The 72,089-nt window shown below is 35.4% G+C and overlaps 1 protein-coding gene across 1 annotated transcript; it reads left to right on the top strand.

Moving 5' to 3' along the window:
* The first annotated feature begins 40,982 nt into the window (after positions 1 to 40,982).
* Positions 40,983 to 47,391, top strand: LOC145674893 (uncharacterized). The gene is made up of 5 exons (XM_081745148.1): positions 40,983 to 41,543; positions 41,788 to 41,845; positions 43,702 to 43,833; positions 44,609 to 44,843; positions 46,680 to 47,391. Exons 1-5 carry the CDS (start codon positions 41,029 to 41,031, stop codon positions 46,853 to 46,855), a joined length of 1,116 nt encoding a protein of 371 aa, XP_081601274.1. The 5' UTR covers positions 40,983 to 41,028; the 3' UTR covers positions 46,856 to 47,391.
* The last annotated feature ends 24,698 nt before the right edge of the window (positions 47,392 to 72,089 follow it).

Genomic DNA, 72,089 nt, shown 5'->3' with positions numbered 1-72,089 from the left:
GGGACCCTTCCCCTGAGAGGGGAAAATGCCCTAAAACGAACAATAACTAACCCATTCCCCCGCTAGAACTGGTTCAATTTGGAAAAGGGGATAGGAGCCCTTTTACGCTAGCTTAAGCTGCCATTCTGAGAGTTAACATTGCAAAACCTACTACATACAGACACTTAATAAAAAAAAATCACATTTAAAATATACACTATAGAATATACGAAAACAGGTCGTATTTCCCCTAATCCCTAACTGAATTTGGAAGAAAAAGAAATAAAGTCACTATTTCACTGTCTATTCTAGCTGGGCAGCAAACATGGCTTCCTAGTAAACAGAACTGGATGTTTCACTAACTTATTGTTTCTTTACGAAAAATGTAGATTTTTTTCCTTTTTTGGGGCTCCTACACAGCCTTCAATGTTCAACTATGAAATTAAATCAGATTTTTACCTGAATTCTATTAAAATCCTAGTCCTTTTACCGCAGATATGTAGGCGAAATTATAAGCTGCGCCTCGTAAGGTGTCTTCGATTATTCTGATAACATTGCGCCGAAAAAGCCAGAGGTAGGAGAATTCCTCCAATCAGAACGAAAACTTTAGCCGCGGAAATTACAAAGCAAATAGAAATTTGGCAAATCCAGATATAACCGGATCTGAAAGTGACTATGGACTAGTGAGGGGGGGTGAGGGAAAGATTAGGTACCTGGCCAAAATCTACATTGGTCTGAAATTAAGAAAATTTATATCCAATGACAGAACTATGTTTCGGTATGACGTCAGAATGGTAAACCTTGTAACTATTCGACTTATATATCCGAAAATGGGATTTACACTTAATCAAAATATAAATAAAATATATTATTCAGTGGGAATATGGTTACTAATGAAACCTTTCGATTCATTATATTTAATTCGAAGTAAAGAGAGTAAATAAATTGTGTAACTAAACCGAGATTGAAAAAAAAAATTACTAGGTACAGGGTGCGTAAAAAAATTGCCATTACTTTCAACTGTAATGGTACATTACAAAGACCTTCTTTTGTGGCGAGCATACAGTGGCACACAAGTGTTCAGACGATACTCTATACTGCGCTCTGTAAGCCCGTGTAGAATCAATTTACTGCTTTCTGGATTTTGCCAAGGGTGTAGACTTCCAGCGGATGCATTGTCTAATGGTCGCCTCTAAGCTTCTCACCCAATTCTTTCGTTGTTTGGCACGAGTCTTCAAGTAGTGTTTCCAGACCAGATGCGTAAATAAGGGCCCTGCAGACCCCGCATTGCGGGGGCCTCAAGCCATCAGGGGGACCCAGTGAAGTAGGACGTACAGAAGGGGCCCCGCTCCACGCTGTCTGCGAGAGGGCACCCAAGTCTTTAGTTACGCCACTGTTCCAGACCACCGTTTTCGAGTTTTTGAGGTTTCCCACTCCTTCGCTTGTCTTTCAGATTGAAATATTCCTTCTTGAAGTTGGCAAACCTTTCTCTTACCGTACTTGTATCAATGGTATCCTTCCCATACACTTCATCCATCGTTCTTTTGGCTTCTGCTGCAGATATTTCAAGGTTGAAATGAAATAGCATGCAATGTTAAACCTGTTGATAGTTATGACAAATTAAGTATGAATCCATTTTACCCTGCCCCGCCTAAGTTTCTTATTCCCTCAGTTCAGGAAATTTAATGGAGCTGCTGGAAGGTAACGCTGCATATTTATGCACACATTTATATACATTTTGCTGGTTGAATAAATTTAATCTGGCAGGCAGGAAGAAAGTACCACAAAAGAAGAAGCAGATACAAAACTTATTATTATTATTATTATTATTATACTCTTAATAAAAAATGAATATTCTTATGAAATCCTTAGTCCCCCTGACGAATCCTTAGACATTATTATAGCAAAAATTTTAATTCTTGACAGTACCCCATTGATTTTATGTTTAGTTTATTTCCCTCCTGACATGTTACTTCAAGATTTTAGTAACTGCTGTGATTGGATATGTTCTTTTGTATTGACGAAAGATTTTAATGTAATTATATTAGGAGATTTTAACGCAGGAGGCATAGATTGGATTTCAGGTAACATAACAACTGATAATTATTATTCGAAGAAAAAAGCAGAAAAAATATTTGAATTAAGCAATATTTTAAATTTAAACCAGAAAAAACAAGTCGTATGACCATAGTAATCCGGGAAGAGTATTAGATTTGTTGCTAACAAATTTGGATAACAGTTCTATGCATTTTGACATTCCACCACTGACTAAAGTCGATCGCTTCCATCCCCCATTCATGATTGAGTGGAAAATTATAGATAGTGGCAAATATTGTCCCGTTCCTCAGTACGTTACATATAATTTCAAACAAGCAAATTTCCTAGGTATTTACAAGGGCATTAGAGAAATTAACTTAATAAATAATTGCAGTAACAGTGTCAATGAAACCACTGACCATTTATATAATTTAATTTATTCTGTATTTAACGAGCATGTATCTAAGAAGTCAATTGGTTGTAAACAAAAATATAAGGATCCATGGATGACGCGAGAATTGAAAGCACTAATAAACGGTGCACAAATTTGTCAACGGTGTACAAATTGAGAAAGTAAGCATTATTAAAGACCTAGGTATTACATTTGACAGTCAGTTAAAGTTTTCTAATCATATAAATTGTATTGTACAAGGTGCCAGAAGGATAATAGGTTTTATTTTTAAACAGTGGCCTGTATTTCAAAGAGATAAAACGTATGTATTTCTATATAAATTGCTTGTAAGACCAAAATTAGAATTTGGTTCGGTAATTTGGAACAGCATTTCTAAAACTTTGACAAACAAGATTGAATCTGTGCAAAAATGTTTTATTCGACTGCTATGTTTTAAAATGAAAATGAGCTATTACTCACATAGTTATGAATATTGGACTGATTATTGGGGTTTAGAAAGCCTTATGAATAGACGAAAAAATTTCGACAGAGTATGCATGCAAAAAGTACTAGATAACATTTATATCAGTGAATATTGTTTACAAAACATAGGTTTTAAAGTACCAAATCATAGCATAAGAAATACCATGATTTTAGTTCCTCTGAATTGGAAATGTGAAATTTTGAAAAGATTGACAAATTCTTTAAGCTCATTTTAGACTTATTGTATCAAACAATGTGAAAGTTTTATGTGATCTGACTGATAGTTTTTAATCAATGACGTTTAGAAACATTAAGCCAAATGTAATTTTATGACTGCTGTTCTTAGCTTCTTGTTGTTTAAGATGGATGGAAAACTTGATAAGTTTTACTGCGTTGACAAGGAATTATTTCTGCTTAGCTGACTTTTATCTACATTGTGTTTTATATTAGTACCCTTCTTTTTATTGTTTTCTTTCTTATTATTTATTTTTAGTAGTATTATTATTCCATCACATACTCTAATACCAAGTGCTGTATTTTTGCCAAAAGCTGTTCGCGGCACTAAAATAAAGATTATTATTATTATTATTATTATTATTATTATTATTATTATTATTATTATTATTATTATTATTATTATGCATAAAATTTTGCTTAGATCTCATTCTCGGTTCGGAAAATACTTTATCCCGAGCTTCAGAGATTTCGATATACTATATACGGCTATTTTGGTTACAGTTTCAGTTTAAAATCATTATTCATAGAATTCCTTCTTTCTACTGATACAAGTATATCGTGTCAATTTTTTTTTTTTTTTAATACGAAGGGTGATCAGAAAATAAGGTTACAAAGCCTGCAGTGAAACGTGTATATATTAATTCATACAACCAATAAAGCCAACAGATAATACATACAATAAGTTACTTTTCGGCACAGTCTTCATGTCGGTTGAGGCACTTGTCTTATCGTGGGATGAGTTTGAAGATTCCCTCCTGGTTAAAAAAAAACTGCGTGTTCAGCCACTTTGTCATGAAGTGTTTCATCTCCTCGTCTGAAGCGAAGCGACACCCTCCCAGGTGGGAACAGGTAATAGTCGCTTGGAGCAAGGTCCGAGGTGTAGGGAGGGTGGTTGATGATGTCCCAGCTAAATTGCTGCAACAGAATCGGAAACTGCACTCTTCGTCGGTGATGTTTTCTCTATTAGCCGCAAACTTTTGACAACATTCTGCGACATGCTGACGAGACATTACACTCTCTCCGTAAACTCCTACCACCTGCCGATGAATTTGAGCCGCGGTTACATATTTCGTCAACAGAAATAGAATGACTGAGCGGACTTGTTCTCGAGACCAGTTTTTTTTTTTTTTTACACGAGTCGCCATTTCTGTTTACATACAACTAGCGCTGTAAGTGGTGGGTGGCTGAAACTCTGCACAGTTGCCAATTCCATGTATTACAATTACCGCACACTCTTCATTCCTCTGTAACAGACGAAACTCCAGAAATATTGGTCTTGTAGCCTTAGTTTCTGACCCTCCCTCGTAGCAAACTTGTAGGTAGCGTTTTAACAGTTTCCTCCTCCTCGAATTTTAGTGGCAGAGCCGTATTGCAACCCAGGGGCCCACCGGGAAAGTACTTTCTAGGGGGCCCACTCATATGTACGTACTGCCCCCTCTCCGACAATAAAAGGAGTCCGCGAGTGTCACTCGGATCAAGTATGCTGAAAAGTCTTAAAGTGCCAATTTAAAACTTTTTTAAGGCAGTAATTTCTCCTCTGACACTGACTGATCTGGTGTAATGCCCAATCTTCCATTCTTCTCTTGCAACTGTGTAATCGTCTGCACAAGCTCTATTACTTTATATTTCCCTCCAAAATAACAATACTGCACTTGTGCCATAAACCTTTCAGATGCGCCTCTCGTGCATATACAAATACATATATGAAGCATCAGAAGTAATTTATAATTTATACAAATGCAACACTTTTCCATTGTCCTGTATTAACAGCAGAATCATAGGTAGGTGAATGGGCGAGCGAAGCCGTGGCCCCGAGTGCCGATAACAAGAGTGTGTCGAACGAGCTAGAAGAAATAAAAAGTGTTGGAAATGAATAAACGACGCGTCGGCCCGAAAAAGTATTGGCGCAATTTTAAATCAATATTGTTGTGGAATTGCAAAGGAATAGATTTTATTTTTAATTCTTCCTCGCTTCGATCGCAACTCAAACGTTTCAATAACTTACAACAAGCTTTTACTTATTACTTAAAGAAAGTTATTGTATATGATTTGTTAATGACGATGTGATATAGAAGGCCGCAAGCTGTTGTTTGCGCGAGAATATTAAAAATGAAAGTAAATAAGGGGAATAATAACATTTTCGAACTTGAAGAAGTGGTAGAATAGGGGCTTAAGGGGTCAGAATTTAATGAATTTTGTCTTTTTCAAAGACTGGTCACTAACTACCAGTGATCTTTTCTTATTCCATTGACATGAAATGTTTCCAATTTGAAAGAATTTATTGGTATGATTTCACCATTAACTACTTGTATCACCGGGACATATATACGTAATATGTACACAGTGTTAATGAACTATAAGAACTGTAAGAGGTGATTTCTTACATCAAAATAAGAGAAAAAGTTCATATGGACCTATGGCGAAAAGTGCATAGTTTCAGAGTGCTGTCCAAAATCGCGAAAAACCCAAATTTCAAGAGGCCCTGAATTCAAGAGACTGAGTATGGTGGTCCTTGTCAGCGTCAAGAAAGTCACGCAAATCCAAAAATGCATATTTCATTAATGTTCAATAGGAGTACAGATTACAGATTCCTGCAGGGTGAAATTCACAGATACGCCAACAACAGAATTTTGAGATATGCTCTTACTTTATGATTGGTCCAAAGCAGGCAAACGATAGGCCTTAATAGCAGTGAACACCGAATCCTTTGGCGCGATGTCGGAAGTATTAAGGATCGTCAGCAGCACGATCTCTCGTACTCAAGAAAACGCATGCTGCGATGTTTTCTTTCATGCTTATAAGTGGAGAAAACGTGGAAAATACCGTGACAAAATACATATCATCACACGTTATTCCGAATACAAAGAAACATGGAGCTGCTTGTTCCTAACACTTCCACCTTCCCTCCGAAGCATTGGATGTCCATTGCTGTCCAGGTTTACCTCCTGCTTACTTTAGACCCTTCTTAATCAGGGAATATCTGAAAACTCTATTGAAAACTATCTGAGAATTTCACCCTGTAGGGAATACCTTCTATAGCTATTGACAATTGATGAAATATGCACTTTTAGATTGTGTGTGCGTGGCTTCCTTTACGCTGATAAGAACCACTATCCACACTTTCTGGAATTCGAAATAGGGAATTGTTGAAATTTCACTTCATCACAATTTTGGACAGTCCTAGCTCTGAAACTATGCACTTTTCGCTACAGGTCTATATGAAGTTTTTCTTTTATTATGATGTGAGGAACCATCTCTTACAGTTTTTCGGTATAGTTCATTAACATCCTGCATATTGTGCATACGTATCAAGTGGTGTGATTTTTTTTAGCTATCTACATACATACATTATATATATATATATATATATATATATATATATATATATATATATATATATATATATATATATATATATATATATATATATATATATATATATATATATATATATATATATATATATATAAACTAGAGACCTGCACGGGCCGACACTGTTATTTCTTTGGGCAGGGCCGGGCTTGGGCTGGCCGACACTGATTTCTCTTGAGGTCGGGCCGGGCTGGGGCCGATCAATTGCAATTCTTTAATAATTATTGACTTTCGTTAAACTATAATTGGAATAAAGCCAAACGTTGAAGAAGTGTGCCCGTGAAAAATGTTACAAAGAATGCAATAGCTATTTACAGTTTGTGTTGCTTAGCGGCTCCTATTTCACTATAGACGATTGCAGGCATTATGCGGTAAATTGAGCTCTGACCTTGACCTTCACTGAACTCAAAATATAACAAGAAGGGGTGGGAATGTTTTGCCTGTCGCTAAACAATATTGCCATCTTCACTTTATGCTAAAAATCAATTAAGTTAGATTTTTGTTACAGGGAATGGAGTTTTTGTTCTCTCGATGACAGGCAAAGTTCTAGGAGGCCTTGGTACCATTCGGGAAACAAGCGTCAGGTTGTGAACCAAAGTTTAGAAAATGTTTCTGAGGGTTAGGTCAAATTTAGTACTAAATTTTGAGAAAAATTGGGGCTCGAGCTAATTTTTTTTTAAATTATCGGGCCGGGGTCGGGCCAAAATCTTTTAAAATTTATCGGGCCGGGCCGGGCTTGGGCCAAGTTTTTTGAAAAACTTATCGGGCCGGGCCGGGCTCGGGCCGAAAATCTCCAAAACTTTTCGGGCCCGGGCTGGGCCGGGCCTAGGTACGTTCGGGCTGGATTGGGCTCGGGCCGAAAAATTCGGCCCGTGCAGGTCTCTAATATAAACATGTGCGTATGTGTTAGTGTATTTTCAGTATATCAATAATAAGTAGCCTTAAATTCAGAACTTTCATTCATTAAGAAATTAAATAATTACTATAATTTCGAACATATGTAATAGCCAAACTACATTTGGATTTTAAAGAGAAACATGAAACATATTTTTCTTTTCCATCGATCAATATTGAGAAATTAAAAAAGAAAAGGTTCTTCTGAATTTCTATTACATTTCACAAAATATTTTTTACCATAAAAGAATCGAAATTTAAAATGCTATTTGTTTGGTCACATACAGAATAAAATTTCAAAAGTTTACAATTATTACTGGAAATTAATGCTGTCACCCATTTCGAACATTTTAAAAACACATAGTTTCTAATGCATTGAAATTTTATTTATTATCGACAGTATGAAACGTTTTAAATATAGTTGTAAATTTCCATAACTGTTCTTCAAGTGGATTTGTATACAACCAAAGGTAGTTTTGTCAAGTTTAACGAAACTAATGTAAACCTAATGAAAAAAGCTCTTATCTGTAAAATAATACTAATGATCGCTTTTGGCTGTTGCAATGGTCTGTCCAAGCAGCTTGATTAAAGTTTATCGTAGCATAACGACAAAAGATGCTTCTCTTATATGCATATATTAAAAAAAAAGTTTTGGTAAGATGAGTATTTTGGAGGGGAGCGCCGAATTCTAATCGTCTTGGAATCTCTAGCTATGGCTCTGATTTACAGCGACAGAGGAGGCCCAAGGCCCAAAAAAAAAAAAAAAAAAAAAAAAAAATCTGCAAACTTTTTCACCATAAAAGTTACATAAAGAAAATACATGAGTCACTCCCATATAATTCATGGACCCTTTTGAACATGTTGAGAGAGGGCCCATCATAAAAATTTCGGTGGGGCCCGCTCGTATTTCCCGCTCCAGGGCCCCCAATGGTCTCAATCCGGTTCTGTATATTTTCTATACTGAAAACAACGGTGCTGTAAAATGTAAATTCTTATTTAATTTCAAGTTGTGGCATCATTTGAGATTTCAATTTAGCTGAATACTTCAATATTAACAGAAGAGTACCTACAAAGCAGAGTGGGAAATCTGGAACCTTTCAAGGGTTGAATTACGAAAAAATCTGAACATCATGGACTGCCTCGCAACATCATGGACTGGCAACGCTGGTCTGGAATTAGTTGGCTGTATTGCCGGTATTTGACGTGCTATCGTCCTTCGTTCTCTTACTCCCATACAGTGATACTAGATTCTCAAGTTAAAAATTTCCCTCGGAAATGCTCAAAAATTCCCTTTTTAAGGTAAAATTTCCCTAATTTTAGTTTACTATAGATATCATTGTTTAAAGAGAGCATTATTACGTATCTGTTATTATTATACTGTGCTCATATCTCCACAACATACATTCGTTCTTTTGATATTCTGTTATTAATTCAATGTTACCTTGTATAATGGCATTCTCAAGCCAGGCAGCGGAAGCTTGTGGGGTAAAAAAAAGTTGGTCACCTTGTGTGTGGGATTCTGGAAAGAATGCCACCGTCTTTCGTCATAGTGTCACAATTCTTAGTAATATAACATTTGTTGAAAAGCTAAATTTCCCTACAATTTCTCTCATATTCGTAAAATCTCCCATTTTCCCTCCTTAACCCTTTGGGGATCCCATGGTACAATTTGTACCATACGGGGTGTTTCATGGTACATTGCGTTATAACTCTCCTATATGAGCTTTTTCGTCCGTTTTTTTTTTTTTTCAAGTCCAGAGGCATTGCAGAAGACATTACGGATGGTTTCACACCTTCCTGTGTCGACACATAGGAGGTGATGACGTCATAAATCTAAAATTTATATTTTCGTGTAATACTTTTTTTTGGGGGGTATGTAAAGTATTTTTGGCGGGCTTATTTTTGCACGTAGAAGATTGAAATTTTGCACAAACATGCAGACCACCGAGTAGTATTTACCAGATTTTTTTTTCAGATTTCTGCGTTAATACAGGGGGGGATCCAGAGGGTCAAAAAGTTGAAAAAAGATATATTTTTTACCCCAAAATCCCGTTTTTCCTCATTTTCCCGCCTTAGATACATGATGGAGACAAGTGAATGGTACCGCCTGAAAGGCAGTTCTATTCTGAAGAGAATGATGTGCGACACATGGCCCTAGGGTAATTAGGGAAGTGTCAGTGAATTTTTATCAAAATATACTTCTGTATAGGGGAATTTTGGACATTTTCGGTACTATTTTTGTGCTGGCTTATTTTTACACCTAGAAGATTGAAATTGTGCACAAACATTCAGTCCACCGAGTAGTATTTACCAGATTTTTTCAGATTTCTGCGTTAAAACAGGGGGGTACAGAGGGGCTAAATGTTGAAAAGGGAAATTTTTACCAAAAAATCCCTTTCATGGGATTTTCGCGCCTTAGATACATTATGGGGACACGTGAATGGTACCGCCTGAAAGGCAGTTCTCTTCTGAAGAGAATGATGGGCGAAACATGACCCTAGGGTAATTAGGGATGTCTCAGGAAATTTTTACCTGAGATCATGGTGTTTTACGGTAATTTGGGGCATGGTGGGAATTCCTGATAAAATTTCTCCCGCCCTTGGTATTCAATATAGAAACTTGAAATTTGGCACACACATTCAGTATACCAAGTACTATTTATCAGATTTTTTTAGATGGCTACGTTCACGCAGGGTCGCTCCAGGGGCCCCAAAGTGCGAGAAAAATATTCCCTCCGAAATTTTCCCTTTGACATCATTTTTCCCGCTCCTGGTATATGGTATGAGCATGCAAGTTGTATCATTTGAAAGTCAGCTCCATTCTGAAGGGAATGAGGTATGAACCATGATCCTAGGATAAATAGTGACGATGCACTAGCTGCTTGACTGAAAGTCTAAAAAATAGCCCAAAAATCCCGGATCTCTTAAGGGTTAAAAATTATTTGCTAAATCTCTCTACGCAGCGGGAAATTTCCCTCAAACTAGCATCACTGCGAGTCCCATATGCGAGGAGTGCGTGACGTGTGCCTTTTTGTTCATTTACCGCTACTTACGATACGAGGCGGAGACCCACTAAGAAAATTCACCGTCCAGAGCCCATCGGAAAATTTCCCGGTCTCCCGCCTGGTCAGTACTGCTCTGTTTAGCGGCCTAACTAAATGAAACATATAATTATAATGAAGTTCTAATTCATTCATTAATTTCAAATGGGAATTTTGTTCCACGAAATCTGCTACATTTTCAGAGCAGTTATCGATAACATTAATAAACGTTTTACTAAAACATTTTTGTCTTTGATCGTTTATCTAACAGCTCTATAAACAATTCGTTGACTCTACAAAACCCACTGCGACTATGGATTCAAACTTTTCCTATCGACAGGGCTGTGTCGTGGGAAATCAGCATCCGGGGCGAGAGTCTACAACGGCGCTCCTGCACATATGAGTGAGGTCGACAGACCAGCCGCGAAGCGCCATCATGATTGGCGGGAAGCGTCAAAAAATTTTCAAAAATAACTGCTTTTCCTTGATTTTAAAAGAATTTTATTATTTTTACCTTTCGCTTTATATATGTGCACATGCACTTTCAGTAATTTTCCTCTCGCTTTTTTCTTTCCTTCTTCTTTTCTTTTTTCCTCCCGAATTTTGCACCCCCTTACATCTATCTATTTTTGAAAATTTCCTTACGCTTTGCGCCAACCTTGGTGGCGCTTCGCGGCTGGTTTGTCGACCTCGCTCATATGTACGGGGTGAGGGCGCCGTCGTATACTCTCGCCCCGGTCGCTAATTTTCCACGGTACGGCACTGTTCAAATGGCATGCTTAGTTTCTCTGCGAGTATCTTCTCCCGAACTTCCCTTGTCAGTTACGTGTTTACACGAACCATTTGGCTTCGTAGGTTCGATATCAACTGCTAGATGGCACGCATAGTAACTAAAAACAAACAAACGAACAAACAAAGAAACAGCTCGTATCAATATTCTTGGGTCACTATGACAAAGGAGCTTGGCAACATACCCCAAAACTATTTTTGTACAGTCCATGGAGACAATGAAGGAACGTACAAGAAGAACATCGATCAAGGAGGAGTGTTTTAAAGAATAACAAGAATTTTAGGAATGATAAAAAAAAATGGATCAAAAGATTGCGATCTTGGCCAATAATTAGTTTGTGAATCTGGAGCCACAACATTTTTGAACGGCCCCTAAATCGAGTTTTCGTATTTTCTACAGAATAAGCACATCATATTGAGTTAACTGATAGTTCGGGTTTGGCTACACTATATGTAGTTCTCTAGCTATAAGGCCTACAAGAAAATTTTTGATTGAAAATATTGGATCTTTTGATCCAAAAATAAAAGTGTCCATATTGACATTGGTCTGTGGTTTATACATTACAGTTGTTTCAAGACTTTTCGGTCGCACCTTGTATATACAGAAATCATGCTTTATTTATACATTATGGGCAGGCGTTATTTATTTATTTATCACGTGTTAGTTTTGGGCATTACCTGCAGCTACGGTCATAAACCTATCACATATGAGGGAAGACGTCTCTCGGGAAAGGGAGAATTAAGGAAGCAGCCTGGGACCTTATGTTAGATACCGTAACGGCATTTGCCTGGTGTGAATGAGGAAAACCCAGGGTAAATCTCACGCAGGATGATCGAGTGTCCCCACCGGGAATCGAACCCGGGACCGTTCACGCGTGTTCTGAAAGGATGTGAGATTGGGTGTTTCAATTCCCTCTTGATAAATTCCATCAGAATATATATATCAACGCTTTGTTTCCCAGCACCCGCAGCCTGTTTCCATGTAAATAGATATTTCCCCTAAAATACGGATTGAATTTATATTTAAATTTAAAAAATAAATGTACAGGGTGTCTACTGACCTGGAAAACCTTGAAAACCTGGAATTAGCCTGGAATTTACTTTTGGACCTGGAAAACCTGGAAATAGCCTGGAATTGGACGAGGAACCTGGAAGTTTTAAAATTATTTTTCAAATATTGTTTTTGGGATTGGTATGGAATAAGTATATTTTTGTAAAATAGAAGAAAGTTATATACTACAGCGTAAGTTAAAAGCCAATAATAACTTATTCAGTGGAGATGTAGTTGAGAAAGACAGACAGACTTGAGCAGAGTGCAGGCGCTGAATGTGAATTGTGATTTTTTTTGCAGTATCGTTCGACGAAAGCGTAAACACTATCTCACAGAAAAGTCAAATGGACTTAGTAGTTCGTTTCTAGCACAGTGACGGAAATAAAGTTTTAACACGTTATTTAGCATTAGTATTCCTCGGACATGGTACTGCCCAGGATTTGGTAAGTACATTTATAAATACTTTCAGGGACAAGGGTCTCGATATCTGTAAGTTACTTTAGGTTTCTCTTGATGGCCCCAACGTTAACTTGAAATTTCTGAGTGATTTGAAGGCCTATCTGAGTGAAGAAAATGGTGAAGGTCCACAGCTTTTGGAGACAGGAACGTGCTCTTTACATATTGTTAATGGGGCTTTTAAGACTGCGGATACCAAAGCTGGTTGGAATGTGGCAGAGTTTTTGAGAGCGTTGTACTATTTATTCAAGGACTTCCCTTCAAGAAGAGCAGATTTCATGGCAGCATCTGGAACAGCAGTTTTCCCTCTTAAGTTTTGTTCTATTAGGTGGGTGGAGAATTCTAGTTATCAACCGTGCCATAACTATGATTCGTGCTTTAAATTTTATGTTGATGCAGTGAAAACAAAACCTCCTGAAACATCAAACTTGTCTGAAAGCAAAAGCCCACATCTCTGATGTACTGTTGCCTGCTAGATTAGGGTTCTTTCAGTCCGTATCTGTAGAACTAGAAGAATTCCTCACTAAGTACCAGACAGACAGTCCATTACTACCGTTTCTATGGAATGACCTAAACACGTTGATTCGTAGTTTAAGCCGCTTCGTGAAAGATGATGTCTTAAAAGTAGCTAAAACTTATCAAAAACATCTATTGAGGTCAGTTTTTTTTAATAAGGACATCTTAAAATCACTTAATCTAGTTGATGTTGGATTTTCTGCGATTACATCGCTTAAAAGAGTGAAGAATGTTGATATATTGAACTTTAAGAAAGAATGCAGAAGATTCTTGCAAGAACATGTAAAAAACTTATGCTAAAATGTCCTTTAAAATACAGTGTAACAAGAGCCGCAAATTGCTTGTCTCCAGAAACTATGACCAACGAAACCCGTCGTGAATCACGTATCACACTCGCCCTGGAGATTTGTCGAGAAGGAGCAAATAACACCTGTAAATGCTGATATGGTGAAACGGGAATATTTAAAATTTTGTTCAGACCAAGACACAGCACGAGAACTGTCAAATTTCAGTTACAAAAATGACAGATTAGACGTTTTTCTCCATGGAAGTCTGTTAAGTAAAGGTGTCTCCAATGCGTTTAAAACATTCATGTATAAGATGTGTACTTTTCCATACCAACGCAGCAATGGAAAGGAGTTTCTCCATTAACAAAGAGTGCATTGTTGGAAATCTCCAAGAGGAGTGCTTGATTGCCCAGAGAAGTGTGTTGAATGGTGTACGTGTTGCTGGTGGCATGAATATCACAAAGGGTATGATCCAGTATGTGAGGAATGCATCAAGCAGAAGAAATGAATATCTGAAAGACCGCGGTGAAAAAGAAGACAGAGTAGCTTGAGAAAAGAAACATTAGGAAGAAAATAAGAGTTGGAATTAAAGAAGAAAAGAATACTAACTGACGCCGAAGCAGAAGTAGATGCGTTGGAAGAACAGACGAAAAAGTTAAAAGGGATGTTGAATTCTAGAAGTTAAATGTAAAAAACTGCTCACTGTGAAAGCTGTTTTCTATAATTGTTCATATAATGTGTGTGGTTCCATATTTTTTTTCAGTTTTTTAAACTTTCATGTTACAATAAATTTTTAAATGTAACTGATGACCAGTCCCCATCCAAGAAGAATGTGCAGTAACGTTTAACAATATAGACTACTTTGCGTCAAGAATTTGTATTATATATGATCATTTTCTTTTTACTTCTAAACTAATACTAGTTTGACAAAAATGGCGGGAAAATAGCTTACTCACCGCTAAGTCCTACCAGTACTTAGCATAAAATACCACAAGAGTACTTTAAAGGGTGTGCTTGTAGTAAAATACTCTTGTGGTATTTTATCCCATAACTTAGCGGTGAGTAAGGTATTTTCCCGCCATTTTTGTCATTGTTCATCAACACTCACGTGCTACTACTATAATATTAGTTTATTTGAAGTAATGTTTTTGACGGAAATTTACTATTATACAGGGTGAACCTTAACTAAACCGATAAACTTCGGGAGGTGATTCACGAATCCGACACAAGAAAAAAAATCCTCTAATTTTTCTCCACGGTACATAGTTTTCGAGCTACAAGGTGCCGAAAGTGTGGAAAAATGAACTTCCGATGCCTATATTTCCAAACCTATCCAACGCAGGGAGTGCAGCTTAATATCTCTTTAAGGAAGTCTTATCTGTTCTGAACATATGACTTCCTTTGTGAGATTTTAAGCAGCACTCTCTACTTTGGATAATTTTGGAAATGCAGGCGTCGGAAGTTCATTTTTCCACATTTTCGGCACCTTTTAGCTCGGAAACTATGCGCCCTGGAGAAGAGTTAAAAGGACTTTTTTTTCTTGTTTGGGTGCCGAGAATTATTTCCCGAAGTTTGTCGGTTTAATTAAGGTTCACCCCTGTATAGTATTCCTACATAAGGATATTTAAAGCTACTGCACATTTTTCTCAACCGGTCTTCTGGGGATATTTTAATTAAACATTTTCTTGTGTAAAATGTTTTGAGAACCTACATTTCAATCAGTTTTTTTCTTTTCATCTTGTCACTTAAAGAAACTATCACTTGCCATATGCATTCTCTAATTATAACCAGTTTTTGTTAAGAACTATATAAAATTGCATTAACTTATACGTGTTACAATAAATGTCACTCTACTGAATAGACCTGGATAAAAAGGAAAAATAAACCTTGAAAACCTTGAAAAAACCTGGAATTTGAAAATGAACATTTAGTAGACACCCTGATGTAAGACATCGATATAAAATGATAATTAAAACATTTCTTCAACCATGTTTTATTATTTGGATATATCAAGTCAAGTAATACCGTCCAAATTCTTTCGGAAAAAATACGCAATTTTATGAGACCACTTCATAGGTGTCCTTGAAGTCGACGTCTGCCTTTGCCCACCATAGATAGTATAAAAAACTGGATAATGATATCTTTAGACGATAATGCAGACAATAGATCTAGACTATCGATATAGTTAGGAAAGAAGGATTTCTGAAAACATCCATCGCAATACCAGTTACTGTCGAGCGTAAATAAAATTAAGTAAATACCAAAAGTACTAAAGTAGGTGTATTGGGTTCCTTATCCACACCAAGAACCGCTCATGATGAGAGGGAATGAATTGATCTGAAAGAGAAAAAGGTTAAGTTCCCACTGATCTAGTGACTAGTGCACGTGGTCCCGGGTTTAGTTCCCGATGGCGGAGCACAGAATTTAATTTCATCATTATTCGCTTTCAGAAATGATATGTCTTCTTTAACCTATAGGGCATAATCGTAGGACGTTAAACTAATTTCATTTTGTTTTTCCAAAGATAACCTCAGATACATATTAGATCGATCTTCTTTCGATCGATCTATGACGTCATTGCCGGAACAGGTAGTAATTCGAAGGGGTAAGGTCAGAACTTTATGACAAAAAGTTTCTGTAGTTCTTGTTGCGTTTTTCTAGCTGAGTGGGGTTTTGCGTTATCCTTTTGCAGCAGGGCGAGCTTTCGGTTCACCAATGCATGATTTTTTGGCGCAGTGCAGCATAGACCCGCTTCAACTGTTCGGAGCGGGTCGGTATTGATGATACGACCGTTAGGAACGAACTCAAAGTGAGTTAGTCTCTATTAGTTCCACCCACTGGCGCAAAACCCAGGGGGATCAGGGGAAAATGTCCCCTCCAATCTTGGAACTGGGGGGACTGTTCCTTCCAATAATACGATTTGAAACGCGTTTTTTGGGAAAAAATGTGAGGATTTGTGTCCGATTACCACAAAGGAAAGTAAGATGAAATTGATGTCCCCCAAGAATAAGTCTCAAATCTGCCCGCCTGCCAATGTTGAAGACAACTCTGCTCCCTGATCCTTCACAGGATTGTTTTTTCAACTTCACAAATATTTTGAGCATCGCTTTACAACAACATCAAAAGTCTTACTCCCCCCCAATGTTGAAGACAATGTGCTGGTTGCACCACACACAGAACATGACTTTATGCTCTAAACGGCCCTGTTTGACGCCAGTTCTGAAAGTTAGCCATTGCTTAACCACTTTTTTTTTTCGACATTCGGATTTCAGAGGAACCAATTTCTCGTTGCATATGACAGTCCATTTCAGGAAACGTACATCAAATGGATTTTGCAGCAGTTTTGGTACACGTCCATTTTACTCTAGGCCTGAGCTAAAATCAACTCAAATAGAACAATTCAGCAGCTCCTGGTGGTTTTCTCCAGTTCAGGTGACACACTCCAGGGGCGGATCCAGGACCGACTTCTGGGGGGCGGTGGGTTGTCATACTGCTACTTTTAAGGGGTCCAAATTTTGGGATGGGTTTTATTTATATATATAAAATAAGAAAGTTTCCTATTCTGGGGAAAAGCGATCGCCCCGATCGCCCCCTCCCTTCCTGGATCCGCCCCTGACACACTCGTAGACTGGGAAGTGCCGGGTAGGTTTGACAATCTTTTATGTTTTGCTGCTGGATGCATTTTCCACAATGACGTGTCGTATGATCTCAGAATCTGTTACTCTGGGTGACCGGACCTGCGCTGATCTTTGACATTTTTACAATCTGCACAAATGTTTTGGAACCAACGAACTGCTGTGCTGTTGTCACTGTATCTTTCTCTTTAGGGTAACAAATGTTTTGGGTTGCTACCGCAGCGTTATGCTCGAGTTCAAACTCGTGGAGTATCAGACGTTGAACACTCATCGTCACTGCCACTTAAGCTGACCGAAGATACTGATGCAGTGGTGGCCTCCATGTTAAACAGTCCGCTTGTCACTTGGGTCAGTTTGACCTTATATTTACGCTCAACGCGCCTGATGTTTGGGTTGTGGAAATATTGCAAGACTTATGACGTTCTCTTGTAATAGGGTGTATCAAAAGTCCTGGGTCATGAGCCAACTATGTTATGATTAAAGATACGAAAAAGTTTTAAGAGAGATGAACTGTTGGAAATTCACGCTTTTCAATCTAAAATTGTGGAGGCGCGGTGGATCAGTGGTAGAGCGTTCACCTCCGGTACTTGAGGTCCCTGGTTCGATCCCAGTTCGCGCCGTGTGCACTTTATGGTGGACAAACACCGTGCTCGTCGTGGGTTTTCTCGGGGTTCTCCCGTTTCCTCCCACTTTCTTCATTCTACCATTTCATTCATCTCTCATCATCACCGTCTCCTTTAGCCTAACCGGCATAACCGTGGGACGTAAAGATTTCATTTCATTTCATTTCAATCTAAAATTGTGAATTTTTTCAATTGCTCCAGCCGTTTGTAGTCAACACTGCTAAGACACCCTACGTTGAATGAAAAAGTAACGTTTCCACTTCAGTAGGATGTTCAAGAGGATTGTAATGGCACAAAAAAGTGAGACGGGGAACGTTCACGTTATTACGCGATGGAATCGAGAACACCTCTAATCCGTTTTCCAACAATGCTATATTGTTGTTATGGTGAGGGCCCAAGGGAACATTGTGAAATACGTTGTTTCATTGTCTAAACAGGGAGAACGGATTATTTTCATAATATTAAAATTTCCCTTTCCTTGGATTCGCTATTTGAACTTTCCATTATTAAAAATAAGGAAACAAGTGTTCAATCGTTTTCGACAATTTTGCTTCTCAAGGGAAATTTCTGCAATATTCAAAATTCAGATCTTCGTTAAAACTTATTCTTCCCGTGCAAAGAACGTGCACTTGTGCTCGTAATAGAATAAAATATTGTGCGCTATTCTGCAATAGTAATGCTTTGTTTTAACACTTCGATATTTCTTGTTATGAGCATTGGTAAAAGTGCGGGGGAACGCGGGGAGACGGCGTCCCCCACCTCGAAAAAATATGTACGGTGTTCCCCCAGTTCCTAAAACATTACAATGGGCAAAGGTAGGCAGAGGGAACGGCGTGAAGTCATGTCACTACCTACCGTCCCCCCATCTTTTCAGATGCACTTTTACCCCTGGTTATGAGTGAAGTGGATAATTTGAGTTCGTGTTTGAATGATGAATATTTAATTCCAAAAGATTTTTACTTGTTCATTTCAAGCAGTAATACTCTCTATGAAACAGAAACAATGTTATATATTTTCTCTTGCATTGTGCAGTCAACTGTAAAATAATATATTACATGAATCACCACTTTCCGATAAGTTATTTCAGCCTTCCCATTTCAAAACTCCACGCTACATTACTGTTTACCAGGTGGAGCCCAAACGGCTGGTGCGATTGGAAAAAATTCACTATTTTAGATTAAATACTGACTATTTCCAACAACTTTCCATGCTTTCCATTTTCCGTATCTTTACACATAACGGAGTTGGTATTTAACACCGAACTTTTGGTACACCCAGTATATCGAATGTCCTGTTTAATACGATTTTTTTATACGTGAACAAAAACTATGATTAGATTCTGTTTTACATAAGCAATCCTCATCAAAAGAAATAACGTTTGTTGCTATGATAGGATAATTTACTTTGCTAGTCTACAATTGGTTTTAACAGTTTTTATTTCAAAAATGCGTTTCATTGTTTGAGAGCTATCTAAGAATGGGTATCGGATATCGTTATTCTTTTATCTACAATGCTATGGAAACTATCCTTGCAGTGTAAGTCGTAAGTCGTCAAGATGGTGGTTGGATCGGAATCAAGATCAGTGAGTGAACTTTTATGTGTCTTTTCTTTTTTTTAAATGGTTTTGCTTGCGACGGACGGAAAAAAGATGTTTAAATTCATTGATAAAGGTCAGATTAAGCTAGCTGAGTATTAAAAGTAAAATGTAGATTATAACTATCTATTGAACTTAGGTTTACATGGTAGTTTAGGCCTAAAAATATAGACGAAGAATATCTTGTACACTAGTGTAATATCTAAAGCACAACTTTTCTGCTAGTATAGCTGTATTTAATCAGCTAATAGTCGATTCAGCAGTTTTGTAGATTAAAACTTAGCTATATATATCTTACAACTATAATCAGCAGAAAATGCATTACGTATTTTCTTAGTGTTCTTTTACATGTTGTAGATTTAGGCCTAATTTATGGCTTTTAGTGTGGTGCGGTGGTTATTTCATATTTCCTTTCGGTGGCAATTTACATTGAATAGGTGAAAACTTCATAAAATAGGTTAAGTTTAAATCAAGATTTCTTCAACGTTAGGATTGCATGACGCGCCTAGAAAATCAATATGGAAGGTAAAAAATGAAAATTAGTTTCTTTTTTTAAAAAACTAAGAATAAATTTAGAAAAAGATAGTTATGCAGGTAGGGACGCCGTCTACAAGATACAATAGAAGGTGAGGGAGGGTAATTAAAAAATGCTGACCATTGTAGTTATAGCCATAGTTGTTGAGATCTGCAGTTTCTGAGGTATAGAAAAGACCTTGAATTGCTTAGTACTCTTACATATGTACAAAACAGTGAACTCTCTCGTAGCAAAGAGGTTAGCATACACGCCTTTGGCGCAGAAGACCCAGGTTCGGTTAAAAGGGAATTACCGTGACCTCGTATTTTTCAACTTTTTTGGACTTAAAATGTAGATTTCGATGAGTTGTGTCCAATGGCATCATTTTTTGATGTCTGAAACCGATCGATTCAAGGTCAAATTAGAGTTCATAAATAAAAAGTGAGACAAATTGGGAAATGCGAACCAGTGACTGATTGGGACAAAATGGATGTCATTCGATTCGCATTCACACGTACACGAATAATTGATATGACATTTTCCCGAAAATTAACGAAAATCTGTAATTTTGGATCTTGGATTTTCCTTAATTTTCGGGATTAAAATAGAATCTTCAGTAAAATGGCATATCAATTATTCATGTGCGTGTAAATGCGAATCGAATGACCCGCATTTTGTCTCAGTCAGTCACTGGTCCATATTGCCCGAATGATTGCACCTTTTACTTTTGACCCCTAATTTGACCCTGAAGCTGTCGGTTCCAGAAATCAAGAGTGGTGCCATTGGGCACAGCTCATCGAAAACTACATTTTAAACCCAAAAAAGCTAAAAAAAATATGGGGCCACGGTAACTCCTTTTAACCGCGTTCGTGTTCGAGAAAAAAAAAACGATTTGTTAAATTGTAGATAGAAAAAAGTAAAGATCATGTTGAATCCCAAGAATTGACTGTTTTATATTGTTTATGGGACAAGGACGCAAATATCCTGTTTTCTTTCGAAAAATCCAGGAACTAGTGGCGACACCGGAGGGGGGGACGAATTCGGACACACCCTTGGTGACTGTATCCAACCCCGACTGCTTCCCAGACATGTTGTATTGTAATGTACGTCACGTAATATAGAACTACCTTTATCGGTATACAAAAGAATAGCTGGCCATCCAAAACTTTTCTCTACCCGCCGTTTGCCGTCCCAAGAAATTAAAACTAGCACCGTCATTGCTGGAAACCCTAACTCATCGGTGTATTACAAGCTTGAATTTATAAATACATTAGGTGTATAAATTAGAATTATTGAAGTTGTAGATGTCTGTATTTCCTTTGCTATTAGATAGACAACTATTAAGTACCCAGTATGTTGATAGTTCAATTAGTTTTATGTTTCTTTCCATAAAGTAATTCTGTAGACCAAACAAAATGTTAATGATCTTATTAATTAGTTATAAAATAATTATTTCTCTTGTTTATGTTTTTGATTTTTTGTTCTCGGTGGACAAGGTGAAAACTGTCTCCGAAACACTGGGAAGTTTCCAGTGATTTCCAGACGGAAGGATCCTTGCAGAGGGAACGCAATGTTAAATTTAAGGAAAGGTTGCATAGTCGATGGTCTTAGTTTACGCTTCAATCGTTTTCCGCCTTTTCATAATTAGGCAAGATAAACCAATTTTCATGCTTGATTTTCGTAAAAATACAAAAGCAGTACTGCCGGAAAATGTACGCCTCGCGATTTGTGAGTAATAAAGTGTGTGACGTAAAACAATATCACTACTATTTCTTCTTCCCCTCCTCAATTGCAGATTTGAGAGCTCATTTCAAAAGCAAAGGGTGTAATTTATTGCTTCCCCAACAAGTTAAAAATGAAAATGAAATCCGTAAGTTTTACGTCCCACAGCTATGCGGCTAGGCTGAAGGAGATGGTGATGATGAGAAATAAATGAAATGGTGGTATGAAGAAAGTGGGATGAAACGGGAGAATCCCAAGAAAACCCACGCATCAGGTTTTTGTACACCAGAAATCTCACTTGACGCGAGCTGGGATCGAACCAAGGACCTCATGCACCAGAGGTGAACGCTCTACCACTGAGACGCTACCAACATTTAACCGCTGCTACATAAAACAAAATGTAATAGACTTTTCCCTTTATAACAAACAACCTGTGCACATACTGAACTTATGCACAAGTATATAGGTGTTTTTCGATTTTGCAACTACTTCTCAAGTCTGTTCATAGGAGTCAATTCTCAAAATATGTTTCCCATAGCCCTGTGATTCTGCAAAATACCAAAAGCGCCCTTTTTATTTTTTAACCGTATCATGTATGTAATAAGATGACTATTAAAAAAAGTTTCAAAAGTTTCATAGTAGTAACTTACGAGCAATGACATAATTTGTAATAAAATTTAAACTGTATATTTCCGTACATGTAAAATATATATATATATAAAATAATAATTACAAAAATACAAAAAACACCCTCTTTATTTTTTAATCATACCATCTACGTGTTAAGATGAATGTACAAAAAAAAGGGTACTTTAATATCTGTACGTTAAATAATGGTAAATATTGCATTTTTTTAAAAATGCAGGAAACCGTACGTACATTCCTCTCCGTGATAGTATTAACTTTGTTCAGGGCGCAAACTTTCCGGTCCCCAGATCGCCATTGGCGACTAGGAATTTAGAGCTGGCGATCAGCATTCAGTAGGAATGGTTTCTGCCTAAACTCGCAGGGCTGCGCAATTTCAGTGAAGCACGAAAATAATTGTCACTGAGCGAGAGAAAACAGGAAATATGAAATGTTCACAACGGACATGGAAAGTGAAGTCTTCAGAATGTTGTAATTCGCCCTTCCGTTCCCACCCTCAATCGAAATGGTTTGCCTCCTGGTGTGTCAACGCGAGAGATCGTTTTCCCCACTGTTTGAAGCTAGAACAGCTGCGGACAACCCAGTGCCTAGAATACATCAACCAGTCACATCATGATGTCAGTGATAAATAAATTAATAAATTGCAAAATAAATAAATATATAAAATATTCTTAAGAACTAGATATTTGCGTGAGATACAATTATCATTGCAATCGACAACTGGTACTTCAGTGCAGAGAGAGAGCGTTACACAAACGTGAAGTCTTAAGGTAAGATATTGTTTAACATGTATGTGAATTGTCCAATTCAAAATTAATTATCCTGAATCTAAATGTGTGGTTTTGAAATTTTATTCCCTGATGTAATTTATTTATTTGTTAAACCAAAGGCCGTTGAGTGGGGGTGGGGGACCTCTCATAATGTGTATGTGAGAGATACTAGCGACCATCATTTTTGGATTCTCAATGCATCTGATTTTGAAATTTTGCGCCCTGGTTTGTTCCTTTAAGTGTAAACACTAACCAACAGATTGGATGTGAATTGTAACTTAAAATTTTCGATTTCCAATTTATATAATTTATATAGATTATTTTGATTTTATTTCCTCTGATAAGTTATTTATTTATTTATTTATTTATTTTTATTTTAGAGTATTTTATTCACAGATTGATAATTACTGTTAGAATAGGCCTATAGCCGGTAATTTAATTTGTTTTTCTTTATTCTTTCTTTTTCTTTTTTATATCTTAAATTTGATATTTTGTAATATATTTTTAGTTTAGTTTCAAATATTTTTATACTTGTCATTCTTTGATAAATTTTAATTCTCCAATATTGTGTAGTCTTAAATTGTCATCTCGTTTAATACATTCCATTTTCTACAGCCCAGTCGTAGTATCTTGGTTGCTGAAAAAGGTACAAATTATACCTGAAATATCAACTAAATTAATAAGACAGTATTTAGGGATTATTATTTATTTTCGATCAAGCGGCGTTAGCTCATACCAAAAGCTTATAAATTTCCTTGATTTTAATATCTCAGAAATCAAGGCATAGTGTTCGATCTGCATGTAATGTGAATCAAAACGCGTATTCACGTTTCTGAAGTTAGAAAATTGAAGAGAGAGGTAAAAGCCATTTATTTGAACTATTTCAGAAACAATAAAGTTGGTTTAATAATTTTTTTATCTATAGAAAAAATACACACTTGTACTCATGAATAATAAAATTTATTTTTTTAAAAAAATGTGAAATTTTCGTATTTTAGGGTTGCTCCTGTTAATATTTTAGAAGGAATTATTTCGAGCATTAGTGTTGAATAATATATCTTCCATTACAAGAAAACTTTCGATTTTGTTTTCAAATATAAAAAATAAATAGGATACGCTTATGAGATTTCCCCGAGTAACATTTTTCGCATTAATCATTGATGAAATCCAGTTTAGAGTCCTAATATTCAAGTTCATTGGAAGTTAGATGTCTCGTATATTGCATAACACACGTTGTGAACTATTTATATCTTTCAAGAATTCTTTCACGATAGACATCAAAATTTCCGATACCTTAACAAACGAAATAGTCAAAATTAATTCTAAGAAACACAACGTGAACATTTTACTTTCTGGCATTATTGTATAATAATTGTTCTTCATTTCCTCCGTAATTCTTGTGAACTTAAGTTATGTAGGATTTTAAATGAGATTATAGAAAATAGAATGGAAGATGATAATGGTCTAAGCAAGTCATAACCTGCTTTCTTGAATTCCAACTTACTAGCTAGCAACTTTGGTTTGTTTCTGATGCTAAAATGTTAGTCTGAAGGATCGTAGGTGCCCTCGATATAGACAATAATTCGATTGATTTAAGTCTTTTTTATTAGCAGCGAGGGTGTATAGGATGAGGTCTACCTGTACAATTTAAAACAAACTTACCTTATCAATATTCCTGCACGTTGTTCCTTAGTCCACGCAAGGTGTTAGAGAGAGCAATAAAGTGTATACCCGATCAGATTGTATATTATCCGACGAGTTTTCATGACCTCCTGAAACAGTTTTCTTTGACACAATCTTTTCATACAGAACTAGCAGCGTTCACCCCGCTTCGCTGCGGTCACCCCGGAACGCAATAAACTTTGTTACTTAGATAATTTTTACTTTTTCGCTTTCAAATTGCAGTAAATGTTAACATTATAGCGCCTGTCATTTATGTTAACCCGCCGAGTGACACGATCATGCGGGTTGCATATAAATACGTTTTTTTTTACCTATGATGAACTAACAAAGGATTTGTACGTTATGGACACTTGAATGGTCAATTATCTGAAGACACTGGTAATTAAAAATTAAAGTGATATGATAAAAACCATCTAGGGTCCAAATCCTAATAACCCCCCAAAAATAAAAGAAATTGGTTCAGCCGTATTAGCGTGATGAGGGAACAAAGGATTTGTACGTTCTCTTTTATAATATAGATAACCAGTCTTAGATGAGACTTGATCAGTGTGTCGTATTGCAGCATGTGTGCTATTATAGGAGAGGAAGTCAAAAAGTAAAGGGAATTTTCAGAAAAGGTACATTTATTCTAATGATAGAAAACTGCAACATACATTATTTTTCTACATAATCTCCCTGCGTTTCACAAGTTTTTTTTTTTTTTTTTAATTTTTATTTTATTTTATTCTGTCGGAAAAGAAGTTTGTAGGTTGCACCTGTAACCAATTTTGCACCGCATCAATGATTAGCTAATGATTGGCGTTCAAATTTCTTAACTTCTGGTGATGATAGGTGTGTCCAAACCAGGCTCGCAGTCTTACTTTCCGGTTCGTGACGATGTACCCAAGTTTCATCTATAGTAACGATTTGCTGTAAAAATTCATCTCCCTTGCGATGATAACGGGCGAAATGTTTACGAGAGATCTCCAATCTTCGTGCCTTACGCTGCGTTGACAATTCTTTCGGGACCCACCTTGCACACGCCTTCCGAAACTTTAGCCTGTCGTTTCATCGCCAGTCGTTGACATCGATAACCTGCTTGATCTTTCCTCGTCACATAAACAAGTTCTTCCCTGTTTGAAATGCGCTACCCGTTCGTAGATCTTTCTTCGCGATTAACAGTTGTCACCATTTTGTGCTTGCATTCAACGAATAATTTCCGCAGGTTTAACACCTTCCGCAAACAAAAAGCGAATCACTGCCCTCATTTCTTCCTTTGTGCATATCGACAATGGAGCTACCATGTTTAACGGTCTGCTATACTCCAACGACTAATGCGGGAATAAAAGTGACATGTTAGCATAGAAGTGTTGCACACGACACTAATTCAGCGCTGGATACTAGCAGTGATACCAAACCCTAGTGTGAGAAATTGCAGGTGTCCCTTTACTTTTTCACTTCCCTCTCGTAGAATATCGTGGCACCTTCATGAGTTCCAACACGGCTGCCAGTTCTCTATTGAATAACGATATAACTGGCGTCTCCCTCTATCTCTGCTAGGGCTTTCTCGTTATGTAACATGAGATACACATGCCCACGTGAATTCCTATAAGTTATCGTTGATATCTTATTTTCTTCAGCTTTCCCATATCCTGACTGTGATGTGTTTCTAAGAAACTCTTCTTTCATTTGACCGATTCTTTTATATCTGCTACTGCTTCTAATGATAGTAGGAAGAATTATAAAATGACTGAAGGAAAGTTAGATACGACACGATGTCGTGATATGACGGAAAAAGATCTTCCTTTGGTACAAAGTTAAGAATATGAAAATGGGGTTCATCTTCGAGTTGTAGTGTCCAATAAAAATAGGTTGGCAATGAAATAATCTAGAAGTAATAAGATCTTTAAAAAGAAAAATGTTTTTTTTTAATGCTTTTAGGTATATTAAAATTTTTGTATTGTTTATTATATAATAGATACTATTTTTATATTGTTTTTATGTGTCATGTGATTTTTATGTTTATTCCACTGTGTATATATATACTCTATATACTAAAGTTGTATATAGTCTAAATTGTACAATACAATTTGTCTCTCTCTTCCTCTTGATTTCAGGCTAATGCCTATGATTTAAGTTCTATGCTTTCTAGCGTGAAACAAAAGAAAATATAATAGTTTTACATACAATCTGTATATAAGATATGTTATTTTCTTTTGTTGTTGACTATGCTTAATGTAAAAGACCCCATTGAAGGGCATTATATAAATAATGTCCTCCGTTCACTTCATGCCTATGAATACTTAGAACATGGCATGAATATCCACCTTTTTAATATTTTTTTTCCAAATTGATTTTAATGTTGTCTGGTAATATTGCTCTTCCTTTTTGTCTGTTATTCTTTTAGTTAGGCGTCGATTTGTTGGTATCCCAATTTAGAAATTTTTCGTACTGTCCATTTTTCTAAGTTAAATCATTTACAGTATTTCTTTCTTTATTTCCATTTCTTGTTATTGTATTTGCATTATATTTCTATCTTATTTTTATATTCTGTAATCACTAAAACATCACGTTAAATTTAAGTTACAAATATGCATAACTGTATTTATTATGATTATTTGTTCAAAGTAGTTCACTGTTCAGGAGAGGTTTCTTTTCAGCGTTTCGGATAACCCACTTTACTGAAACTTGTACTCTGTATTCTGGGAGTAAGGTTCCATTTCAATACAGGTTCCTTAGTAGTAAGTTGAGAAACTGATGATTTCTTATTTGTTTCTAAATTTAATTTTCGTAGTAATATACCCTTGAATCTTTTTATTATAAATTATTTCTCTCAAGTTGTGTATTTTCATGTATAATGCATACCTTTCTCTGTTTCTTTTCAGTTATTGTTTTATTTTTTATAATTTCTTTTACATTTGTATATATTTACATTTCAACCTTTTTTATGTTTATTGACATTATTTTGGTTCTTTTTACCTATTTTATAACATTTTTATAATTAAATTTTATATATTTTTAATTATAATATTCTTACATATTTGTATAATCTTGATTTTTAGTTTTTTTTTAATATATCATATTCTTAACTATTCTTCTTTTGAATTTTGTTTTACAATATTTCTTTTATTTTTTTTTACAATCTTTTTTCAGACATCTTTCACATTTTAAATTTTATACTTCATGTACCTACGTATTACTCTGTATGTTTTAAAATATTTGGATGTATTTTTATGTGTATATACAATTTTCCTATAAAACACGATATTTTCTTTCGTCGATAATTGTGTGTATAATAATGAAATCTCCATGCTTCTTAGCAGCTTTTTTTATTATATATGTTTCCAATTTTGATATTTCTTTATGATATTTTTATGATACTTATTTTTTCATCTTATACATAATTTTTATTCATTTATTTATTTTGTGTGTATTTACCTATGTTTGAAATGATGTTTTAATGAATTCTGTATTATATATTTTTTGAGTATTTATTCTTTATAATAATTTTGTTCACACTTTTTGATATTTTACAATTTACATATTGTTTATTATATAACCTTATTTTTAGATATTTTAAATTTTGTATACTGTTTTTATTTATAATCTGATTTTTTATATTGTATTTCATTGTTTACTGTTTTTAAAGTCTGATAAGTTATTATGCTTAATTCTAGTTAATAAGTTTAATTCTAATTAATCATATAAATTAAATATAACGATGGGAGGGGGGTAATTGTCGCGATCGTCCAAAGTTCGGAAGGGTGCTACATTTCAAGATCATCGAAAGCTGGGAGGGGGGTATTTATCACAAACGTCGAAAATTACTGACTCTGATTGTTCCAGTTCATCGCCTTCGATAGCCAATGTCTCCGTTACAAGTCCACGCTGATATCTCCGAATCAAACCATCAATGCTTTCAGTGAAATAAGCTGTTCCAGTTCTCAGATCTCCATCAGAATGTTAATTCCTGAAGTGCTGGTCCATCTTAGCACTGTGCCATCTGCTGTATGTACTCCAGGCTTTCCACATAATTCATTTTGGCCAAGTAGCGTAGTTAGAATTCAGTAGACTTACATGTGCAGTTCATTCAAGTCAAACTTCTTGTTTTTATAAAATAGTATAAAATAATAAATATAATAATAAATAATAAATATAATAAATAATAAATATAATAAAGTGGTAATAAATATAAAATTTTTAAATAATACTGTCGAAATATAGATAGTTTTTGGATATTTTATCCTTATTTCTTCAATAAATATTTCTCTCTTAAAACTTAATTTAAAAAATACATAATTAAATGAATAAAATATATGCGTTAAATTTGTCAAAAGCCGATTTATGCACTTTACGTGTATCTCTAAAAATTACCAGAACTTTTTTTTTTTTTTTTTAATGTACTTGTTAATTTGTTTTCACTGAAGATTTTTTAGGTTTACTTTCTTCCTTTGGAAACAAAATTACAAAGAATTATGTTTCCAATATGAAAACTGAAGTATTTTATGTAGCTTCTACTGGAAATATATTCTAATGTAATTCTTGAGGAAAGACACTAGAGGGTTTTTTTTTAATTTAATGTCCCACGAGTATGTTCCAAGACTAAGTTGGACGGTGATCATAATAAAGTACGAGATGACGGAATGATGAAAGTAGGAGGAAACGGGAGAACCCCTGAAACGTCCATGACACGGTGTTTGTCCACCATACCAATAAGCCTAATTGGCGCGAGCTGGGATCAAACCAGGAATTTCATGCATTAGAGGTGAGTTCTCTACCACTGAGCAACCGCAATCTATTAAAAGTGCTTCATGATAAAATAATTAGCGTTTTCGCTTTTAGTTGGAAGATCCAAGTTCGTTTTCTTGTGTACTAGTGCATGTGGTTGAGACCCCACACAACTATACATATCCTTACCACTAAAATGGAACATATAGCTTCGAAATTATCAATATAAAGACAGCTTTCTAACATTGTTTCTTGACTTGAATTCGTTGTACATTGTGAGTGAAGTAGATAACGTTGCAAAGCCTGCATTAAAATAAATTGACAAGTAAAGTAGTTCATGGTACTGTAGATAATGCAGGTTCTAGAGGGCATGCATCCTTTAGATACAAACGTAGATTGTGAGTAGTGAATAGTTGATTATGGATGTAGCCCAACAAACTAAAATGATGAAGAAAGTAGATGTAGTAAACATTCCGTTACTGACCTAATTATAATAACAGTTACTAAATCAATAAAACGTTATCGATTATCAACTAATAACATCTGCTAAAGAAATAAAAAAAGTTATCCTATAGAAACTGTTAACAATTCAGCTACTGTTAATATTCCCTCCAATTTCCTAGTATCCATAAAAGTTTAAATTATAAATGAAGTAAGTTTATTGTTCATCATTTCAGTTACTTGACTATAACATTTTAATCTGTTATTCCTAAAAGAGAAGTGAAGACAGGTTATCTTTATTTATTTATTTATTTATTTTTTTTAATTTTTTACATTTATTTCTGGAATAGTATACCTTTATTTTATATTTAAATAATAATAATAATAATAAACAATGTATGTAATCTCAAAACAAAACTAAATTATTCATAAATATTAGTATTAAAAAGACAGTCAAATAGCAGATATTTTCTGACACCCTAAAGTATATTGCTGTACCTTTAAAGTGAGTCATGAAACCGACATGAACTTAACATTTGAGTCATCAGTCAAGCAGTTGTATTGTACAAAAAGTAACTGTTATAACAAATGGTATAACGCAAAATAAAAAAGGTCACTAACGGATGTTGTAGATACTGGTAGACTTCTCTAGAAATAAGACTCAACACAGGAGCGCAAATAAGATTCCGATATATTTTTTTTTTATTATTATTATTGAATTGCATGATTTTTACTCGCGCAAGATATAAATCTAATTTGCGTTCCCATGTTGTTCCAAGATGAACAAAATATTCCTAACGTGTTGTCACCTTTCTTTACAGATAGGATAGCAATGGATGAGATTAATCAAGTGTTGGAAGACCTTTCGTCTGCTCGCAGACGACTGGCAGAAACGACCCAAAGAGTAGTGGCAGAAGGAGAGAGACTGCGGCGTGTGCTTGAGGGCCACGAGCCAGGCACCAGCAATGTTAACAAACAGGTTAGAATCCATTTAATGACTTAGCTGATTCACATTATAATTAATTTAGAGAATAGTACCAGTAAGAAAAAAAAAAAAGACTTTTATCTATATAAATAAAAATGTGTGTGTGTATGTATCAGCTTAACTCTGGAACACCTGGACCATATTTAATCCAAACTTAGCACACATATGACTTACAATTTAAAAAAAAAATCTATGGGTGCAATACACTACAAGTACTTCCTAAGGATGGGGTAGGAAGGGAGTTACGTCTTTCATAAATTTAACAACATTCCCTAACAAATTACCTCGTAACTTAAAACATGGTGATGAATGCATACATAACAGGTGTAACGGAAGTAATCTCGCTATATATAAAAACGGATGTACCGTATATGTGTGTGTATGTATGTTCCAGCTTAACTCCTCATATCAGTAGTTCAAAATTTATGCTGAAAATAGAGCATTTTGTGTTTATTTCATCATTACATTTTCATTGAAATGTGTGTTTTCTGAAGCGAGGGAAGCAGTTCGCCGTGCAAAGAATGGACATTCAGTTAGTTGCACATACCATACACCTTCTTGCAGAGCACCACCTTCAAAGTAATGACCTTGGAGAGTGACGTACTTCTGTCAACATTCATGGCACTTGTCACAACGGTCCCGTATGGAATCTTTGTCATCTCCTTCAGAATACGTGTCACATAGTCTTGATTTCGTTAGTTGAAGTGAATCTCCATTCTTTGAATAACTGTTCTATTGAAGAAATCTTCCAATACTCAGGGTGAGGAACGACTGTCGTTTGGATTGTACAGGAAACACCATGATCAAGTTAGCCTGAAACGCTTGCGTATTGGACACACTCATCTCACTCATTCAGTGCGTGATGCTAGCCTTTCGTACTGTGTAGACTAGATCGTATCGTCCCACGGAATATTTAGCAGGTTCTAGTAGAATGTTCACAATACTCAGACCTCAGATAACGTTAGGAGTTAATCAGATTATGTAGAATAATTCCGTTTTAAAATTTTTCCTGTTACATGTTATTGTTATTCTTATTTTTACTTATTTTTTTGATATATATTTTACAATTTTGCCATTCATTTTTTTAGCCATTTCACCTCCCCTGTTTTAATTTTTATAGTTTCTTTTAATCTCTTAGTTTGTCATTTTATACTTAAACTTCAGTTTTTAGAGTTTTATTTTGAATTTTTAATGTACAGAAAGTGTCAGTCATTGGCCGTACCTTTATTGGAACAAATAATTTTGCTGCTGACGTTCCCATTAAACTTCCAGTAATTAATCAATCACCTTGTTCAAAAGATATGGATCCTCGTTCACCCTGCTAATTATTTCTCCATTGACCACTGCACATCCCTCTTCCAATGGTTAACTTCTTGGGAATAACGTACTCATACACCTTGCATCTCCAAATCATTCATGAAGACAGCGTAAACTAATCCTTGAGAGTTCAAATATGTTTGTGGTTTCATAGAGCTTTTTCCTGAACTCTGACAATCATTTCTCTCGTTTCATGTACAATTTCCTCTGACAATAATTAAATCATTTATTTATAGATGTAAACCATAAGTCTATCCTCCTTTAAAAGAGTACATATAATAAAAGTTCTACGATATGAGGTGCGTACCAAAATTACATGCCATTTCCCCATAGTTCTTGCAGTTTTTATTTTCGAGAAGGATATATATGCTGTTGTCAGTTTTTAAAGGATAATTCCCGTTCACTTCTAGACGTCGTTGCAATCTTTGTGTGTCGCTACCTCTAGGGTGTGTTTCAGACACTGGAAAAAATTCAGTTTCGAGGAGACTTCTGGACTGAAAATATCTGTCTCAAAGTATCTTTCAGTTCCGAAAACGGACAGAAGTCACTGAAGCAAAGTGGATAAGGAACCCCTTCATATTCTTACCGTGTGAAAAGCCTTCTTCTCATCCGAGAGACCATCTTCTCTTCATCCAGCTGTCGAAGGGTCTAACGTGATTTGTCAAAGTTTTTCCCACGATACAATGTGAAACTTTTCTAAGGTTGCGGACATCTTCAACTATTAGCCTTCCCGTCCTCAACAGGAGCTGTTTTCTTAGATGGTAAACATATTGTCAGTTGACACCCAATCCACTTCCATATAGTAGAGTCTGCAAGGGGAGCGTCCTTCCACTAGAGTTTAAATTTTAGTACAAGATAAAACACCAAACTAATTAGTATTTGACTGGCAAATAGTCTAAGAAAATCACAATGTTTCTGGAATCATATCGGAATGTGTATATCTGTAGAATGAATCAACAGTCTGTTGCTTTAGAATAAAATATTTAATTATGACAAACAGTCAAGCTGTTGTCTCGAGTATTATATCCGGACATTTGCAAGTCTCTTAAATCGATGTAAGTTAAATCAAAACACAAAAAGCAGGAACTAAAATTTAACTTTGCGGACTCTCTTGGCTGCAAAGGTTTTTACAATGTTCTCAAAAGATAGCTTTGAAGGTACTTATGCTCTATGGATATGATCCTCAGGTTGATGAGTCGTTGTTGTCCTGTTAAGTTTCTGAGATATTTTTTTATGATCTTTAATTGCTAAAACTCCTTTCCTTGCCTTGTAGTGAAAATAAATATCTACCCAGTTTTGCGCCCCCCAATCCTGCCCCCGGGACACAAGTCCCGTTCCTCCCCTTAGTTACGTCACTGGTGTAGGGTCTGTAGATTGCCGTAAAAATCAAAAAGGGTCCGCAACTCTGAAGTAATTGGGAATAACTGATATGCACTGTGTCTGCTGTTGTGTGATTTCTGTTAACAGTAACACAAATACTAAGTGTTATAATAGTGTCAGAAACTGTTAGACATAAATACGACCTAAAAGATAAGAGGAAATAAATTAGTGGTTTTTTGAAGGCAAGAAAGAAGAAAATACTTGTCTCAAAGTACTATAAGTTGAACTCGGATAGAAACCGATACCAATCAATTGAGAGCCAGGCAGTACTACACCGCAAAGAATATATATATGTGTTATAATTTATAAACCAAAAGTTTTGTACACACTGTTTATTTATTTCCTCTTTCAGATTGACGATTTCATCGTCAAAGGCATCAGGTTCGTGGACGAATTGACAGAGGAGGAGGAGCGTTTGAGAGAAACCATCTACAGGACCAGGTTGGATATTGGGACATCCATTCTGCAGTTGCAAATGGAACTTGTGCCACCTGATGCTGAGGTCAGTACACTTAGATTGTTCAAGACTGTATGATATGTGATTTAATGACAATAATAAGGTAAAATGTATTAAGCGAAAATGTTAGTGCTATATTTATCTTTCTTTAAAATTAGTTTATATGGTTCTTTTGTGTGTGTGGTGACTATTGCAGTAGGTAATCATATGTAAATTTAAATATTGTGATAGACTCCACAATAAATGGATCGTACAAACCATGTATAAACATATGCTCGAAAAGTAACTATACAACTATATGTTCAGAGACTGTATTCTGTGTGCTGCGAGTAATGCTTTCTGCAAAGATTGGTAATCCTTTATTGTGAGCAGGTTGGTAACCTTGAGACGAGATGTCTCTATCTCTTTGCTGTTCATTATTGCTCATCGCCTTTGAATGATTGAGACCGTGTCTTGCCGAGTGAGCTCAGAATGATGTTACGTCGTGAGCATGGTGACAGTGAAAAAACCAGTTTTCCATTAGATTTGTAGGTACACAGGTTCTTAATCTCCATGGAGTGATAATTGAGAAATTTACGGAGACTAGATCGATAAAGAACTATGGGAAAATTGTAGAGCATCAATTCGCAACGAAGAAAAAGTGCACGATGTATTAACAGCTATGCAACATAATCGTAACAAATACGGCGATGCTACATATTGTACTACTGCATGATAGGTGTATAGTCTTTCCGAAAGTATAACTTAAAGGAGAAGTAACAAATGACTTTCCTGAAAATGTCTCTCCAAAATTATCATATAAATTAAGAATTCAAACCTCAATTAGAATCGTCAATAGATTTTTCTTGATACACTTTTTATTATTTTCAATAAATGATACATACTATTCAATTTTTCGATATTGCCTGAAGAAGGATATGTTAGATATCCGAAACCGTTACAAATTATAATTTAAAATAAAGTGTGTTTTAAGCTTTGGTCAGTGTGTCTTTTGTTAAAATAATCAATCCAAAGCCTTGGATAGTCTTACTATACTATTCAAGTTGTCTCCTTGAGCTCCTTCATGGTTAGCGTACGCGCCTTTGGCGTGGGAGACCCGGGTTCGGTTTCCGGCGGGAACTCATGTGGTTCGGATTCAGTAGGTTCCGTCTCATATAACCTCGCTGCTGAAAGGGACGTTAAACTCAAAATCAACTCAACTCAACTCGTCTGCTTAACTCGATTGTTAATCTGAAGAGCTAAAATTTCCCTGATATCCGTATTATATATATATATACCCGTAACTTAATTCACTACTCCATTAATTTGGATACTCTTTCTCTGAGATTTTGTTGCCTATCACAACGTTTCTGTTGCCTTGGTAGCTTGTAAATTTTGATACGAAAATAAATGAAATGAAATAATACATGTTTTTGTTTATGCAATATTTAGACTGGAAGTTTATTATTATTGTTATCATTTTAAAAACTGAAATGAATTTTAGTTTTACGCCCAATGATTATGCTCTTTAGGGTAAAGGACGGATGATAAATGAAACTAAATGATTATGTAAGAATTGGTGGAATGAAAATATAGGAAACGTGAAACTATGGACACGATGTTATCTACCGTAAGTTCACATGATCTGTGATCGAACCTGGGTCTCATATCACGAGAGGTAACCGTTCCATCACTGAGATCCCGAATATTTGATTACTATTCAAATATTTAACAGTTAGTGTACAAATATAGATAAGCTCTTTCTCTGATATATTTGAACATAGGCAGTTTCTCTTAAAACAAAATTGTTAAAACAAAATTGTTAAACCTTAAAGATTTATTTATTTATTCATTTATTTATAATTGTGAAAATATTAATCATATAAAATTTATAGATGTTTGTACACAGGTAATTAGATGATAAATTTTATTGTCAGAGATATTTAAATTTATTTTAAGTTACTTACTCGCATTTTTAAAATTTCTAAGTACATTATTACGGATGTAAGTGATTGGTGCGGCTAAGGTTTAATATTACAAGATGCGCCTATAAAGTACTCTAACTTAAGCAAGGGAGACCCGGGTTCGATTTCCGGCGGGAGCTTCTGTGTTTCGGATTCCACATTAATCAGTAGGTCCCGTCTCATATAGCCTCGCTGCTGGAAGGAACGTTAAACTCAAAATCAACTCAATTGAACCTAAAAAAAAACCGTAAAATGATAACAGTGCAAATACTTTTGTCTAAGCTTTTTATTAGAGCCTGTTTAAATCAGTTTTATGCAATTTGTATTTGAGTAAACGTTCGACAAATGCATATAGTGTGAAGTGGTTGTACGAAACTTTTGAACGTCAGGTTTGATCGACCGCCACAATGTACTTTAGAAAGGTGTTGTCTCCGTACTGCAGTAGCCACCAAATACTTACATTACTCTTTCTTATTGGCTCTTTTACTGTTCGTTAAAAAATCAGAGACATTTGCTGTCGAGTTATATGTTTATCAAATTTCAACGATATTTCCCCATGTGCGCCTCATTCCTTGACGTTCAATGAAGTTCTGACCTTGTATCACCGTCAACACTTCTGCATCCGTATCTGCAACGTTTCGATCCAAGTTTTATCCAATTTGTAATAAAGCTTAGTGTTAGGATATTGCTCTATTTCGATACGTGTGTTTCGTATGACGACTTCACATTACATACATTTGTCGCAGGCTTACCCAGATACATACAGACTGCATCAAACCAGCTTAATAGACACGAACAGAAAGCTTAGACAAAGGTGTTTCCAGTGTTGTTATACTATGGTAATATTTTAAAGGGAGGCAGCTGTCTTTGTAAAAGTTTATATGCATACCTTAAATAAATAAATACAGATTAACTTTAAAAAAATAAGTATAGACTTTGAGTAGACGTTAACGCTGTAGAATTTTAAATATATACATAATTTTCTACATTATTATTATTATTATTGTTATTTTAGGAAGAGACCTCAAGTTCAGTTAGCAGCTTTTACTCTTTTGAGGACCTGAATTTGACACAAGAACCCGAAGAAAATATAAACCCGGATTTGACAGAAGAGAGTGAGGAAGGTAGCACTGGAGACAGACGTTACTCTAGCAGCAGTAGCTGGAGTACTGCTTCTGAGGTATGTCTGCATCAAAGTTTCTACTGCTTTAGTACCTTTGTAATTTTATCTTAATATTTACGAAAATAAATGTAGCTTTATATGAACGAATTATCAGACTTCCATACTATGCTGTGCATAAATGTCGGAGTCTTATACAACAGTTATGTCCGTCCGTCTGTCGAGAGATATCAGAACAAAAACGGTAAGAGATATCAAGAAGCAACTTTTCTCAATCATTTTAGCGTCCCAAGAATAGGTTATATCTCCTCCCTTAACTCTTTGTTCAAACCGGAAGATAACCATTTCCTGTTTCAACGTTGGTTGCCATAGAACAAAAATGGTAATAGACAGCAACAAGCGGTTTTCTGTAATCGATCATCGTCTTAAGAAAACACCGTCACAACCCACAACACTCTACTAAAACCACAAGTGGTTGAAATTACTAATACTTCCGGTTTTAATATTGTCTTCAATAAAGCAAAAACGATAAAAGACGTCGAGAAGAGTTTTTTTTTTTTTTTTCAATCGCTTCAGCGTACAAGAATAAGTTCCATCACCTCTGTTAATTCTCTGTTCAAATCAGAAGTGGTAAAAGTCTAATATTTCCGGTTTCAACGCTGATCGCCATAGAACCAAAACAGTAATAGATAGCGACAAAGTTTTTTTTTTTTTTTTTTTTTTTTGCAATCGATTCATCGTCTCAAGGGAATATACTATCACTACCAACAACACACTACGAAAACCGATAGTGGTTGAAATTTACAAGTACTTCCGGTTTTAATAGGACTCTCCATAGAACAAAAGCAGTAAGAGATAGCAAATAATGGCTTTTTGATATGGATGGAGGAACAGGTCTTATCTTTGATCTTATTCCTCTGTTGGAACCAGTAGTTATAGAGGTACTACTTCAAGTTTAACAATTAAATTTGTATAATTTGGAATCTACAGTAGTTTCACACGAAACTTGTTTGTTTAATAATATTTCGTTTATTTAATACAATGCACCACATTTCACGAATCCCTCTATTCGTGCAAAAATCGGTTCACGAACGATATTTCGGGCTATGAACACACACTTATATGCACGCTATCAGTAGTGCTTTCAAGCATTCGTCATAAACATTATTTGTCGTTGTGTGGTGTTCAAAAATTTCTTTGCACTTTTTTGTATTTTAGTTTTCATTATATCTAGTTTAGGATAATTTAAGAGTATTTTCATTTATATTCTTCATCACAAAAAATATTTAAAAAGGTAAAAAGTTAAAAAAAAATACATAGCATGTTTCTGCGGCCAGAATAGATCAATTGTGGTGTATATTTACATTAATTTCAATAAAAAAAAATAATTTTAGTTTTTAATCACTTCAGCGTCCCAAGAATAGGTTCTATCTCCTCCCTTAACTATTTGTTCCAACTGAAAAAGGTTCAAATTAACTATTCAAAAACAGCTTACGAAACGGATTAAATTAGGGACCCGAGGGTTCACTGTATTTAATATGAATATGTAATTCTTATTCAAACATTTTATTTATTATATTCTGTAGTTGTTAAATATATTTTTCCAGTGGCATACGCAGAATATAATCGGGGGGGGGGGGATTCAAGGACTCTATTTCATATACTTTCAGGACAAGTGTGATTTTCATATATATAGGGTGCTCAAAACAATACCGTCAACGCTCAGAAGGTGATATATCATTTGACGCTTATGTATTAAAAAAAATACGTGAAATATACTGTGGCACATCTCACCTTAGCATACGTTATTCCCAACACGAGGAACCGAGGAGCTGGGGTTCCCTAATACTTCGGGTCCGGCTTACGCATTCCGTATTTACTGTTGTCAAAGCTTACCTTTTGCCTACTTAGATGCACCTTTTAAGTCACAGTATATCTAAAAATTCTGTTTGTAGCATGTCTGGAATTTATGTTGTGAGGGAATCCCTTGCGTACACCTCGCACATTACTGAAATAATTCATTATTGAATGGCATGTGGCTTCCTTTACACTCATATGTAGCACCACTCCATGGTTTCTCTTGTTGCATTGTAGCTTTTTCACTTTGAGGCAGTCCTAGCTGTGAAACTAAGCAACTTTCTCCATAGGTCCATATGAATGTTCTTTATTAACTGTGTTAGGAATCACCTCTCAAACGTTGTACTTGTTGTTTTGAAACACGATATATTGGCCAGAAGAATGACTCACCACAAATAAGTATCATGCTTATGAATACACAAGAATATTCTCATTTAAACACGGATGTACATTGATATAAAGATACATTTCAGGTTAAAAACACATACAAAGGATACATTTCAGTGATAGAAACACAGTGAAGTATACACGCTTGAAAGCGAGTTCAATATTTGGTGTACAAACCTTTATTTTTTTTTTTTAACGCTGCTTAGATACGAGAAGGCATGGACAGATACAATTTTTCACAGTATTCTGGTGAAATTTCTGTAACAGACGTGTTTTATGGCTTTTCTTAATTGAGAAACTGAACTGAGGTTACGTTCAGCCACTTTCCGCTTTAAAATTACCCAACAACTCCATCATGTTGGGAGTGGGTGCACTGGTTGATCTCCATAAACACTGGTAACTACTCGTTAAGCATATCGAGAAAGACAGTTCCATTCATTAATATCCTTTCAGACATGAACCACAATTCTTTAGCAGAAATGACACTCAGACCATGATTTTAGCAGCATTCTTTGCAATGGGAATGATGTAGCGTTGAAAATCCCTTGTATTAGAAGGTCATCGTATGTATCTACAAAAGGTATAAAATTGCGATACTTGGGTCTCTGCCAAAAGTATAACTCTTTTCTGTTGTTCAGTAGCTCATCCCTGATACTTTTTACAAAATGTCAATTGATCGGCAATGTTGTTGGTCGGCAATTTCGACTTTTTGGCAATCTTATAGGATTTGAAATTGGCACATAATAACCTCCTGCGGATTGTCCTATGGTTAGGTAGATTCCTATCTTTTAGTAAACCAGCCAGGATTGCTTTGGCTGATCTTCTGGGTGACTTCTTTCCTGCCAAAAGTATGGCCTGATCCACACACTTAGTTGTGCACTTTTGACGTCCTTTTGGCTTTTTCGAGCCATAATTTCCAGTGGTTTGGAACTTACTTTTACTTATTGCTCTGGCAACTGTTTTTTGTACCAACCCAATCTGGCAGAAATTTGGCGAGTACTGTAGCCTTCTTCACTCAGAATCCTTATTTGTACAAATTCTTTTCCCAAGCATAGTCACTATTATTGCCCTTCAACGAGAGTAGAAAAAGAACAGCACGCCTTCGGTACGAACAATACAATCTCTAGACACTTATGAGTTACCCACTATAAACAATTAACAGACTACCAACCTAGCAGACAACACTATCACCTGTAAAGAGAATGTCCACTACGTGATGGAAAAAAACGATTGAGTCATCCATTCTGGAACTTTCCCTTACATACGCCACTGTACTTCTCATTTCTTTCAAAAATTCTTTAATAATATTTGTTTTTCAGTTGTCACTTCTTTCCGGCTTTGCTATGTATGTCTTCGATAGGCGTAGCCCTGGTTTCCATTACAAATGGGAGTACAGGTGTAGACACTCGGAGAGTTATTTGAGTTACAAGGTTCAGCCTCCGATAAAATCACATCGGAAGAAGATGCACAGGCTGGCAACAGCTCGTGAGCTGAAGTGATTACTCATAGCTCGTATTCTAATTTATCTTTTGGTCCAACTAGATTTTTTTAAAAGAATTCTATTGTGTTTACATATATTATTGATGGTTATCCAGTTAATGTGACTTACCTCTGTTTTCTCTTTCTTTGAATTAGGATCTAACAGCAGAGAGTAGTGTTGAGAGCTTTTTTTCTCCTTTTGAGTCAACCTCAGTGCTACCTGTACATCCTCAGTCCATGTCTGTACCATGGCTGAGAATGATTCTTGGGTATACACCTATATCATATTTCGCCGTTATTAGCGTTTCTACAGCCGAACGCATTAGAAGCCTGCTGATAATAGCAACTCCAGGTACCTTAATGCCTGGAGTACCTACACCCCACGTGGTTAGTTGGCAGACGATTCAGGTGGGGATGCCATGGAACATCGTGGACTTACCAGAACACGATTTCAGTGGTATTCCTCCTGAAGAATCGCCACTGACCATTTTCTTCAAATGTCTATGTTACCTGTGGCGCTTACTCCAGTTCAAGAGACGGGCAACACAGGCCATTACAGCTGGAGAAGATTTGGTGGAATCAGGTGTAGCTGAGGTTGCATCTCAAATGGAGGATGGACTGCACTCACGCACCGAGGAGGAAGTTGGCAGCCACAGGGAGGAAGAAGAAACAACTGGAGAATCGACCGTCATGGAAGACAGAAGAACTAAGCGTGTGTACGGTCCAGTTGTTCGACCGCCTCCCCGTTCCAGGTAATACTTCAAAGTCTTATTTGTTCATATATATTCTTCTGAAAATGGTTTGGGTTATGCACTTTTAGCGACCGTAGTATTTCTCATGCCCAGCTTGTTAGAAACCTGAGAATTATATTAATGATGTAATAAGACTCAAAAACTTAATTGAAATTACTTACACTAAACTAATTTATTTTATTATTTGTTAGTGTACTAAATTGTATTTATGTTCACACGAATTCTAATTACTTTTTTATCTTAGACTTTCCAGGTTCCACAGGATAAGAAGCTTAATCTTCCGGCGGAGACAAAGCGGAACGGTAAGACAACAAAATAGAAATTAATTTTTAATCAATAGGAAGTTTCTTATTTTTATTTATTTATAATTATGAAATTTATAAGTTTATTTTTTCTCTTTGTACTAACTCTAAGCGTAAAAGTTGTGACAAAAGGTTTAAATTGTTTATGTGAAGATATTAAGATAGAACTTCCGAAGAAACTAAATTGACGCTCACAATTCTTAATTTAAATTCAGGAATGCGTGTAACTATGCGTTAATGCCGAAATATTCAATGCAAGTCACCATCTTCTTCAGCGTATAATGGATCGTTGCATCAAGAAAATCACGACCCAAATATTCTTTGCAGATTGAAAAGTTTGAAGCAAATCATATCTACTATTTCGAGCTATCAGGGAAAGTGATATTATCAGCTGAGCTTTATTAGTTAATACAAACTTTTTTCTGAACTAATTGATTTTATTTTTATTTTTCACCATATTACCAGGAAACATAACTACACAGATAAAAAGAAAAAATTCTCACAACACAGATGAAACCCCAATAATTAATTGAAACAGAAATCTTAATGTATTATAAATTACCATATTTGCTACAAACTATCCAATGTTAGATGTGATGCTGAAATATATATATATTTTTTTAATTATGTGATGGAAACTATAAAGGGTGATTGAAAAGAGCAGTGTGTGTTTATGTAAATAAATAAGCTTCTGAAGAAGATGGAGATTTCCATTGAAAATTTCGGTATTGACAGCTGGTATTTAGACACATTCCGGAGTTTAATTTAATAGTTGGTTAGGACATAGTTTAACTCAGTTTTTTTTTATTTCGCTGCTACCTCTCTGAAAAGGAAGATGTGAAATTGTCATCCATATTTATAGTTTTAACCTCCTGTCACAGAAATAAAGCATAATCCACTAATGAAACGTACCTTAACCCAATTCTAGAATACTCTTAGCGTTTAATGAAAAAAATGTTCACAGATGAGAAATATACCAATCGATAGAACAAAATGATATGTGTGATTTTAAAAGGTCATGCGTAGTTTTTGAGAGAATGGAGGGAAAAAAAATTAATTTATAAAGTTAAAAATTTATTCTGTACCAGAACTTATTGAATTAAAACATGTTAAAATAACCCTCCATTAAGCTTTTCATTATGACATAGCCCTAATGAGATATAGCCCTAAATTATCATGAACTCTTAAATTTTTATTTTTATTTAACTAAAATATTGTCCAAAGATAAGACCATTGGCACAAATCCCTCTCAATCTTGGAGCTGGGGGAAATGTGCCCCCAATAATCCGATTTGAAATGTGTTTTTTTGGAGGGGGGGAGAAATGTGATACTATTTGTGTCTACTACAAAGAAAAGTGAGATGAAATTGATGTTTCTTGCTGTATAATACACAACAGGTTCACCTCGGAAATCAAATTCATCTACCGTAATATGAGTCTCATCTCCCCTCCCCCCTTCCAGAATAAGCCTCAAATCTGCTTAAAAAATGAACTGTCTTACCCGTTCCCCCCAATGTTGAAGACAGATTTACTCCGATGGAGAAGACAAATCGATAGATCCACGGAAATGAACGAAATAATGTCGTTCTTTACAAATAATAAATGACTGTTTTTAATATGCTGGAAGAAATCATACTACACATGTGGCAAAATTCACTTGAAGTAGGAGATTGTACTTATTGTGGACACAAACACTTTATATATATACTATTGAATTCCCAGCTGTTAATGATGTTTATATGCAACTAGAGATATTATGTAGAAAATAAAAGTACAGGGGTATTGTTACAAGTAAGATGAGTCATTGATGAAACAAATTTGGACTGGAACTAAAATAACTTGATTTATATTTCGTAGGAGGAAGCAACACGAAAACGGACCACTCCACCACCAACTGAGGAACGAAGTCATCCCACCTCTCCTCCTGGGACCTCGCAGATGGATCGTGAGACGATGGTCAAAGAAGTTTTCGTGGAGGAGATCAAGGAGGTAAACTGATTTATTATTTATTTATTGATTGATTGATTCCAATGATACTAATAACAGTATTAGATTGAAGTCATGCAAATGCTTATTTTAATATTCAGTTTGCAAAACTCGCCGATGTTGAGATAAGCCTAGAATTAAAGTCGATGTTTAGAATACTCGGATGTTGCTTTCTTTTTAACCCAACAATCGGCACGTGTATAATACCCTTGGTGTAACCACGTTTTTACCAGTGCGTTGCATCCCATTCTTCTAAAGGCTTTCCTACAAGAAGTTATTCTCAGAGGTGAGATACGAGTTTCAGCAAGGAGGGAGTTTCTTTTATCTGTAGTTACGTTATTTATTAAACTAATGCCTTCTGGCTTTGCGGAACTCTCAGCAATAACTTTAATTATTTTTCTTGCCTCCTTGATGATTTGATGAATTTCTGCTTTAGGAAAACCTTGACTATCTACAAACACTTGAAAATTATTTAATGTGGTGTTGATCATCTCTTTGAAAGCTGAAAAGGAAAGGAAAATAAATATATTAGATTCTCAAGAACAATACTAATTTTTTCTTTTTCATAAGTGCTCCTCTATTAGGTGGAGAGGTGATTTTAACAACCAGTTCGGGCGAATCAGTGCGAACTAGCTGAATGACATCACTGATACTGATTTTTTTTTTCCGAAACGCAAGTAGCTTAGAATTATCATTATATATAGTTTTCTATATGAAATTTCAAGAATAATAAATAATGCTTCTCTATTCTCATTTAATTTCTATTGTTTCATTATAGCACGAACGGCGACAGGAACCAAGACCGAGAAAACAGCGACAAGAGGTGACCGAGAGGTCACCGCGAGAAGTCGATGATGATAATCTGAGGGAACACCCAGTTCAGGAGCCGCCATATCCATATCCCATATCTTGGCGAAGTAGACTTCTCTGTGTGATCAGTTGTGCAGCTAGATGCGTTGTCGCCCCGTTTTCGGCTTGTTTGGGCTTTGAAGTGGACCCCTGCGACAATTGGTGTAAGTTATTTTCATATTTTAATCTGTACAAATTACTGTTATCACCATAAGAGTTATGATCATTAATATTTATGAGTTAATCTTTTATGTACCAGTATACAAATGTTTACTTGGTTACACGGTGGAACCATGTTATAGCACTGATTACTGATGCTGTCCGTTGAACTGAAATGCAACTAATTCATACCTAGTCCAGTAGATTGCAACTTTTTGTGGCAAACAAGTCTAGTTGTCTATATTTATTTATTTATTTCAAATTATATATATATTGTTCAAATTATATATATTTCATTTAAGTTTTCTCTTTGTGAACGAGACTTCCTTCGAAATTGCAAAAGAACTTTTCGTGTTTACTGACACGTAACATCGTGACCCATCTGTCAACAGAGATCAAGCAACCTATTTCTTCCACCCTCCATTTTTTGTTGACACAATGTTGTACGTATCAAAATTCGAAATTGTCTTGATCATAGCAATAAGAAAATGGCAGTTTTCCTCTTTTAATAGTCGCAGTTGGATTTTCACATTTAAAAAATGATACAAAAAGTGCTACTATTACGCAAGTGAACACGGTAGTTTGATTATAAATGTTTAGGTCATTAGCGAAGCCATGACTACTTATATGTCGGTCTTACTCGACTTTTGCCCATTCTTTGTATGATTGGATGCCTACTGTGAGGAGCATCTTGGATATAAAAATTTCCACAAAGAAATTGATTGTTATCTTATCTTGCCCATAAATAGCACAAATTTCTTAAAAGGTCTGTGCAATATTTACGCCTTTACTGAAATAAAATTGTAAAATGTAGCGCAGTTTTGCGGGAAGTTCACTTATCTTAACGGTGCAGTACCTTACGTCTAACTAACTTACTTTATGGCCTATTGAACCCGGAGGTTCAATGCCGCGTTCACAGAAGCTTTGCACTGACTCCTATCCTTAACCAACTGAATTCAGTTTCTACTTTATATTCCTATTTCTGCGAGATCCATTTTAATATTGCCCTCCTATCTGCGCCTAAGTCTTTCTAATGGTCGTTTTCCGATTGATCTTCCAGTCAAGACTTTGAAAGCGTTCCTGCTTTCTTCCAGCCTGGCTACATGACCTGTCCACCTGACCCTCTTAGATTTGATGACCCTAACAATGTTTGGTAAATCGCATAAATTATGTACTTCCTCGTTATGAAGTTTCCGCCATTCCCCTTTTCCGTTCCTCTTGTGTCCGAATATTCTTCTTAGGATCTTGTTCTCAAATACTTTCAATCTACGTTCTTCCCTCAGAGTAAGCGACCATGTTTCGCAACCATACAGCACAACAGGTATGATTATCATTTTATATATTTTAAGTTTCAAATTCCTGGACAGAATTCGCGACGACAAGAGATTTTGAACTGAATAATAAATAAATATAGATTTTGAACTGAATAAGTACGAATTCCCTGGTTTTAGTCGACATTTAATTTCTTCGTGAATATGGTTTCCGTCTATTAATACTGATCCTAGATATTTGAAAGTATCCACTTACTTCTAATTGTAAGAATCCCATAACTTATACATCTACTAGCTTCAATTATCAACTGTGAAATGATTTTATGCCGGACACGCTGCGACTTATATACCCAGAGACTTGAGACAGTAGCTCCATTTTGCACGCAAAAAGCCTTATATAATACTGTATTCAACGTGTAACCTCCCTCTAAATATCATTAGTCCCCATGAGTACTAATAGTTCCCAGATGAACCCAAGTACAAAAACTGAAATTAGAAATAATGCTATTTAAATTGTATAAAATATAATAATTCAAATCCTCATTATTTTTATATTTTTGTTCATTTTAGATCAACGAGAGGAAAGAAGAAGAAGGTGGGAAAGAGAGTATGGAACCAGGGATCTTCCTCCCAACTTACTTCATCTTCGCCATGAATCTCAGTGTGGCCGCTGCTTCAAGTTTTATTTTTGTCCCTGCTGCTGCTGCATTCCTTGGTGCGACGAAGAGCGAGAGTGCTTCCTCTAAAGAGGAATTGAGGTAAAAAGATAAGCATTTCTAAACATAATATATCTTTCGTTTTATCAATTCGCTTTAATGTCCTTATCTGTATTATGTATTTGTAAGTCTTCGATATTTCTCTTTGACGTCTGTGTCTCGGATTTTCTGTATTAATTGTCTGCAGTTATGATTTCGGGTAATTTGACGGACTCTCAACTCGGCGACTTTTGAGAAATATTTCATCTTTTTCAATCCTTTAGGTTGTCATTTTGCAGAAGGGTTAAGTATTATGTTAAGATTAAATAGATCTTTATTACCTATCTTTTTGCCTCAGAATATTCCAGTTCCTCACGAACTAAAATTACATCCATTAGACCAAAGGATGATTTGTATATATATGTGTATATAATTTATGTAGTAATTGTAGTTACTCAAAATTCAATAGTAAGCTTTTGCTAATTCTCAACAAGTCGTTTTGTAGAATCTAATACAGTGAAACCTCACAATAACGGACACCTCCATAACACGGACAGATTTTTTTTTTTTTAATCCCGTTAAAACTGTTTGTATTATAATAGGACAGGAGCCTCAGCAGTCTTATTTTCCCCTAATGCTTTAGTAAGCTCATTGTTCTCAGTTTATACATATTCAGCACAAAAAATGCTCCCTTCAATTTAAAAATAAAACGTGGTCACGCTAAGGAAACAGAAATTCTCTTCTCTACAAAACATCTTTCAAATTCAATCTCAATAAATTGGTGAACCACCACACACAACATTCTTCATTTTCCTGTACATCTATCCAAACTAAATTGCTTCCTGGCGTTACTGCTTCAACACTTTCTATGGTGGAGAACCAATTATAAGACCAAGAATTCTACACGAAATTTCTTTTCTTCCCTGAAAAAGTCACTACTTCTGTTTCCCTTGGTACTTGTATCTTCCCTTGCAACCCCACATAAACACATCTCTTCAATGATACTTCTATTTGTTTACAAAACGAATTCCTGCTTTACTCCCCCAACAATTGGAACATGTCTTCTCTGTAACTGTCAACTTTCATTTACAGACAAATAATTACGTCCTATCAATGCCCGTTATTCAAAGGTATCACTGTAGTAGGAAGATTTCTGCATGAAGTTTATATTGTATTGAGTTTATAACAGTATTTAATGATTATTGTTACACTTCTATTCTTCAAGAAAACAAAAATCATCATTACTTAACCTCAGAAGATCAAAGAATGTTTCAAATTGTTTCATGTAAGTTTCGTATAGACAGTAGTACAGGACTTGTTCCAACGATTCAAGTGAAAAATGTTGAGTCATCCTTCCTATATCATTGGCCTGTCACGTTGGGACCTTCACATCTTCGGTCTGCTGAAGAAGCCACTAAGGTGACAGGTTTTGATGAGATGACATTTCACATATGATGAAATGAAGGCCACCGTACAACAGTGGTTCAAAGACCACCTTCCCGAATTCTGTGTGGAGGAATTTAAACAGCATCATAATTGGACAAGTGCCTGAATGTTTGTGGTGACTTTTGACAAACACACTGACTCTCAGTCACATTAAGTAAATATTTCAGCGACTGTAGATTTTAAATACAAGAGAGAACTATAAAATTATCTAGTACATAGTGTTAAAAAGTCAGGTCAATGTATTCACACATGATGGTGCTACACTTCCAAACGGGTTTGATTTATTTTAAAAATTAAAGGTGGTTACGAGTATCAAATCTCAGACTTAGTGATCGAAAGTTAAGAATACTAATATTCCAACTGTCTCTTTACACAATACATATGCACTGTTATAGACTCAATATAGAAATTAATAAAAATAATAATAATAATAAAATAAAAATGTAAAAAAAAAATAAAAAAATATAAAAAAGTAAAAAAAATAAAAAAATAAAAAAAGTAAAAAAAAATAAAAAATAAAAAAAGTAAAAAAAATATAAAGTAGGTAGAAAGTAGTGTTAAGTAGAACAGTTGTGTAGAAAGTAGAATGTAGTGTAGTATAGAACAGATATATAATATAGAAATAGAAAATATATTGAGTAATGCAGAAATCTGAAAAACAAAAGTAAAATAGATTCCAAGCGAAGTAGAAAAAAAAAGAAAGAAAAAAGATTAACCCTAAGTACAACAAATCAGGAGAAAATGAATCACTTGCTAAGCGTCACAACATGTATTTTGCTCCTTTTCCACAACGGATTTCGACTGGATTTTTGACACGTATGTACGGTGTTAGTTTATTCCTAATGCACTGTACCAGGTACATCTGGACGTTAATAGCAAATCCAAATCGACACAACAACGGTTGGCTAACACTTTTAGGACCCATAGCAATCCAAACAAGCACTTTCTCTTCAAATTTCTTCTTTTTGGAAAATTTAACACTAGATGGGACTGTAGAGATTTAAGATGTATAGAAACCGTCATTTCCATTGATAGAGGCATGGGACAATGTAACATAGGCTTCATCATCCAAGATGAAATCACGAGCATCGAATTTTTGCAACAAGTGGCCACACTTGAGTTTAATCATGCTTTTTTGTTGCTCTGTGCGCTTCGGGATGGTCACTCAATTCCATTCTTACATCTTTTAATGATGTCGTAGGTTGTTCTACGCGGTACTCCTTCCGCTGTAAAATGTTTTACTGTGCACATTTTACCCGTGCTTTGTTGTGTCCCGTAGAACTTGTACACACATTAGGTCATCCTCGCCGTCAAACAGGATCACGATAGCACCACTTGTTCTTGTATCTGTTGGTACACTACTGGCTCATCATCCTGACAGGTCTACCGCCTGTTCATGTACTACGTGAGACAGGTGCTGTCCTCTAGAAGTTTGTATATATTTATATTGAACACACTTTACTATGTGACAGTAACGTTTTATGAAAACTGATAAACCTTCTCTTGGCACATTTCTTTTTCTTTTTCGCCTCTTTCTCAAACATCGATTTTGTTATCAATATATGTAGTATATCTTCCAAATCGACTTCTCAAAATAATCCTGAATGTCATGTCGCTGTAATTCTCTTGTAAATATAATTGACCATATCAATCGGTATTTCGCATGATATTATGTCTTCCTGTCATGCTTGAAGTTGCAGATGCTTCTTCACTATAGTGTATTTGTAGGTCATCCTAAAAGCTATTTTCTTTTATTGAAATTCCTGTTTCGTGCGCATCGACAAATTATGCTATGCAAAGAGATTTCATGAGAATGTTTACGTGTTCTATGGCGCTCTTTGAATGATTAGGGCACATTAGATGGAAACATCTTTTGTCATGATCATTGTACTCTAGGGTTAATTCCAAAAAACATTAGAATTAGATTGTAGAAATATAGTATAGTGTAGATTTCAAATGAATATCAGTTAATTAAAGAATAAAAAAATTAAAGTATTTGTTGTAATTAAATGAATATTAGATTAGTTGAAAAATGGAAGTCATTACGCTTGGAATAGAAATGAACCACATATTTCGTAAATCTTGACAATTTTTAAATTCTACACTGCTTGACAAACTTTAAAAAATGCTTACTAAAATTAATTGACATATTTTTGTTGAACTTCTTTTGTTTTGATTTTCATGTGTATATTCCATTACTTAGACTTGATTAAAGACCATAATAAACACTGTTGTAATAAATTAAACAAGCTGAGACTGCCTTCCGTGTTCCACATTTTAAATGCTTCGAGCTTGGATATTTCAGCTTTCTTCAGTGTCCACGTTTCTGATCCGTAAAGCGCCACGCTCCATACCAAGTCATAATAAATCATTTACGAACATCCAACGACACATTTCTTGATGTTAGCAGTCCTCTTTTTCTATTGAATGCATGTTTAGCCTGTGCTATTCTGGAACTTACATCTTTTTCACTTCCGTCCGAGAATATTAGACTTCCTAAATAAGGTAACCCTTCGATTTTTTTCTCCATCTAGCCATACGTTTGCCCCTTCCTCTGCTGCTCTTGTGTACTTTATCGCTTTGGTTTTCTTCTTATTTATCTTCATTTTGCATGTTTTTCCAGTTAATCTTTCAAGTTTGAAAGTCTGGGATGATAGCTATGTATACAATGTCTCATGTACCCCCTTTGAACTAACTTTTTATAATGGGTTAATACCTCAACTTATCCACTATGCTTTACTTTCCAATTTTCAATGTTCATTTTAGTTTTAGTTGGGTTTGTTTCAACTTTAGGCCATGATTTTTCAATTTGTCGTAAATATTCTAGGGTCTGTTAATTTAACAGACTTGTTAATAACAGGTCTGTTAATTTCAAATATTCAGAACGTGTCTCCGAAGTCTAATATTGCTAAGAACTTGAATTTCTATCACTCTACCATTACAAACACTTCCCAAGATCCATGATTTTTTATCCAATAAAGAGTAACCGATTGTTCTGTGTTATGTGTCTGGTTTACATTTAATAAATTGAACTGTTAGTTCTGAGCTGTAAATTAGTCGCTTTTTCAATAATCTCTAACATGACAGCACACACTTTTCTTTATAATAATAATAACAATAAAAACCAATGTACATACAATTTTTACTAAAGCTACAAGAAGCATGTGACAGCTAGAATTTTCTAAAAAAGGCCATTTACGAATAGTTTCTGATAACAGTAAAAAGTGTTTTTATTATTTGTTAAATTTCCTAGATTCTTTCAGAGAAACTGATGTTTCCCAATAACTATTGCAAGCTTTCTTGCAATAATTGTTTCGGAATCACCATCAAAAGAAAAGATTTATGCACAATAGGCGAAATGGCTATGTTTCTTCACGTGGTTTTCCACTAAAATACTTATTTGTAAATAATAATAATAAGTAATAAAATAAAATAAATAAAAAAAGAAACATAAAATTAATAACTAAAACATAAGAGATCAAACATTTATGCACAATAGGCGAAATAGTTCCCTAACTTCATAAATCTTCTGACTCTACTTAAACATTATGTAGAGAACAAAATAGAGAAAATAAAATCAGTAAAGTTGAAACAGCACACTCAGACGGCATTTTCTTTAGATATTAGACATGCACTCACTCACTTAGCATTAACACATGAATATATGAGAATAATGAAAAAATATACACAACAAAACACAACCCATAACACAATCACAAAACAAACTAATTTCTAACAGAAACGCTTCTCAAATTCTTGTTTTCAGCCACACATGTTTCCCATTAATTTGCATTTGTGTATGTGTGTGTGTTTGTCCCTTTAGTTGTCGCCATGTGTCGTCATAGTTTGACCTCTGCTTCCATGGAGAAAACAGAGGCGTGTCTGACCCTAGCCTTAAATAGAGTAGTCTTGGTTCTTTCTGTAAACAGTCATGTTCTGAAATATGTATCAAATTTTGGTGAAATTTGAGTGGTACAATTCTCTTCCATTACAACCCTGAGTCATAAATTATACACTCATTCATTCTCTGGTACTTATATGATTCTTTCTTCTAAAAAATCTCTAGAACATATTATAATCTTCGTATCTCTTTCTTCCTTCTTCCAATAGCTTCGGTTATGTTTACACGTCTTCTTTCAGATATTTCTTTGTCTTCAAATGGTTGCATAAGTTCTTATACGTCCTATTAACTCATATTCATACATAAAGTGTCTCTTGATTTTTCGATTTGCGTCTTAACTATTATAGCACTAATGATGCATTACGTATCTTAATCTTCACAAATCCAAAATAAACAGTTAATGAGAAAGTCAACATTACATAGGTAAATAATATCATGAATGAAAAAAAAAAAACAACATAATTTCACTCCATTCAATTAACACAGTAATTTTGTCAAGCAGTGGCATATAAATGTACATATTTATTATATATTTTTTAAATAAATAAAATCCCCTTCCTGTGGGACGCCTACACGTGCAAAATGATATCTACTGAATTGTGTTCAGTAGAAATCTGTTGCAGCGAGGCAGTTTGTGCAGTTATTTAGAAGTAAATAAAGAAAACCAGTAACCAGATAGTGGTTTCCTTTGGACAATAAAAAAGAATTTGTTCTTCAGTTTGCATTTATACGTTTCATATTCAAAGCATAACATCAAAAAGTAGTCTGATAGATATTATTTCGTAAAAAAAATAAATTAGTGAATTCTACTACTATCTTTTGGCTGTTGCTTATTAGAAATTAGAAATTCTATTACTATCTGTTGGCTGTTGCTTAATAATAGTTGTGCAGTGTCTCGTGGCGAAGGGGGTGTCCAGGAATAGCTCCTCTTCATATGATGAAGCTATCCCTGGGGCGAAGGGCCCACTAGAGGTAAGAGGTAATTAATATAGTTATAATTAGTATATTTTTAACTAAGTTTAGTTCATAAGCATTGAACAAGTTTAATATAGTGTATTTTTTAATTTTTTAATGAAAGCGTAAGAGAGTAATATTTTTGAAATATTCATAAAAACGAGAAAATAATAATTATATGTCATGTTTTCAATTATGTTTGTAATTTTATTGTAAATATTTTAATATATATATATGTCATGTTATGTTTTTTTCTAAATAATTATCTTTGTATATTTTATGAGTAGATAATTATGAAATGTTCATATGATTATGCTACTGCGTAATTATATATTTAAATGTGTTGTTTTGTTTGTTCATGTTTTCATTTTACATTTTCATTTTGTATATACTATATATCAATGTTTTTGTTACTAACTTGCTTGTTAGCTTTAATAATTATTACCAATATAGTTTTGTACTTAGCTCAAATGTTTTCTTTTCCTTTTAAATATTGAATGTATATTAACAGTGAATTTTGTAAAGTAAGTAAATTAAGCTGGCAAAGCAGGATAGTCTATGATAAACTTTCTGTTGGAAAGGAAAACAAACACTTTATGTTAAAGGTAAATACAAAATATTTATTGTACTTATAAAGATGTAAACAATATCTTAAGAAGATATTGTACTTTGATTTGTAACTTGTTAATGTAGCGTTGTTGCTATATATGCACACAGGAGGGCTATTTTTTCAATCTCTAGTAAAGTAGAAATAAGAACATGAATACATAAATTCATCAGAATAAATCTAGTCATCAAAGTACTCATATAACAACTTGGCGTAAACGTTTCAACGACCAAATTTTGTCATTCTCAGTACTTGTTTCTTAATAACATCACACTGCTTGTGGAACTACATTTTCTCATCTGCTGTAGAAATAATGTTAATAAATTTTGAATTACTGCCTTTAAATTACCTTGTCAGGTAAAAGATGCCTGTGAATTATATATCTACACAATGCTATCTTGTTAATACAGCTTTACGTGATGGGAACTGGTATGGATTTCTTACTGAATCACGGGTGGTTTACCTCTTAAATCTGTTTTGTTTGTCCATTTTACCTGAATTCAAAACTTACTTTCAGTTCAACGAAATCCTGCAACTTATATAACAATCCTCAGCACATTTGTAAATTCATTTAACTTGCTATGAAGAACCGGTACGAATATTTCATTGAATCATTTTGACGAAACTTTTAAACTCTGCATTGTTTTCAACTTTACCGATACTCAAGTAAAAATTGTGGCAATGCCGACCAAGATACATATCTGTGCTCCAAACTTAATACACTTAACAAAATTATAAATCTTCGAACAACACTTTATTTTTCACTTGCTAAATATTGTTCTAATGTTGCTAACTCAAGATAGCACACTCTGATATATCACACAGGAGCAATCCTGTGCTATTTCTACATAGCTACCGTTGTAATTAAGGTATTTATCATATCTTTGCAAGAATTTATGCCCTCCGCAAAGTAGATTTTTTTCCCTTTTTACTTACTTATGGTCACTATAAGCCTTTGTTAGCTTTGAGGTGCACTTTCATCTCTATAATCTTGAACTGCACACATGTCTTGTCTCTCGTAACAATTTTGTCCAGGAAACCCTCCCCTTTCGCTTCGTAGCGTTCCGAAAATTTCAAGGCCGAGTCAGCAGACATTTCAGAAATTTTGAATTTACGTCTTTAATCAATTTCCGCCCGTGACTTCCTTTGCCATTCACCTTGGTACTTCCCTTTTAAAACTTTCTATGCCCTCATACACATAACTATCATTCATAAAGTTTTCGCTGTAGAGCTTATTCATTCGATGACAAATTGTGGCTGAAACCTAGAGAAAGCGATTTACAGCATTAGATCACACTTGGTAAGCACTACGATTACACTTGATATGTCCTACGCTTGATACTCGAAAACTATTAACATGGAGATTGAAAAAATAGACATCTATATTTATAGTATGTGTAGGTAGCATGGGCGGAGTTATGGGGGGCATTGCCCCCCAACTTTTTGACAAAAAGTAAAAATGCCACTTATAAGACTCTTCAATTCTCATTTGTATTTACCGTGCTCCCCTCCCCAGCAAAAAAAGGTCTGCCCCCAGCAGACAATTTCTAACTCCGCCCATGGTAGGTAGGTAGGCTGATATAAAGGTAATAAATCGTAAGAATCGTTCATTAGGACTAAAATAAGACATACCGTATATATAATGTGTAAGTGTGTTGGTAAATAGCTAGATATAGAGGCAATCTTAAATTTTAAGAGTCATTCACTCGGGCTAAAATAGGATGTAGTCTTGAAATATATATATATACAATATGTGTGTGTAGAGGTAGGTAGGTAGATAAATGTAGAGGTTACCATAAAATCATTAGACTAAAATAGGAAATAATGTTGAAATACATAGAGACGCATAACTCTTGTAAATGAAAATGTATCCAGTAATATTACAACGGATATAAAAATATGTTAGTGTAAAATTGAGTTATTTGGTATAATGTTGTTTGGCGAACTTTTAAAATTAGTATTAAAAAAAAGTAGTCTTGTCAATGAATGAACTGGATTTTCCGTTTTTTCTTCATAGGGTTGTAGAATTAGAAGAAATCGCAATTAATTCCAGGTATATGCTATTTCTCCTTTCGTTGTAGTAAAAGAATATTTATTTTTTTAAAACAATGTTAAATGGGTTAAATTATGTAAGATGTGGGTTGCTCAAGAATGCTAAGAAGTTAGGGTGTGCGTGTGTGTTTTTAAGTAAGATTAGATGGTAAATAATCTACGAAAAATTATATTCTCCCTCCCTCTCTCTCTTTTTATTGAAGAATAACACAATAAGCTTGTTTAACTAAATTTTCATTTCATTTCAGCAAACTGGTAATTTAGAGGTAATTTTGTTGTTCAAATTTCATATATATATTGCATATCAGTAAATAGGGCTACATGTGTTGTTTTAATAAAAGATAAATTTTACAAGTTGTCGATTACCTTTCTAGAAGTATGTTTATAATTCGTTGGTTTCCAATATTGATAAGGTCATTATGGGTATTAGTATATTTATAAGGTTGTAATAATAGTAATTTTTCACGTAGAATGTTTTCAACATCATAAGTAATAATCTGGTTCTAGTCACATTGCTTAAATTATCTAAGTAATATGATAATATAATGTTCTTATATGTTACTTTTAAAAGACTTTAGTTTAGTAAATTTTGTCACTTGTCAATCCATTGTATTGGTTTTATACAATGCTCTTTTGCTGTCAAATGAAAACCTATTCTCTGGCTTCTATCTTTGATCTGTGGTGTATTAGTTAACAACATCGTTAATTGCCTACATATATAATTATTAAAGTCAAATGTGTTTTGTGTATCTTCAGTCTAGTCTTTTGGGGTTTGCCCAGTTTGCATAAGGAGTTTGTCGCCGCATGTTGAGAGTCCGTCTATGTTCGTCATTATATATTTTGTGTATTTGTTCAGTAAAACTTTCAATTGACATATTGTGATTATAGGTCTCATTTTGTTCCGTTTCTGTCTTCAAATAATCTTGCTTTACTCCTTGGCTATTTAAATAATTAATCTTTTTTCGCTGAGACTAATTTTTCAGTTTGATCTGGAGTTCTTCATAGGAAGAAGCTATTTAAAAGATATATTTATTGATGACTGATATCGTAAGTATTCTGATCTTCTTTAATTTCCTACTAGATTAATGCACAGTAATGCTGGATCTTGGTTCACAGATTCAAATGGCCATAACTTACATGAAACTGAATGAAATTTATTGAAATAAAAACTAACATTATCAACATAGTTCTGTCAACGTCTGTAATTGTAGAACTGATAAAATCTCATAACGCATTCTTGATTTGGTTATTGAAGACGTGTTCGTGCAAGAAGCAGTCCAAGTGTAGAAAAAGGTGATAGTGGGCGAGAGGTCTGACGAATATGTTGGACGATATGTTGAGTTTCGTATCCTAATAAGTGTTCGGCACTATTGTTACTAACATGATTGAGCCTTTTATGTTCAACAATACTGGCCATAGGCGTTGAAAGTTTGATGCATTTGGTCAATTTCCTGATAATTTTCAATCGTGATGGATTCGCGCGGATTGAGGAGTTCACTCCATCTAAAGATCACTACACCATTGCCATGATCTTCGGGTATAACAGTTGTTTTAGAAAGTGTTTAGGAGCAGAAGCGCAATCTAGCTTTCGCGCGAAATGTCATACAAGATCTACAACGCGTTCTAAAACCGAATCTGTTTTATTGTGCAGGAGCAGCGTTTACCATCATAATCATAGATTCAGTGGTAGAGCGTTCACCTCTGGTGCAAGGGGTCCCTGGTTCGATCCTAGCTCACGCCAAGTGAGCTTTATGGTGGACAAACCCGTGTGCGATCTCCCGTTTCCTCCCACTCTTCATTCCATTATTCCATTCATTTCTCATTGTCACTGCCTCCTGAGCCTCGCCGGCATATCCGTAGGACATAAAATTGAAAGATATCATTTCATTCATTTTATTTCATAATCATAGATTCTACCATTACTACAGGTAGTTTGCCGCAGCTGAGAAGCTTCCATGCATCACGTTCTTCAGCTAATCTCTTCGTCTTGTCGTATTAATTTTCTTTTTTAATACCGTCCATCAGCTGTAGGCTCTTTCCCTCTCTCTTTTCAACTTCGCCTTAGCTTCTGATATAATGCCTTCTCAGTGAATGTCCTAAGTAGTTTCTCTTCCTCTAAATTGTACTTTTCTCGTCCACTATTTCTAACACTTTCTTATTGATTTCCCGTCCAACCTAGGTAAATTTCTGTACTCTTCTTCACAGCTGTATTTAGAAAGCCTCCAGTATTTTTTTTCTTAATTAAAAGTACCAATTTGTTCGATTCTTTGTACATTTTTGTGCTACGAATGTGTCCATCTTTTACTCATTTCATAATTTCTCGAATATCGTGCGACGGAAATCCCGTATAACTTCTCGCATCGTTGTCCCCGAGTCTGGATGTCCTTTAATTTGCATCAGCATTAAACCAATGTTCGGGGGACTTACTTTGTCTTATGCTAAATACCGATGACAGAGCTGACACGCTGCTCAGTTATTTATGCATGCTACACTGAAGTTTAAATTCGTGGAGGTAGATTCGACAGAAATGGTTTCAATACATCAAAACGAAAACACAATCCATACTTTCTACGAGGTGTATATCTAAAATAAGTAACACATAAGCTGTTGAACGATATATAACACGGTGTATATATATAGATAACATCACTAGGATCACAGTCATGGTTTAAATTGAGGTACCCCAAATCCTGCATTACTTGTGCACCAACTCACTACTTATCAAATAGTTATGAAGGTACTATAGTTAAAAGATTGTATTAAAACTAGTAGTTTAGCAAATATTCTAACCAAACGTCTTCTTAAGCGTTATTTTGCTAGAATCGTTCTGTTATTATTGTTTCATGTTTGTATTTTGTGGCTTTTCCAGGAACGAAAAAGAAGGAAGATATCAACATAGCATTTATCTAGTATATAGGGGAAAGAAGAGACATGTTTAACCTGGTAATAGATTAAGTTTAATAATAATTATAATAATAAATAGCGATTACCTAGGTTCTTTGTGATCCGAGACAAACCTATAACTCACATTTTCTAGTAATTTGAGAGTTAATAAACCGTTGATTTATTGGTTGGTTGGAATTTATCATCCATTTCCAATACCGGGGTTGTATGAGATGTAGACCTATAAGGTGCAATACAAATTTCGGTAAAACAATCAAATTTCAAAGTCCTCCGACCGAGAATCGAACTCGAGGTCACGTGTATCAAAGGTGCGCACTCTAGCTACTAGCCAGTGGAGACGGATAATAAATGATTGAGAATTGGTGATTGGTTGCAATGTGTGCTTCAAATAATTCTTCTTTCTCTCCTCAGTCATAGGTTGTGGGCAATATGCAATTTTAAAACTTTTCCCTCCCTTGGAAGAGCTGTTTTATACTTTTTATAAGGTCTCTTCTTCGTAACTGCATCTAGATATTCTATCGTTGTTCTTCCTCTTCCTGGTTTTTCTTCTGCCTTTTCCTCTATTAACACGATAATCCAATCGGAGTGCCGAATAAGATGGCCAAGCATGCTGTTTCTTCTTTTTCCTATTATCTTCATGATATGTCGTTCTTCATCAGCTTCGTTTTCTACGTCTTCATTCCTTTTCCTTTCGGTCCATGATACGCGGAGCATTCTGCGCTAACACCACATTTCAAATGTTTCCAGCTGGAATATTTCAGGTTTCTCAATGTCCGTGTCTTTGATCCGTAAAGCGCCACGCTCCATACCAAAGTCTTAATAAATCGTTTCCGAACGTTCAACGACACATTTCTTGATGCTAGTAGTCCTCTTTTCTTATTGAATACTTGTTTAGCGTGCGCTATTCTGGAACTTACGTCCTTTTCACTTCTTCCGTCCAACAAATTAGACTTCCTAAATAAGGGAACGTCTTAACGTCTTCAATTTTCTCTCCCCCTAGCCATACATTTACCTCTTACTTTAAAATAATTAGACACCATAAAAATAAACATAACCATCAAAATAAACAATGATATGATTTTTTTAATTCTTTATGTGAAGTCGAACTTCCCAAGTAAGGAAAAGAATCTTAGAAATATACCGCGATCTCTGTGTATATATTGGAAACCTCTTTTATATTTCATAATTTTAAATCTAAAATGTTCGCGGCCGTCGTCTTGAGTTTTCAGTTTAGTTGATATTTATTATTATTATTATTATTATTACATAATACGTGGTATGTAGTACATTATGTCTATAAGGAAAATAGATGTTACAAAAGAATATGATCGGTTGTACGGTACTAGCATTGAGAGCATGAATTAATGAATTATTATTAAGGTTTCCGATCTTGTATCTTATTATTATTTCACTTTTTTAGTATTAATCAAATGAAACTAATTCAATAACAGGAATGAATAGTTAATGTTCTTTAATCTGAATTCATTTTGCAAGATTTAGTCTAGCTATGTGCTACAGAATAGAGAATACATTTCAACTGGAAATCGAACATGAAACTACATGCACCGAAAACAAGAGTCGAAACACAAACAAACACATAAACTATGAATAAAAAATACATATAAATGAAATATAAGTAATATTCTTTTGTGACTTCTATTCCATTTAGTGTTACGTTAATGTATGTTTTATTTTTAAGGAAAACTGCAGAGGTGACTGCAGTACATTTTTAACTCGCCTAAGCCGGTCCCCAGCCCGGTTGCAAAAGCAGGAGGGAAAATGTACGGCCAACTTCACCTGGAGGAAGATTCAACGGCACCTGGAGTCAAATTTTACGAAGAGGACCATGATTGTGTAAGTACAGCCTAAAATCAGTAAAGGTATAAAAAATTAAAATATGCATAATAAAATTGTTATTTACGTTGACTGCGTAGTTATTTTAAATACTCAGCCATGTTTCGTCCTTATACTAGCATGACGATGCCTACAAAATAGTGTGATAACGGATAGTAAGTTGCATATAAAGAAAACTATGCATTCAAGATAAATGACAATGTTAATGTTTAATATTATTAAAGGTATGCTCGTCTTAAGTAGCTTTTACCTACAGATTACCTCATGTTTCGCGTGGCTTTCCACTATTGTAACTTATATTAAAAATATGAATCCTTCAGTCAAGAATCGAATGGAACCCAGGATATTGTAATCTGTAAAATCAACTTCTACTTGTGATATATAGGTAGATAGATTTATATGTAAAACTTACTAAAGAATTTGAGTTTTGAATTTTAGCACTTTAACCTAAAATTACAGTTTAATTCAGCCATTAAAAAATATCGTTATTTTGATGTTACGTTCTAGATTTTCCGTTTGTCTCTTGAGGAAAAAAAATGGCCTATTTGATAAGAAAAGTGGTTCACCTTGTGCCTCTGTGCTTATTACTAGAATGGAATAGTTTCTTTTTCTCAGGGAATATCAGCACCATTTTTATTATTGTATAACCGGTCCTTACTTTTACGAGGGTGGTTCAGCATGCTCCGTCGGAAAACCAAACCACATTTATTTTTCAACGTAGTCCCCTGCAACATGAACACATGTTTCCAATCAGCTTTCCAGTGCTTCAATTCCAGCGGAAAAAAAATCTTTTGATTGGTCCTGCAATCACTCATTCACAACATCCGTCACTTCTGACTCACTGGCAAAATGTTTTCCATGAATACGTTTCTTCATGTTCGGGTACAGGTGGAAGTCACTTGGGGCCAGGTCTGGAGAATAATGGGCATGCTGAGACAATGAGAGACCCTGCTGAATGAATTACAGCTACCGTAACTTGGGAGGTGTGGGCGGAAGCATTTTCGCAATGGGCTAACATTCCGTGGCGTTTTTCCTTGATGCAACATGTAATTGTGCAATTAAGTTTGCAAAATAAACATCTGTGATTGTCTTTCCCTATTGGAGATAATCTATCAAAAGAATTCCTTCTGTTGTATCCCAGAAAACAGATGCCATGACTTTTCCCTTTGATTGTTGAACCTTGAATTTCTTTCGTGGTGGAGAATTGGGGTATTTTCATTGCATACTATGGCGTTTAGATTCGGGATCGAAGTGATGAACCCACGTTTTATCCATTGTAACAAATCTCTTATCAGCCTTTATTGTCCGTAACAGGTTCTGACTTGCCACACAATATGTGCTCTTTTGGTCGGCCGTCAGCATTCGCGGGACCCAACGAGCAGAGATCTTTTTCATTAACAAAGGTTTATGTAGAATGGAACGCACACTGCCAGTTGAGATGCCACATGAGTATGGCAGTCACTCACTCACCGTTCTGCTAAAATCATGTCATGCACTTTTGTAATCCTTTCTGATGTGGTCACTACCATTCTCATCTTTACAGGTCTACCGATCACATTTAAATTCATGGCACCATTTCTGCACTAGGTCATATGTAGGGCTAGAGTCTCCAAGTGTTCCCACCTTATCTGCATGGATGTTGTTCGGTGTTACATTTTTCTTGAGTAAATATTTTGTCACTGCTCGGACCTCTGATTTTTCTATTTCTTCAAATGTGGCTACACTTCTTAGTGATCATCAGCTTGTAACAAAAAGAGAAATTGTTGTAAATTCTTGAAACTTTGTGGATGTTAGTCTAATATGCTCAATATTATGTATAAAATTACAAGTCTCTACTTTCATTAGAAACGGGTCAGGAGCGGAGCATGCTGAACCAACATCGTACATTTCCTATTGTAAATCTTGTTTTCTTTAATTAACGATTAGTGCAAACTATTCAATGACTTGATTGTGATCATTGATTACCGTTAATAATTGTGTATTTCACGTCAATTTTCTATGTTTATAAAAAATACCATTTACATTAACAGCGAACTTCCATAATATGTCTTTAATTTATGTTCAATGTGGATGTTCCTCAATTCATTTTTGGCTGTTGTAAACACTAATTCCATTGGCAGATTTAACATTTCGCAAATTTAGTGAATTTTTGGACTGTCATTGAACATTTATTGTGGCTTGTGTAGTTTGCCAACTAGATTTATTCTGAAAGCTAGTTTAAATTTTTGTTGGCATCAAAGTGTGAATTTGTGAAATAATTTTCAATTGACGATTCAACTCCAAGTGAAGGCAATGTATTCAGCTCCAATGTTTGAAGTAATGTAAAATATCCTCAGAAAACATCTATTGAGATCCTGTTTAGGTTCCTTGATAAGACTGAATCTTAACGGTGAAGTTGCATAAAATGGAAAGATACCAATATAGGATTCATTACATTCGAACGAAATATATTAGATCCCTGAAACCAAATCATCTTTAAAATGATTTTTGTATGTTGATGAAAAACTTTTGAAAGTGGTACCAGATTTTACGAGAAATTAATTTCAAAGGCACTGCCTACTTACTTTCTTTAACCTTCCAGAAAAGACTGGCCAGAGAGATAAGGAACCCATGTTTTGTCAACTTTCGTGGTTCTTTTTTTCTTTTTTCTTTTTTAAATAATATTCCCATGCTGAACTTTTTCATTTTTCTAGCGTGTGTGTGACAATGCCATTTTTCTTTCTTAATCAAACAGTGTTTCAATGTTTTTATTGAGTTCTGTTCTTTTGTAGAATACTTGATTGCTCTCAAAAGAAGTTTTTTCCAAATAATCTGTTTGATGGGGTGGGAATGTGCCGATTCTTTGTGAAAAAAATCTTAGGTTTTTTATTTTTTTCGTAGACCGAAGTGAAGAATTTGTTGTGTTTCCTATAAATGTTTATGTCCAGAAAATTAATGGTGTTTTCTGACTTTTCTTCTGTGATGAATTTTATACTATTGCGAATGCTCTTGAATTCTTTGGCTAGGTGTGAGAAGGTGTTCTGATCTTTGTAGATGATCAAAAAATTATCAACATACACTATCTACCAAAAGTCACCTGTCAGTCTGCTAGGACATTGCCGTAAGAAATCCAGAGCAACCTGCAGGACGCTAGTCATTTGTTTCGGTGCAGAAGGTGCGTCAGACGAGGAGTTAATTTGACTGAGAATGGCGCACAGACAAGAACTTAGTGAGTTCGATAGGGGAGTCATCATCGGCTGTCATATTGCGGGTTTGTTGAATCGTGCTATTAGTGCCCAATTTGGCCACCCAAAACCAACGGTGGGTGATGTAATCCTGAAATGGAAACGTCACGGTGTCACCAGTGTTCCTAAACGGCCCGGCCGACCCAAGAAATTGACGAACAGGGACCGGAGAGTGATGAAACGATTGGTATCCAGCAATCGCCATCAAACTGAATCTTCCATCTAGCACGAGTTTCGCACTGCATCGGGCACATTAGTTTCACTGAGCACTGTCAGGACAGAACTGCATGCACTTGGTTTCCATGGTAGAGCAGCTGCCCACAATCCACACATCACTCCAACGAACCAAGACAGGACGTTGGTATAGTGTAAGGCTCATCGAAATTGGATCCTAGACCAATGGAAACATGTGTTATGGAATGATGAATCACGCCACACGTGTTTCATGTCAGATGGTCGGATGTGGGTGTGGCTATAGCCCGGGGAACGCTTCTTACCAGACTGCATTGTGTCAACAGTGAAATTTGGTGGTGATGGTGTAATGGTGTGGGGTGCATTTTGTTGGTTCGGCCTAGGCCCACTTGTTGTTGTGCCTGGTAACACGAAGAGTGCAAATTATTTGGACGTTTTGGACAATTCAGTGCTTCCCACATTATGGAAATTCTTTGGAATGAACCCATGTTACTATGAGGATGATAATGCCCCTTGTCATAAAGCTACGAATGTTATGTCGTGGTATTACGGGAACAATGTGAGGGTCACAAAGATCCAGTGGCCTGCTCAATCGCCGTGGAACATCTGTGGGATGAATTGGAGCGTCGTTTAAGGTCCAGACCAACTCGTCGAAATTCAGCTGCCGCACCTGGAACCGCCTTGCAGGAGTGGGCTGCCATCTTACCTGATACCTATCAGCAACTGATGGAAAGTCTTCCTCGAAGGATACATGCTGTGATCCAGGCCCTACCCAATATTAGGTAAGTCACGATTTGCTTCATTCCGAAAGATGTGGGGTGACCGGTGACTTTTTGGAAGATAGTGTATGTACCAAAAATATTTCGGGTATTTGTATTTCGCATTGTTAAGAATTTTCTCTTTGAATTATCCATAACTATATAGTTAAGTAGAGGAGAAAATGGGTTTCCCATCCCAAGATCTTTTTGGTTGTGGATATATTCTTCAAATTAGATAATTATTGTCGAGACAGCGTTAAAGGAGTTTTATGAATTCGTAAATGATGAGATCGGATACCTTGTTTCTCTTAGGTTCCTTTGTGTGCAGGATATAGCTAAATTGATTAGTATTGAACTAAACACAGCTTTGACGTCCAGCGAAGATAGATGTAAATTAACTAGTGATATGATGTCTGGAATGACTTCCATGCCATTCTTGATGGAGTATTCAAAAAGTGTGGTGTCAGAAATGAAAGATGTTAGTGAATTAGCCAATTTGTAAGTTAAAGAATTTTTGCATGACATATAAGAGTAAGAATCTGGCGATAAGTAATAAAAATGGTGCTGGTGACGTTCCCAGAGAGAAAGAAAATATTCAATTAAAGTATTAAACATGGAGGCACAAGGTGAGTCACTTTTCTTATGAATACGTGCCCTATAGCTTCTATAAATACGTGGGTCAGTCAGAAAGTTAGTTGCACTCTTTTGTAAATATTTTCAGTCAAAGGCTATTTTGATGAAATTGTGTGGTAACACTGCAGACACGTAGCTGTATCGTGTGACGTAGCGGCTTTCACGAGGCAAGTGGAAGTGCTCTGATAATCAGTCGTAAACATGTCTCGACAGCTGCAAGTGCGTCCAAATTGGAAATGCGTGCAGTGATGCTTTTTTTTTTTTGTGGGCGAAAAGGTGTGGTTGCACTGAAATTTATCAGCATTTAAAAGTCGACGGCCAAATAAACTGTTCAAAGGCATTGTGCAAGACCTCATGCAGCACAACAAACGTGCGAACTTCTGACAAAGTTTAGGTGGGAAGTGTGGGATCACCCTCCTTATAGCCCAGACCTTTCACCGTGTGACTTCCATGTGTTTGGTTCCATGAAAGCCGAAGTTTCAAAATTACGATACCACCCGGATGACGAGATAGTTACCGGGCATTGGATAGTATTTCTTTGCAGAAGGCATAGAAACACTTGTACCACGCCTCGACAAATGCTTAAATAATGGAGGTAATTACATTGAAAAGTAGATTGTGAATGGAACTTTACAATACAAACAAAGTTATTGTAAAATTTCTATCCTGTTTTATTTTCTGAGGTAGTGCAATTGACTTTTTGACTGACCCTAGTAGATAGTCTGGTTGATATTTTATAACCACAAATCCGCGGTTTAGGTTATATTTGTCCATATTGAATCTTGATATGTCTTTCTATTTTTAGTTTTCAATTGACAACTATGAAACTCACCATAGAGAATCTTACAAGTATACATTTCCCTTATTTGATTGACTTGTCGGAATTTAATGTCCTCAGTGCCAAGGCTATAGCTGACTGGGAGTTACCTCTTGAAGTAGAATCCAAACCATTCCTACGATTTATATGTGAGGCTTCGTATCCTCACCAGGGTACAAATCCGGGACTGTGTGCATTAGCTATTTGGAGACAAGGAATCAAAAAACGCCACGTTTGAATATAGAGAGGAAAACTGGTTCAGGGTCAGACAGATGGAGATAAAATCATCCGAGTGTACCCACAAAACATGTGACGAGGTTCACTGACGTTCCGCATGTAGAGTTCAATTCGTGAGGGATAATAAATGTTTTTAAAATAGTGACTGTACTATAAAGAAGAAAACGGAATTTTTAGATTACATTTCGCGATGTTGTTAATATCTTTTCGTGTTGAAGTAGTTGTGATATTGAATGTAAAAGTTAGAATAATTTTATAATAATTGATTGCGGATTATTATCAGAAATAGTAGCAGCCAGAAGAAATGGAAGCATGAATAAATATAGTGGAGATAACGTGAGGTTTCCTGTTAGTTGATGGAGATATTCTGTTAGCACATAATTATTATGACTGAGAATTGTGCAGTAGCAGCTGGCATTTAGGTTATTAAGACACTAGAAGAGCAACCTCAATATTAAGACCAAAGACCCAATCTTACGCCTCTTGTATTATTTAATAAAAAATATTCATAAATTCCCTATCAAAAGCTTACTAATGATAAACATACTTCGTCTAGATCAGTTACACACAAAATATATAATAACAATAACACGGAACTATTTCAGATATTTGATTAACACTTTAACGCAGAATAAAGGCATCCGCGTGAGAGAAAAAAGAAGAAAGGAAGAAAGAAAAGAAAAGAAATTCTTTGCCGAAGTATGCCGAAGAGAAACTTATTCATATTAATGACTCTAAGATAAGAATCAGGCGATTTCAGAATTATCAAAACACCTAAGTAAATCTAAGCATTCCATAAAATAAACCAACATTTTGCACACAATTTCTTTGTTTGTAAAAAGACGTAAACGTTTATAGAAAAGAAAATACGAATTTAGTTCTTCGTGGCTAAGCGGTTAGCATACGCATCTTTGTCGTAGGAGACCCGCGTTCGATTCCCGACGGGAGCTCATATGGTTTGGATTCCACGTTAATCAGTAGGTCCCGTCTCATATAGCCTCGCTGCTGAACGGGACGTTAAAATCAACTCAAGAAATTAATCAGAATCAAGAACCCTAATTAAATTTAGATAAAGGTAGTATAGACAAGCAATGGGATGAATAAAAAGCAATAGACTCGGTATATACAGTAAACCTCCGAGTATCCAGCGTAATGGGGTGGAAGGAAAGGCCGGATAACAAAAATGCCGGATAGGGCGGAGTTCTATGAACTAATTTCTTTGCCCCACCAATACCAAAAGACAAAGTTTTTATACCAAAACTCACTGTTATAATACAGTTATGTATTTCCTCACTTCTTATTTGGCTCTGTGCTGGTAGTTTATAAATGTTCATGTACTGCACTGCACGTTTCAAGAATTTATTAGAGATAAAGTAAGTTAAAGAATACGTACAGTATTTGTAAACAGTTCACATTTTAATATAAATTCTGTAATGCAAAACTTAAATGCAGGAAACATAAACAAAACATTAACGTAAATCGTAGGTCTAATTCTTATGAAAATTGGCTCAAACTGATTTTACAGTATATAGATGTGAAAAGGTAGCCCTAAGATAAGAGTCAAAACCTACAGTTTTTAGTTTTTGAAAAAGTCCTAAAAATACATTAAGCATACTTCAAGAACAATTTACGAATACAGAACTGTACTGTACGAATACAGTTATAATCAGGTACAGCGGCAAACGTACTATGTTGAGGTCCGTTACATACTGACGAAAGAATGAACAAGGAGCAGAACCCTGCACTTTTCCTGTTACAACTTGTATTTTGCACACGACATGTAGAAGGATTGTAGCAGACGCCCACTTCTAATGTCTTTGCAATGTTGCCAATGCAACACCTTGCCTTCCTCATTTAATTACAATAAAAGAAAACAAGGCCGTAAGCCGGACGCTCAGGAGTCTAGTGTAATACAGATATATGCAGTATAGAATACAAGTGGGAAACAAAGCTTATTATGCAAGTCTCTGTCTTCGGAGAAGTAAATTAGTTTCTGAAACAGCCAAAGTACTGATTTATAAAAGACTCGTGACCTATGGGGCAGAGATATGGGGAAAGATGAGATGAGCTTGAGAACATTCTACGTAGAGGAAGGTGCTAAGGAAAATATATAGATCTGTAAGGCAAGATGGAATCTGATGCATAAAATACAATGAGGAGTTAGACATATTAATAAAAAGAGAGGAATATTGTAAGCCGTATAAAGATTCAGCGAATTGAGTGACTGGGTAACCTGCAATGACGTACGTCAATAACCAAAAGTATATATATAAAGGGAGCAAGAAAAGAGGAAGACATAAGCTGAATTGGTTCCATGATATAATAGACAGTAGGTATATCATGAAAGTAAAAGAAAGGAAAGAGAGAAACAACAATAGAAAAAATAGAGGCATATCGCTGAGGATGCCAGTGCCTACACTGGGCCACCGGGCTGTTTGTCAGGCAATATGTAAACTAGGCAATTAAGTGAAGTAATGGAACTACATGATGAATCACATAAAACTATAAACTCTTATACCTAGTGTTATTGTATCGATATTTCATTCGAGTCAGTACACTTGACAAAACATCCGTTTAGTCGACTTTTATAGATATAGAAACATTATTATTGCAAAAAATGATGACGGACACTATATGCTCATCATAAATTGTTCTGGGTTTAGTTTTCCAATTTTCAGAAAAGCTATAAAAGGCATACTAATCTACTCAGTTTGACCTTAAGTGCTGAAGTTATCCTTTTTTCGTAACACAATAACCAAAACATGAATTAAGAAGCGGTTCAACTCCGGAGAGTAGGACTATAAGAATATGCGAAGAGTGAATTTGTGAATTACAATCCTAAAATAATACTCCTTGACGCGCCACACAGGTAATAATATTGGCTGTTTTATAAGTGTCAAATCTGAAACTCTATCGAGTTTTGAGATAGACGTCTACTTCTGTAACTATTACTAAATTCCACTTGCTTTTAATGGAACATTTGCTTTTAGCTAATATTAAATGAGGCACCAGATACAGTACGAAAATTAAAATGGGCTGAAGATACCACAACAAGAGAAAAGAAACACTGGACATTTAGTAAACCCAGTTAAGATAACTAAGATATAAAACAGGGTTTGCTCAGTTCAGTAAGAGAATTACTTCTCTTACCTTTCAGAAATAAAAATAAAAATATTTTTTTATTGTTCTTATACAGGGTGCGGCACGTAAAATCGGCCCGTCGTAATATGGTATATTGCATTTTTGGCTACAATTAAATTATTTTCAGCTTTCTACCAAGAGATGGCGTGTCGAACCTGTGACAAGACACTTGACCTGCAGGTGCACATGTAAAGCAGCTGCAGACGCAGCCAGTGAAGTGTGTTCAAATAAGTTGAGAAGTAAGCCTCGTTGTGTGAAGTGATAATGCCGTACTTAATAACCGAGCGTGTTGTCATTATTGATGCGTTCATTCGTACTGGATCTTTTGCGAAAACAAAGAATTTGTTTCACGAGAAATTTCCAGAACTGTCTGCGCCAGGAAAAAGCACCATACAGGACTTGATTGAAAAATTGCGGCGTACAGGATTTGTTCAAATTACTCCCAGGAACAGACCACATCTACTAAATACGGAGGATACTTTCAGGGTCGAGAACACTTTCAGCGCCTACTGTGAAGGTGAGTATTCATATTCAAAACATTACATTTCATTTTATGTGTTGAATTTGCTTAATCATTGATTACGTTCATTTTCTGATGTCTTATGAACGTTTTACGTGCCGCAACCTGTTAAACCATTCTGATACTGTAGGCACATAGTTTCATCTCTTGCCACTTCTCCATGTCGAGTCTTAATGTTCCAGAGGCAAATCGACTTCATTATTTTGCAGAAACTAAACATTGAGTGAACTGATTGATTTGATTTGATTTTGAGTTTAACGTCCGTTTCAGCAGCAAGGCTATATGAGACGGAACCTACTGATTAACGTGGAATCCGAACCGCATAAGCTCCGCTGGGAATCGAAGCCGGGTCATCCACGCCAAAGGCGCGTACATTAACCGCGTAGCCACGAAGGTGCTCATGAGTGAATTGATACTAGGATGAGAGTAGAGATACATTGTCGAACGAACTCATTACTTTGATTTGATATGTTTCGAAGACGAATGGTAAGCTGGGAAACATATTTCTGAGGTGCTTGGTGAGATGCAGTGAATATTAAAATGAACGATGGCACAATTTCAATAATTTCGCGGTTCAGTGCTCCTTTGCATTATACTAGAAAACGCTACTGTACATGCTACGGGAGCTATAATCACTTCTCTTAGGAACAATGATGCTATTAAACTGTTAATAAAATAATAGTGAGATGAATTGGTAGGAGGAATGAAGTGTGGAGTATGAATGCTTCCTTCCTAGAGGTTAAAAAAGGTTTTATCTATAAAACTAAGTGCTATCAAATAAATGGTGCTTTTTCAAATGATATGCGGTAAACAAAACGACGATTCATTTCGGTATATACACAATTTGCAAAATAGCTCAGATAAAGGGTGGCGTTTACCAACAAACCCGTTGAATTTTTAGAAGTTGTTTTGCGTATCTTGCTTCATTACTTATTTTCTGGGGCGAAAAGTGAATCGGAATCAGATCAAAAACTAGCATATGTTCAAATAATAATCGTATATACTGTGGGTGTGATACCTGCTGGGGTCAATTGCCTCGGACACAAACCCGAGCAGTGGTTCGAATCCTGCTTTAAACAGTAAATATTGTCTCATATAGCCTTGATGTTGGAAACACATTCAACTCCAATCAACCAAACAATAATCATGTTAATAATAATAAAACAAATCACAATAAAGTAATTTACTATTAACTGTATTGTTTCGGTGTTCCCTGACACCTTCCTCAGCAGTCTGGGCAACTCACGTGCAATTCAGCTCATTTCTTAGAATTTTGTCTTCGACTATTTCGTATGACAGCAGACTGTAAGCAGGTTATACAAAATTTTCTAACAAAAAAAGAGCATCAATATCATAGGCCAAAATTAAGAAAATTGAAATTTCAGAGTTTAAAAGATTGGTTGAATACAACGGAATGCTGGTCATAAAATCAGATAAAGAAGTTACGTTTACTGATTTAGACAGATAGGATTACACAAAAATTAAGAACAAATACATAATTTTAGTTCCTATTCTTTGAATGAAGTACACGGAAAGTCAATAGCTTATTGGATGAATCGTAGGTCATAGATGAAGAACTAGCTAAGAGTCTAAAAACACATTCCCTATTTCTGCTACTAATTTTTGGTTTACCGAAAGTGCATAAAGGCGTCCCTATATGATTCATAGTTCCTGATAGGAACTTAATAACTTCCATTTATAGAAAAGCGAAGTGGTTATCCAATTATAGGCCTATTTTTAAACACGAAAGAAATCAAATATATTATAAATAACAGTGTTGAAGTTAAAATAGGAAGTTGCTGATTAGTCAGCGTCAGTGGTTGAAAATGAACGACGTTGGACGTTGTGCACGTGTATAATTCCACTCCGGTCAATCTTGCTATCGAATGCATTCAGAAAAGGCTCTAAATGAATCCAATTCAACGACTTAGGAATCAGAGAAATTGTAAAAATTTTGGAGCCTTGCCTTACCACCAGCAATAACACTCAGTGAAAAAAAAAAAAAGCCAGGAAGGAATCGTCAAGTCAACTGTGATTCAGTAAAT

The sequence above is a fragment of the Thermobia domestica genome, chromosome 18, assembly GCF_964235325.1.
Source record: "Thermobia domestica chromosome 18, izTheDome1.hap1.1, whole genome shotgun sequence".
NCBI lineage: Eukaryota > Metazoa > Arthropoda > Insecta > Zygentoma > Lepismatidae > Thermobia > Thermobia domestica.
The sequence above is the reverse complement of the archived record's forward strand: the minus strand, read 5'-3'. Positions and strand labels throughout refer to the sequence as shown.

What these genes read in the sequence shown, in the direction of transcription:
- LOC145674893 (XM_081745148.1), top strand. Translation starts at nt 41,029, where the DNA reads ATGTCTGTACCATGGCTGAGAATGATTCTTGGGTATACACCTATATCA. An exon ending in GGCGGAGACAAAGCGGAACG is followed by an intron (nt 41,846 to 43,701) that starts GTAAGACAACAA and finishes TATATTTCGTAG; the next exon opens with GAGGAAGCAACACGAAAACG. An exon ending in TCGTGGAGGAGATCAAGGAG is followed by an intron (nt 43,834 to 44,608) that starts GTAAACTGATTT and finishes GTTTCATTATAG; the next exon opens with CACGAACGGCGACAGGAACC.